Source organism: Phragmites australis, chromosome 23 (genome assembly GCF_958298935.1).
Source record: "Phragmites australis chromosome 23, lpPhrAust1.1, whole genome shotgun sequence".
In the NCBI taxonomy this organism is placed as follows: domain Eukaryota; kingdom Viridiplantae; phylum Streptophyta; class Magnoliopsida; order Poales; family Poaceae; genus Phragmites; species Phragmites australis.
Genome location: NC_084943.1, coordinates 2,558,364 through 2,629,409, shown reverse-complemented (window position 1 = coordinate 2,629,409; position 71,046 = coordinate 2,558,364). Strand labels below are relative to the sequence as shown.

General features: G+C 41.9%; 6 protein-coding genes and 2 pseudogenes across 8 annotated transcripts in view; 1 reads left to right on the top strand and 7 right to left on the bottom strand.

Annotated features, from left to right (window-relative positions):
* The window catches only part of LOC133906246 (double-stranded RNA-binding protein 8-like), a 2,699-nt gene extending 1,528 nt beyond the window's left edge, over window positions 1-1,171 (bottom strand). The window contains exons 1-2 of the mRNA XM_062348092.1: window positions 959-1,171; window positions 392-651 (exon numbers count right to left, since the gene is read on the bottom strand). Coding sequence (XP_062204076.1) covers window positions 392-651; window positions 959-1,073 — 375 coding nt within the window. The 5' untranslated portion in view covers window positions 1,074-1,171. The remainder of the gene's footprint in view (window positions 1-391; window positions 652-958) is intronic.
* Window positions 1,172-1,911: 740 nt separating this feature from the next.
* LOC133905653 (pentatricopeptide repeat-containing protein At2g38420, mitochondrial-like) lies at window positions 1,912-3,051 on the bottom strand (annotated as a pseudogene).
* Window positions 3,052-3,752: 701 nt separating this feature from the next.
* On the bottom strand, window positions 3,753-6,661 carry LOC133906484 (pentatricopeptide repeat-containing protein At2g38420, mitochondrial-like). Its single transcript, XM_062348409.1, has one exon. It carries the CDS (start codon window positions 6,583-6,585, stop codon window positions 5,509-5,511), a length of 1,077 nt encoding a protein of 358 aa, XP_062204393.1. The 5' UTR covers window positions 6,586-6,661; the 3' UTR covers window positions 3,753-5,508.
* Window positions 6,662-8,088: 1,427 nt separating this feature from the next.
* Window positions 8,089-20,182, bottom strand: LOC133906335 (regulatory-associated protein of TOR 1). Of its 3 annotated transcripts, none has more exons than XM_062348208.1 (23): window positions 19,619-20,181; window positions 18,091-18,193; window positions 17,360-17,442; window positions 17,119-17,277; window positions 16,911-17,027; window positions 16,611-16,768; window positions 16,345-16,499; window positions 16,078-16,222; window positions 15,926-16,004; window positions 15,705-15,806; window positions 15,409-15,492; window positions 13,361-13,471; window positions 12,919-13,272; window positions 12,666-12,846; window positions 11,927-12,538; window positions 11,486-11,812; window positions 11,254-11,377; window positions 10,867-10,991; window positions 10,652-10,791; window positions 10,454-10,555; window positions 9,519-9,604; window positions 9,284-9,368; window positions 8,089-9,141 (listed from the first exon to the last, which is right to left on the bottom strand). In XM_062348208.1, exons 1-23 carry the CDS (start codon window positions 19,931-19,933, stop codon window positions 8,806-8,808), a joined length of 4,083 nt encoding a protein of 1,360 aa, XP_062204192.1. In that variant the 5' UTR covers window positions 19,934-20,181; the 3' UTR covers window positions 8,089-8,805. The 3 variants fall into 3 exon arrangements, with proteins under 3 accessions (XP_062204192.1, XP_062204193.1, XP_062204191.1); XM_062348209.1 differs by having other exon boundaries at window positions 11,254-11,374; XM_062348207.1 differs by having other exon boundaries at window positions 12,666-13,272; window positions 19,619-20,182.
* An 11,978-nt stretch (window positions 20,183-32,160) lies between these two features.
* On the bottom strand, window positions 32,161-35,733 carry LOC133905652 (uncharacterized; annotated as a pseudogene).
* Window positions 35,734-38,423: 2,690 nt separating this feature from the next.
* On the top strand, window positions 38,424-41,447 carry LOC133906722 (PLASTID TRANSCRIPTIONALLY ACTIVE protein 6, chloroplastic-like). The gene is made up of 6 exons (XM_062348700.1): window positions 38,424-38,994; window positions 39,226-39,294; window positions 39,381-39,485; window positions 40,348-40,467; window positions 40,901-40,990; window positions 41,081-41,447. Exons 1-6 carry the CDS (start codon window positions 38,473-38,475, stop codon window positions 41,195-41,197), a joined length of 1,023 nt encoding a protein of 340 aa, XP_062204684.1. The 5' UTR covers window positions 38,424-38,472; the 3' UTR covers window positions 41,198-41,447.
* Window positions 41,448-47,239: 5,792 nt separating this feature from the next.
* LOC133905650 (BTB/POZ domain-containing protein At1g01640-like) lies at window positions 47,240-54,144 on the bottom strand. The gene is made up of 4 exons (XM_062347425.1): window positions 53,676-54,144; window positions 52,651-52,827; window positions 52,010-52,336; window positions 47,240-47,287 (listed from the first exon to the last, which is right to left on the bottom strand). Exons 1-4 carry the CDS (start codon window positions 53,835-53,837, stop codon window positions 47,240-47,242), a joined length of 714 nt encoding a protein of 237 aa, XP_062203409.1. The 5' UTR covers window positions 53,838-54,144.
* A 13,094-nt stretch (window positions 54,145-67,238) lies between these two features.
* LOC133905720 (uncharacterized) lies at window positions 67,239-68,238 on the bottom strand. Its single transcript, XM_062347481.1, has 2 exons — window positions 68,022-68,238; window positions 67,239-67,785 (listed from the first exon to the last, which is right to left on the bottom strand). The coding sequence occupies exons 1-2, from the start codon at window positions 68,092-68,094 to the stop codon at window positions 67,532-67,534; spliced, it is 327 nt and encodes a 108-aa protein (XP_062203465.1). The 5' UTR covers window positions 68,095-68,238; the 3' UTR covers window positions 67,239-67,531.
* Window positions 68,239-71,046: the final 2,808 nt, after the last annotated feature.

Sequence of the window (71,046 nt, the reverse complement as noted above, 5' to 3'; positions counted from 1 at the left end):
GACCACAGTCAAACTAGTTAACATTACTCGAAAAACTAATAACAGCAAGGAACACAGGAACTATTAGCATTCTTCCAACGCATTCTGTAGAGGCTTCAACATGCCAAGTTTATAAAACAGATACTTTCGCATCACTAGAAATAAAAGAAATACAGAAAGAATATCTTACGAGCTCAACCTATGTAATTTTAAGAAGCATGTAAATGTTCTAGGCAGCAGCATAACAGTGAAATTGCACTACACAATTGAGGTGGTTAGATTTTTCCCAAGGACAAAGGAGAAAAATTGTAGAGTGTTACTCATTCGCAAACAGATTTTCTTTTTTAGGTCGTTTTTGTATACGCTTAAAATCTTTACTAACCGTATCCACAAAAAACAAAGAGTAACTTACAACTGCTGGGATGTTTTCATTTGCTGGTACCGACTTGACTATCTCCATGAGCGCAGCTTCCGCTGCTGACTGTTCTGCAGCCTTTCGGCTGAAGAATCCGGGCAGCGAGTCGTACTTGTTGTTGTTAACGACCACCGTGGACCTGAAGATGGGTTCATGGGAAGGGCCTTCTTTGAGGGTATGGTACTCTGGTGTTGGAAGACCAGCTTTCTGCGCATACTCTTGAAGGCGGCTCTTGAACACATAGCAATTCTCAACCCCTGTGTCAAATGAAGCATGCCACAGCTAAGAAAACGGGAAAATTAATAGAAATTTAGATTTTATTTTGGAAGCCTCGACTAGGATGTACTAATAAGCTTTGCTTTGGTAACAAATACAAAGAGGGGGGGGGGGGGGGTTAATGCCGTAGATTATTTACAAATGTTCAAGATATGATCCAGAGGGCTAAGAAAACGTATGAAGTAACGAGCTAGCAAAGATCATCCAACAAATTGAGCGAATCGGACGAGAGGAAAGGACACATGGGTCTGGTGAGAAGGGAAGGGAGGAAGGGTTGGGGAGACTTACTGATACCGACGGGGGCGGGGAAGGGGGCAATCGCGACGTTGGACGCAGGGTAGGTGTTCGTTGCGGCATGGGGCGGCGCTGCGGCTCCGGCTCCGGCTCCGGCTCCGCCGTCCATAGCCCACCCCGCCGCCGCCGCCGCCGCCTTGGAGAGTGAGGGAGTGTGGGAGGGTTCTGGACTCGTTTTGCTGGGGCCTCAATCGCATATGCTTGGTCGTGGGCTCGTGGCCTTAGCATTTTCGCAAGCGCGTCCTGGAACAGTCTTCTCTCGATGGCAAGTGGGTCCCAAAAAATAGTGATTGAATTTGTCAATTTAATAAGTGCGTTGCTCCTCGTTGATTGGGTGGTTTTGGTTCCTCAGTCTGTTTTAGTTATACATATAATTTGAGATAGAAGTATGTCTGATGTCTTATATCTACAGTTCTAACATAGCCAACGAATGCAAATATACATTTTTGGCTTAATTCGGGAGTGAAGCTTGATTTGAGTTTTACTACGCAGCCTGATTCGATAGATATAAACTTCTGCATGTGAATCTAATTATCAATATCATAAAATAATCTTTATACTAGCAATCAATCACAATCTCAAATCTCATCCACTCATACGGTCTCATATTTGATCAACTAAACAGAAACTTAACTCAACTTGTTTAGACAGATAAAACCAACCAAACGTTTTTTTAACAAATATGACTCTGCTCAACCCGCTTCACAACCAGACTATACGATACAGCTCTACGAAACTCCATCCGAAAAAAAAAACACCCTGTGTGTTTAAACCGGAACCAGCAGCAGAAGCAGCCACCTCACCGACAACGGCCCTGTCCGGCTCCAACAGCGGCTGCTACCTGACTGAGCCAACATTAATTGTTACGCTACATAGTAATCACACATGCTTAGCTCCTCCGCCTACTCTCCCGCAAATTTTAATGACGTCTTCCTCAGATTGGCTGTTTACCATAAGTAAAGCCTTGTCGTTAGGTTGCCAGCGTCACTCCAGTAGCCTCCGCACATACCCTCCTCGTCGTCACACAACGCTACTCCTAACAGTTGCCAGAACGCCGATGCGTCCAACGGAGCAGCACATCCATCACACATGATCTCCAATAGCAGTGCACACACCTGCATGACATGGCTGCTGGCACGAAGCATGCCTATCAGCTCTGACACCACCAGTGCATCCCACCGCAGACCCCTCCTTATCGCATCACACGCAGCCTCCCTCGTCGCGACTGTGTCACCGGCAGGCACGCACCTGGTGACCACAACACTGAAAGTCCTAACGTCTGGCGGGCAGCCGGCGCGCTGCATGCAATCCACCATCCGGCTTGTGCTCACCAAGTCGCCCTTGTCGCACAGCGTGCCCGACGTAGACATTGTAGGTGCCCACGTCTGGCATGATCCCCCGAAGGAGTATTTCGTCAAACACCTCCTCAACGGCGTCAAATGCTCCACCCTCACTGAATGCTCGCAGTATGTGCTCGAACTTCGGGAACCTCGGAGCGACCCCGTCAGCGTCCATCTGCTTCATCACTACCTCGTACACCTCGGCCGCCATCCCCTCGCGTAGGAGCGCGTCGAGGACGACGCGGTGGTCCGACCTGCTAGGTGAGAAGCCACACCATCACATGTCGTCCAAGAACGCCAGCGCGTCCCGAGCTGGGCCACACTGGCACAGGGAGCGAGGACCGCACTGCAATGGTGCTCATCGAAGTCGAGGAGGAGGGCGGGCATGCAACGCAGGACGTCAGCGGCGGCGGAGGGCCGACGGGCGCGGTAGAGCGTAGAGGTTAGGATGCGGAAGGTGGCGGCGTCAGGGGAGGCGTGGAGCGCGGCGCGGAGGAGGATGGATGGGGTGACGCAGAGGAATGCTGGGGAGGAGGAAGAGCAGAGTGCGGCGAGGAGGGAGTTGATGGCGTGGGTGGTGCGGAGGTTGGAGAAGAGAGCGGCGGTGGTAGCGAGGCAGCCGTGGCGCGCGAGGGTCTCCAACAAGCTGTGGTGGCTTGTGGCTTCCGACCGCAATACGAATTGGTGGCTCACGCTCATCTCATCGGCGTTCAGCTGCTCTGCTACCATACCTGATTTTGGGCTCATGCCCCGCAACGCGCTCTGCAATATGACCTTTTACAGTCGTCTAATTTTGAACTTTCTTTACAGTTGATGAATATGGTTCGTCGGATCTCCTACTTTCTTCGTCCTTCAGCCAAGGGGCTCTCTCTCATCTCCACCTTGCTGGCGCATGCCCACCCTCCTCTCGTCTTTGGCGTCGGACGCTACCACCCTTTGCTATGCTAACCTAGGGTTGCCGGGTTGTTTCTTCACCTCCCTACCACCGGCATCACCTACGCTAGATCGGAGTCTGTCTCCGGACATCTCTAAATGTAGCTACCCGAAAGCCAATCCCCACCGAACTTCCTTGACCTCAAAATGTAGCTATTTTTAGGCAATTGCAGTATAGGAAATGGCCAAATGGGAGTTTCAAAAGCTATGCACACATCACATGCTCAGTGACTGAGAGAGAAAGAGAAACGAAGACAATATGGTATAGCAGAACAATAGAAGCAGATAAACAGCAGAGCACACAATAGGGCGGGAGCTCGTATTGCCATCATCAACGGTTTCATTCAGTACATTTGCTCTACAACTCACTGCCCAGAACCAACAGATCTCCGAGTATATGTATCTCCCTCCTCAATAGTTAACACAACACACAAGAATTAAACAATAAGAGTCTGTTTAACATATCTCCGACTCCCAGATTCACCTTAAATCTAGTGTTGTAGGTAAATGTAAAATGATTTAAATATACTTTTTTAGTCTAGAATGTAATAAAATAGAGTCACTCAAACATTCCAAATGTATACTTAGCTCTAGCTCTACAAATTTCTAAAGTTATAAATATATTGCTCCAAGATTCTTAGAACTGGAGCTCCGTCTAACAGCCCCTGAAGGTCGACCAACTTTCCATGGTTTCCCCATGACTCCTCCAAGTTCTGAATTCACCGAACACGCACGAGCTGTCTTGTATAGCTTCAATCTCCGTGCCAAGCAGATCGCCACTGGGAAGATAATCACTCACAGATGCACATCCTCCTCCATTAATACACCTCCAGTATCAAGGCATCTTCATCTCAGGAAAGTAGTTACATAGATAGACACCACAGACCGCAAGCCTTCAACAGCTCGCTCATGTTTCTTTTTCCTTTCACTTCTGGGATGAAAACTATACCCAAGGAAAAAAACATCCTTGCACACATTACATCATGATAGCTGACAACTGTACAAACACGATTCATATATACAAATGGAAATCTGTCCAATGATTATAATACATGAGTGGAGGACATTGATTCATGCAGGCCATGCTAACCCCATCTACTTCTATATTAGCTGGACAAATGCAACTATAGAGCATCTGTGAGAGAGACATGTGCATGAATTCTACCTGGGCCCATACGCACAACCACTTGCCCGGGTAGCCCCTACCAAACTTGATTTATGATATGAAGCCTTTTTACACTTGGAAGGAAGGACATCGGCAAATGACAATCCGGATGAGGTGACTATGCATTTTGGTTAACCTAGATATGATTATTTGAGGGAAACCTCCAAATTCAATGACAGGATAAGGGTGGGGTTTGACAACCTTCTGCAAGGAGGCTAATGAACATTGTGCTCTATCTTACAAACTGCACACGTCATCCAATAGGCAATCTGCACCGAAAGCCACGGTGCCATCATCGCCATGCCGGTGACCAGGCTTCACATCATCTTGGATGATGTAGTTGGACCATGGCGTGGAGCCATCATTTGGCCGAGCATAAGGCCCACCGGTTGCACTGTGGTTGCATGTCACGCGATGTAGATCTCATCTTACTTGTAATTTTCCTCCACATAGATAGAGACAAGAGCATTATCACCAGCACCAGCGGCCAAGAGTGATTTGTATGGGTGAAAAGAAAGGCAATTTACACTGCCTGTTCTTTGGCCCATAAAAGATGGTTGGTAGCATATTATCGTCAACTGTTCTCCTTCAAGGCTGAACACTTCAATCATCTGCTGCAAACGATTAATCACAGAACCCATATCATAATATAGGTTCTTTATTTACTTCTTTTAGAATGTAATTTAGAATGTAATTAGGAATGATTATGGAATAGAAAATTCTGAATTTTTTAAGAATTGTTGTGAATCCATTCCAATCGAATATTGAGTAATCAAATCCTTCAATTCAATGTTTTTGACATCTTTTAAAAAGTGGATTAATCGGATGAGAATAAAGAGAGTCTCATTCTACATGTCAATACTGACAACAATAAAATTTCTAGTAAAAGGAAAAACCGTCGACTTTATATGTCGTGAGGGTTCAAGTCCCTCTATCCCCAAACCCTCTTTTATTTCCTAACCCTAGTATTTATCTTTTTTTTCTTTTATCAATGGGCTGCCCATTGGACTCGACGGCGTTTGGGCAGCTGATAGGAGTAGCTTTGTGTGACGACACGGAGGGTCTGTGCACAGGGATCGGCTGTCTACCACAAGCAAAGCCTCCCGTCAGGTTGCTACCATCACTCCGGCAGCCTCCGCACATAGACCCTCCTCGTTGTCACACAACGCTACTCCTATCAGCTGCCCGAACACCGACGCGTCCAACGGTGCAGCGCATCCGTCACGCATGATTTCCAACAGCAGCGCACGCACCTGCGTGACATGGCCGCCGGCACGCAGCACGCCTATCAGCTCCGACAGCGCCGGTGCATCCCACCGCAGACCCCGCCTTATCGCCTCCCGCGCGGCCTCCCTGGCGGCGTCCGTGTCACCAGCAGACACGCACCCTGCGACCACGACAGTGAAAGTCCTGACGTCCGGCGGGCAGCCGACGCGCTCCATGCACTCCACCATCCGGCGTGCGCCCGCCAGGTCGCCCTTGTCGCACAGCGCGCCCACGTAGACATTGTAGACGCCCACGTCCGGCACAAGCCCCCGAAGGAGCATTTCGTCGAACACCTCCTCGACGGCGTCGAATGCTCCGCCGTCGCTGAATGCTCGCAGTATGCGCTCGAACTCCGGGAGCCCCGGAGCGACCCCGTCGGCGTCCATCTGCTTCACCACTGCCTCGTACGCCTCGGCCGCCATCCCCTCCCGCAGGAGCGCGTCGAGGACGGCGCGGTGGTCCGACCTGCTCGGTGAGACGCCCCACCGTCGCATGTCGTCCAAGAACGCCAGCGCGTCCCGAGCGGGGCCGCACCGGCACAGGGAGGCGAGGACCGCGCGGCAGTGGTGCTCGTCGGGGTCGAGGAGGAGGGCGGGCATGCAGCTCAGGACGTCGGCGGCGGCGGAGGGCCGGCGAGCGCGGCAGAGCGCGGAGGTGAGGATGCGGAAGGTGGCGGCGTCGGGGGAGGCGTGGGGTGCGGCGCGGAGGAGGACGAACGGGGCGACGCGGAGGAACGCCGGGGAGGAGGAGGAGGAGCAGAGTGCGGCGAGGAGGGAGTTGAGGGCGCGGGTGGTGCGGAGGGCGGTGGAGAAGAGGGTGGCGGCGGCGGCGAGGCGGCCGTGGCGCGCGAGGGTCACCAACAAGCTGTGGTGGCCGGTGGCTTCCGGCCGCGGGACTAATCGGTGGCTCGCGCTCATCTCATCGGCGCTCAGCCGCTCTGCTACAAACCTGCTTTTGGGCTCATGCCCCGCCGCGTGCACCGCAATAGGACCTTTATGCGGATTATTTAACTATTTAACATATGCTAATTCGGTTTTTTAATTGACATATAGAATTAACTGAGTTACTGAATATAGATTAAAGTGGTAAATTTATTACTATCTCTATTCTCTTTTACTTATCATTTAGAATATCGATATAGTCTCCCATAAACACGTGTAACCATTATTTTTAACAACTATCTTTTAATAAAAATTGATAAAATTAGATAACGTTAAAGTATTTTCATGAAAAATTCAATACTATCATTTTTCGTATGTGAAATCGTAATAGTTTTATATATATTAATGATAAAAAAATTTATAGTTTGACTGCACGTATTTAAAAAATATCTATTTGAAACCAGAAGTGTATCACTTACTCCGTAAAAATAACAAAAAGTTAAATACCTCCTTTACACTCGGCTGATTTTGGTCTTCTTTATGGTCGATGAATATGGCTCGTCGGATCTCCTGCTTTCTTCGTCCTTCAACCAAGGGGTGCGCTCTCTCTTCTCCACCATGCTGGCGCAAGCCCACCCACCCCCTCTCTTCGGCGTTTGACACCGCCACCCTCTGTCGCGCTAACCCCAACGTTGCCAGGGTTGTTCCTATTGTTTCGCATCCCTCTCAAGCAACGGTGAACCGCCTCCTTAGTCCTTACCCAAAAAGCCAATCCTCGCTGGACTTCGTCGACCGCAAGCTTAGCTATTTTAAGGCAATTGTAGTATAGGAAATGGCCAAATGGGAGTTTCAAAAGCTATGCACACATCACATGCTCAGTGACTGCTCAGTCACTGTGCTTCTCAGAGAGAAAGAGAAACGAAGACAATATGGTATAGCAGAACAGTAGCAGATAAACAGCAGAGCACACAGTAGGGGTGGGAGCTCGCATTGCCATTATCAACAGTTTCATTCAGTACATTTGCTCTACACCTCACAGCCCAGAACCAACAGATCCAGGTGTACGTATCTCCAAAAATTGTTAACACAACCCACAAGAATTGAACAAAAAGATTCTGTTTAGCAACGCTCCGGCTTCCTGATTCAAATTAAATCTAGTGTTTGTATGCAAATATAAAGTAATTTAAATATATATTTTTAGTCTAAAATATAAACAAGATAACTCATTCAAACATCTACATAAATTTCTAAAGCTACATATATCTTACTCGAAGATTTCTTAGAGCTCTACCAAACAGCTCCTAAAATCGACAACTTTCCATGGTTTCCCGATGGTTCCTCCAAGTTCTGAATTCTGAAGCAAATGCTTAACTGCTTAAGCACATCCACCGAACACGCACGAGCTGTCTTGTATAGCTTCAATCTCCATGCCAAGCAGATCGCCACCGGGAAGATAATCACTCACAGATGCACATCCTCCCCCATCAATACACCTCCAATATCAAGACATCATCATCGCAGTAAAGTATTTACAAGACCTCAAGTCTTCAACAGCTCGCTCATGTTTCCTTTTTCTTTCTCACTTCTGGGATGAAAACTATACCCAAGGAAAAAAAAAACACCCTTGCACACACTACATCCTTAGACCAGATAGCTGACAACTGTACAAACACGATTCATATATACAAATGGACAATCTGTCCAATGATTACAATGCATGACTGGAGGACATTTATTCGTGCAGGCCACGCTAACCCCATCTGCTGCTATATTAGCTGGACAAATGCAACTATAGAACATCTGTGAGAGAGACGTGCATGCGTTCTACCTGGGCCCATATGCACAACCACTTGCCCAGGCAGCCCCTACCAAACCTGATTTATGATATGAAGCCTTTTTATACTTTGGAATGGAAGGACATCGGCAAAGGACAATCAGGATGAGGTGACTATATACATTTTGGTTAACCTAGATATTATTTGGGGGAAGCCTCCAAGTTCAATGACAGGACAAGGGTGGAGTTTGACAACCTTCTGCAAGGAGGCTAATGAATCTTGTGCTCTATCTTACAAACTGCACACGTCATCCAACAGGCAATCTGCACTGAAAGCCACGGTGCCATCATCGCCATGCCGGTGACCAGGCTTCACATCATCTTGGATGATGTAGCTGGACCATGGTGTGGAGCCATCATTTGACCAAACATAAGGCCTGTCGGTTGCATTGTGGTTGCATGTCACGCATGTAGATCTCATCTTACTTGTAATTTTCCTCCGCATAGATAGAGACAAGAGCATTATCACCAGCACCAGCGGCCAAGAGTGATTTGAATGGGTGAAAAGAAAGGCAATTTACACTGCCTATTCTTTGGCCCATAAAAGATGGTTGGTAGCGTATTATTGTCAACTGTTCTCCTTCAAGGCTGAACACTTTAATCATCTGCTTGGCTGAGCCGCTTGCAACAACTGGGGCATGCCGATGAACAGCTAGTGCAGTAAGCGAACCCCTGTGTGCCTCGATAGTGAGGTAGGGTTCTGCTGCCCTTCTAACATCAAGAAATTGAATGTCTCCAGCTTGAGATGCGCTTACAATCTGTGATAGCATAAATGATAAAAAGGGAGCACTGTAAAGCTTAAACAAGATCACACATTTATAAAATGGCTAAGCTAGCTTCAACAACTGAAAATAAAAAGGCATAACGAAGCAATACAAAGAAGTGGTAATATTTATTTACCTTGTATGGATCAAACCCAGGTTGAAACCCTATGCCCACAACCTTTTCTGTTCTTGGGGCATGTGGCCTGGCCATATAGACAAGCCTACAGTATTGAAAAAGAATATTCAGAGTTAAAACATAAATTGGTGGAAAAAGAAAGAGGCAGCAGGATATTGAATAGGGCATATGGGACATATGCATGGTATTCATCAAATGGCTGAAGGCCAAAGGATGTAGATACTACTCTGCTTACCTATCAGGAGTGCGAACGTCGAATATCCTGACAGAAGCATCAGCAAAACCAGCAGCAAAATGACCAGAGAGGACATGAGATGCAGACTGAAACAGAAGCAGCAAGCAAAAGTCATGCACAAGAACAGAAAACGCAGACCCGATTAACATAAAACTTGGTGCAATAGCTAGAATCATATGTATAAAGCAATCAAACAGCTCATTTCACGCCTATGGAACAAAATTACATGTTCTTGACAAACGAACCTCCAAAATGTTATCTACAGCTTTCATGCACCATTAAGAAAAAGGAGAATAACAAGATAAGCTGACAAAACCATTACAAGGGAATACACTGCTTATTCTTTGCTAAATTAAAAAATCATAGTTTATGATACAACAGGAGCAAATCCTTCGGCAAATTGCTATTTACCTCCCTCCCGCTCACATTGCTCAACCTACTTGAGACAAGTTAGACAGTTTTCCTACAGAAAGCAACGCCAGAAGCCACATACACTCATAAAAAACTTAGCTATTTGAATTGCACACGCTTAAAGGTGGATGCATGTGCACCATAATTCTTCATGAAGGAATATTATGATTCCATTTCCTCTCTATTAGAGATTCATACACGGATAAACATCAACTCTTTTCAGCCACATGTTTTATTTTTGTCACAATTTAACTATCAAATATAAACCTTGGATTCCATGATATCCAATCACTAGCAGTGAAATACAGTTGCACAGTATATGTTGTAAGTCATTGATTAATAGGAAAAGGGAGGATCATCAAGTATGTAGCATGAACTGCATAACAGAAAACAAAACACAGAGTCACAGATAAATGATGAGTTCTTCAGTGACAAAGTTCATGATAGCCTAGTCAAAGAACAAAAGTAAGTTATTTAAATTGATATTTCAATTACTCAAATAGCACATGGCAACAATAACTCACCAGAGCAGAAATGGCGCTATCAGTCGATGATTGAATGGTGCTGAGAAGCTGTTCCTTGTCAAGATCCCATACCAGGATGGAAGACATGTCACCAGATGCGTACTATTTTACAACAAAAGGAAGCAAGTCCTCGTATTAGAACCTACAATGCATAAAACAAAATCACAGAACTACTAGAAAATGACACCAGAATATCACCAGACAACCAGATTGCTGCTGCCAATCGATCACGATACTGCGACCAGCAGCTCGATGACCCTGAACTGATGAGAAAGCAGTTACAAGTTTCTGCCCTCCCTTTTGAGTGAAGTTTTTCCATATACGGACATTTCCATCACCTGCAATATGAAAATTAGACAGCACAATGGTACAAGACAGGTACGAAATGAAACACGTGGAGAAGAGAGGCATACTTGAGGCAGCTAAAAGCAAGCTCTCATCAAGTTCATTGATAAGCAAAAGCTTAGATAGCCCTCTGTCAGACAACTTATGGTTTTCAAAAGTGTTCACCGGTAGTGCATCATCATAGTTCCACACTCTGACATAAGACAAAGAACTTTAACAACTGCAGCAGTGCATATGAACAGTGTTACCTGGACACAGACACAGGTGTCGGAATCCGACTCGGACTCAGGTGTCTGATTCGGCAAAGGAAATTTGGACACGCGAAATACAACTCGGAATCCGACTCGGGTTCGGGGTGTCCGATTCGGCAAATAAATTTGGACATGGGTGTCCAAGTAACAACTACATATGAAGCACTAGGATTTAAAATTTTCACTTTAATAAATTTTTTTCACCTTATTTGCTCATTTTCATCAGCTGCAACGACAATAGGAGAAAATGGCATCAATAATGCTGCTTTTGTACCCAACTCAAACCTCGTATCCCAGCTAGCAATTTGGCTGGTCATCTTGCAAGCTGCTATTCCCACCACCCACCAAAAAGGGGGAACAAAAAAAAGAACAGATAAATAAGTAAAGAATACCAACAACAATAATGTAATGCAGAACAATGTATCTATCCACGTACATGAATGCTGGCATTTAGCTATGCAATCCAGTGCAATTCGTTCTCTCTCTTCTCTTCTAGCATTTGCATCCTCATTATCATCAGAACCAGTTAGAAGTGGCCTAGAGAAGTGACCACAACTCCAGTTGTAAATTGTGGATTGGGGAAGTATACTTAGTTCAGCATTACTGGGAGCTGCAACAGAGCTTAAAAGGGGATCAACTAAGCCTTCAGGTGAATTTATAAGATGCGGTCTGAACTCCATAGAACACACTCGGCGTAATCCTGTAAGATAATCATGCTGAGGGGGACTAACAGGAGGGGTCCTAAATGTCATTGAGAAGTTTCCTGCAAAACATTGGTAGACTCAAATCAACAATTCTTTTCTTCCCTTGAGCACCTAGTGCACAGAAGAAAGTGAGGTGTTCCAAGCACACAGCAAGGAAAGTAATTATAACTTACCAGAATTCATATCAAACCAGGAAGAAGAGCGTGCCATTCCAAAGTTTGATGGAGGTGCAGATGTCTCTCCTTGATGTGCACCTCCACTGTTAAATCTAGTATGTTTCACGACCACTTGCTCAACACCTATGAGGGACAGTGCTCTCCGACCAATAGTTGCAATTCTTGGGTAAGGATCTTTAGCAACAGAACACATAGTCGATATAAATTGAGAATAAATTCCACTATCAACAGGCTTTGACCTGGTGTAGCTGAGACCACCATTACTTGCATTCTCTTTCAGCAATATGCCTGAATCAGAGTGCTGGGAAGAATCATCTGACTGGGGAGAGCCATGCATGATGCTAGTTGTCACAATCGGGCTGCTTGCAGAAGTTCTTCCATCACGGCCAGTGGCACTACTATCACTGCCAACCCTTAGCACAGGACCAATATGAGAAGCAAGGCCACTGCTGCCTTGTAGAATGTTGTTGGGACTGTAAACATTGCTTGGATTGCTTATATTAGCCAATGATGGTAGTGACTTCAGCAAAGAATTGGTCTGAGGTTTCCAATATTCAGCAGCAATAGATTTGAGATGTTTGTTGTGACCCAATGCAAAGCGGGTAAGCGCTGGAAAAACATCAGGTCAACTCAAAATGATTCCCAAAAGCTAAAAAGAATCTACAATGTTCAACACATTAAAAAGAGTGTTGTAGGAAGAACATGTTTTTAGAACATGTTTTTCTAATGCACATACCTATAGCAACCTCAGATCTAACAAGGGGGCTACCATCTGAGGAGACCTGTAGAAGGCTTCGAACAACATTTATTTCAGCTTTCACCTTTTCATCATCATCAGAATCGTCATCAGTTCCATTTAATGATGAAGATCCCATATCCAGGAGATTCCCAAGTGCAAAAACAGCAGAAGCTCTGACCTGGCAACACCAAATATTAATATGTCGATGTAGCCAAAAGAAAGAACCGAGACAATATGAAGGCCACCGTACCTCAGGTTGAGGCTCCGACAATAGACAGATAACAATTTCTGGCGTATTTGATTGCAGACCAAGTAACTGAGCCTCAGGGAAATCTTCCCAGAGTTTGCCAAGGCATAAACACAGCCACTGCAAAAGCAAAGGCTCTGTCTGTGCATCATGAGGATTCTCAGGTTGAAGATGTCTCAGGCAAACATCTATAAGACCCGCATTAATACAAGCCTCTTGACCCCTCCTATGCCCATCCACAATAACTGCTAGAACGAAAGCAGCCATTGCACGCTGCTCTGGGTAAGCATCCAAACTGTCAAGAAACCTGATAAAATATGCATGCCCTCCATCTTTAACCAAGTCAACCTGGCACGACTGTCATTTAGGGGAAAAGATACAGGGTAAACACCTGAACCAAGACGGACAAAAGGAACTTCAAAAGATTCCAAAGTAGAGCGCATACCTTATCAAGCGACAGAATTTTTGTCCATATGAACACAAGAATTTGACGCAACTCCATTGCACTTGTTTGAAGCAGTTTGAGTACATAAGGGAAGATTCCAACAGACAAGGCCTACAACAATGAAGTGCCAGAGGTTGAAAAATCTAAAGAGAATAAACAACAGCATTTAAACATGAATGAGGACCTCTACCAGCGGTTAAATACGAAGGAAGGGGAAAGGGACATCTATAAGATGGCCAAGATCCGTGAGTGGAAGACGAGGGATGTCAACCAAGTCAAATGCATCAAGGATGGGACAGATCGATTTCTGGTGAAGGAAGATGAGATTAAGAATAGATGGCGAGAGTACTTCGACCAACTGTTCAATGGAGGAGGTGAGAGCTCTTCCATTGAGCTGGACGACTCCTTTGATGATGCCAACAGGCGTTTTGTACGAAGGATTCAGGAGTTTGAGGTCAAGGAGGCTTTAAAAAGGATGAAAGGAGGCAAGGCAATGGGCCCTGATGGTATCCCTATTGAGGTGTGGAGATGCCTTGGAGACATAGCAATTGTATGGCTAACTAAGCTTTTCAACCTCATTTTTTGGGCAAACAAGATGCCCGAAGAATGGAGGCGGAGTATATTAGTACCAATCTTCAAGAATAAAGGGGATATTCAAAGTTGTACTAATTACCGTGGGACTAAGCTGATGAGCCATACGATGAAGCTATGGGAGAGAGTCATTGAACACCGCTTACGAAGAATGACAAGCGTGACCAAAAATCAGTTTGGTTTCATGCCTGGGAGGTCGACCATGGAAGCTATCTTCTTGGTACGACAACTTATGGAGAGATACAGGGAGCAAAAGAAGGATTTGCATATGGTGTTCATTGACTTAGAGAAGGCCTACGATAAGATACCGCGGAATGTTATGTGGTGGGCCTTGGAGAAGCACAAAGTCCCAACAAAGTATATTACCCTTATCAAGGATATGTACGATAATGTTGTGACAAGTGTTCGGACAAGCGATGGTGACACCAATGATTTTCCAATTAGAATAGGACTGCACCAAGGGTCAGCTTTGAGCCCTTATCTTTTTGCTTTGGTGATGGATGAGGTCACAAGGGATATACAAGGTGATATCCCATGGTGTATGCTCTTTGCAGATGATGTGGTGCTAGTCGACGATAGTCGGACGGGGGTAAATGGAAAGTTGGAGCTGTGGAGACAGACCTTGGAGTTGAAGGGTTTTAGGCTTAGTAGAACTAAAACTGAGTACATGAAGTGCGATTTTAGTACTACTAGGCACGAGGAGGATGAGGTTTGCCTTGACGGGCAGGTGATACCTCAGAAGGATACCTTTCGATATTTGGGGTCGATGCTGCAGAAGGATGGTGAAATCGATGAAGATGTGAGCCATCGAATCAAAGCCGGATGGATGAAGTGGCGCCAAGCTTCCGGCGTCCTCTGCGACAAGAGAGTACCACAGAAGCTGAAAGGCAGGTTCTATAGGTCGGCAATTAGACCTGCGATGTTGTATGGCGCAGAATGTTGGCCAACTAAAAGGCAACATGTCCAACGGTTGAGTGTAGCGGAGATGCGCATGCTGAGATGGATGTGTGGCCACACAAGAAAGGATCGGGTTCGGAGTGATGACATACGTGATAGAGTTGGTGTAGCACCAATTGAAGAGAAGCTTGTCCAACATCGTTTGAGATGGTTTGGGCATATACAACACAGGCCCTCAGAAGCGCCTGTACATAGCGGAAGAATAAAGCGTGCGGATAATGTCAAGAGAGGTCGAGGTAGACCAAACTTGACATGGGAGGAGTCTGTAAAGAGGGATCTGAAAGACTGGAATATCACCAAAGAACTAGCCATGGACAGGGGTGCGTGGAAGTTAGCTATCCACGTGCTAGAGCCATGACTAGACTTTCAAGATCTTATGGGTTTCATCTCTAGCCTACCCCAACTTGTTTGGGACTGAAAGGCTTTGTTGTTGTTGTTGTTGTAATAAACAACAGCATTTCATAAAAAAAAGGTACATGCAGAAGAAGTCAGCTACATACCAAATCAACTGCCCATGGTCCCATGTCAAGAAATCTTCCAAGCAGAACAAGCGCTCTGAATCTGTGTGATTGACTAAGCAAGACCTACACAAAACACAAGATTTAAGAGGAAAAAAAAAACAAGAAAAGAAATATAGTGGATAAGATGACTAAGGAATGCATGTAAAACATTATGCCAAATTAAAATTGTAGCAGAAAAGAGATGGGCAATGAGGTACTTGAAAAATAGCTAACAAAGTAAGTTAAAACTAGGTTTTAACTGACTTACAGGTAACTGTAGCAGAAAAATGTCTTACCTGAAGAACTATCGGTAACTGTTCAGGGGGTTTCTTCTCCTCAGAGCCATGATCAAGCCATACTTCAAAAGCCGTCAATTGTTCCGTAAAAAATGGGCTTGGCTGATTTGAATAAGGAAACAAATAAATTGGCAATACCGCAACGATTACATTCAAATGGCACAACAATATCAACAAAAAGTGTAGATATTTCTTGAAGTGCTAAATAACGAGTAGAAAACCTGAAACTCCGCATTTGGATCAGCAATTAATTGAGGAAGCTTGGAAAGGCAGATCTCAGCAGCCATGTCCCATGCATCCCTGACATTTACCAAGTTACGGAAAATGCACAAAAAGTAGCTAATGCAGAAAGAGGACTAGTCAAGTTAGTTACCACATATGGTGTTGATGTGTTGGTGGTAACAACGGGAAAGAAATTGGAGAACAATTTGCAGATCGCATGATTCTCTCAGCAAGTAAGAAGTTGCGAAAGAGACTAGCAACCAGAAGATCTTGCCTGAAAAGCCTTTGGAATATATCTGCACAGTGAAACTTGTATCACAAACCATATACAACCAGGCATATTCATTTTGAACTCAAATGACCTCCTTTGATTTTTCTTGTTCTTGACAATATTCTATCTATCTCCTAGACACCGTACCATGAGGAAGAACATTCCATGCAATAGTATCTGTAATAGCAGTGAAAATCCAGTTCAGCTCCCCAAGAAGAGTTTTACGGTCATTTTGCCTTCCAGGAATTTGGTCAATAAGAGAATGATCCAGAGAACCACAGAGTAATGATCGCCTACAAAACCTGCATTGTTTATACACATGCCCACAGGTAAGGACAACAAGTTAAATGGAAAAAGAGAGAGTACGAGATAAGAGACAGTATACAGGTAAAGCAAGAGAAAGTACTCCATACCAGTGCAAAGCCATTTTGATGGGTGTTGTGAGGCAGGCTGTAAACACATCAGCAGGAAATTCTGCACTCTGGGGAAGAGTTTGATGTGCCTCGCAGGCAGCAAGAAGAATGCAATCCTTCAGTGAAGATGCAGAGCTGCTAGAACTCCAGTCTAGGCGCTGAATTAATGAGAACCACAATGAATACTAAACAATCCAGGAATGATGAAAACAAACACTAAACACATAGAGCATGATGACCTTCAACTTCAAGTATAGCTGTATAAGCAAAACATACACTAATTAGAAGCTTATAACATACCTCTAGAAAAGCTTTAACAATAATTCCAGCTGCTGAGCAGTCAAAGACATAAATTGAAGGTGTTTTTAGCCATGAATCAAGATCGGTAATAGGAAGTGGAATATACTGGGTGTAACTCTGCAACAAAATGTGAAAAAAATACCACTTCATCAAAGGCATCTATGCTAAGCAAATGTAGCAACCAATGCAGTGTATTAATAAAATTTACCTTGTTAAACACCCAAATCTCACCATTAGCTGTAGGTTTTGGTACACCATGACCATTATAATGGAAAAGGACTCTCTCTGATCTGGCATATTTGCGACAAGTATTACAGAGCTTCTTAACTTCCTCCACTGTTGGATCCAGCTGAAGCTTGTAACGAGCCTGCAAGCGCCATTAGGACATGAAGATGTAAATAATGATTACAAAATATCACATAAGTTAAACAGGAAAGCAAGTTCCTCACCTTAGGTTGCCATCGTTCGTATTGCGAGTGCAATGTTTTTCCAATACTTTCGAGGGCTTTTGGAGGTGCCATAGAAAATGGATCTGAATGCAAAGGAATGAAAAGCTATGAAAACAGATATCAAGGCAACTGTGTGAAGTGCAATAACAGTTTGAAGTACAATCCTATCAACAAATATGAATCACCATGTTGTCTAAAATCTGGTTCATTTCAACTTTCTTGAAAAAATAATCAGCATTCATCACAAAGACACAAACATTAATAAAATAAGTTAATATCTTCCACAACTAAGACATGCAGATCTGAGCCTAGAAAATTGTAATTCCCCTTCGAATGCAAGTTATTAACTTTAAATTCAAAAGTGGGACACAGGCATAAAATCATCTAAAAAATTATAGAGAAAAAATAATCTTGTTTTGGGACGATAAATTTCAACGGTGTCCCTTTAAAACGGTAGGGGGCAGACAGTTTTTTGTTGCAATTACTTATGATTAACAATATGTCCTCATTTGGCACTCAGAAATGCAAAATATGAAGGAAAAAAAAAGGAAACAGTATTACTGAAATGTTGAAAAGCAGCTCATTTTCTAACTTCCAAGACATTTTCATGTGGTGAAGAGCTGAATTCCACAAACATTAAAGACGAAACAGTACCATCAAGTGCAGGTAACTGTATTTTTTCTCAGCTGATTAGAAATTTGGAAAAGATATATACACGTCTATACATTTACCTATCCAGGACTCCATTCTTGCACAAGGAGAAATTTTAATTACATCTGGCGGATCAACACTAATGTTTAAACATACTACAAGTGCAACATATCCAGTCTTCATCTGCACCACCAAATCCATTATTAGTAAATATCATGTAAAACAGTAAAAGATGAGAACAACTTATAAAGAAAATACCATCCAATGGCCAGATAATAGAAAACAATAAAATAGCTAAAATTCCTAAAAGAATTATCAGTGATGTATAATAATACAAACCAATAATCCAACCAAAGTAGACAGCCAATTAGAATAGTAAATAGAAGAAATTAAAAAAAAAACTTTTCAACCATGGCCAATTTATACAAAATGTAGACCTCAGTAGATTTATGCAATCTGTAGATTGTACAATTCTTCATGCATCTTTTCAACAGTGGGTCACAAATTCAACACGATGCTCAGACAAGCAAACATAAGCTGCAAACATTCAAGGGACTTTGTTTGAAGGGTGAATAAATGATATTTTGTTAACCAAGTGCTTCTACAAAATTCCAGACAAAATCTAGGAAAATGGAACATCTGTATATACAGAAGTAGTACTTTTCTTTGCCCAAAAATATCAACAATCCATAAAATTATCCCTCAGATTCCAAGGCTCATAATATTTAATTGATTTCCACTCTAAGTATGGCAACCTCATCTTTATCACTAAAACCTCCTTCCCATCAATAATGTATGTCCGTTGCTATGAACTGAAACACCCTATTTCCTATCTGGTGGCTCATGCCATTGCAATATGCACAATGTGGCCTCCCTGAAACCACTGCAAGTTTGCATGCCAGCTTCATGACAGTGGGATCTCTTAAGCCTCAGCAACACCAATACCTTGTGCAACAAAATTTGCCTAGGCCGATGGCTATTAACCGACTTGATCCAGGTTTTGTCCATGATTTAACTTATAGCTTCACCAACAGCGACTATTGACCAATGAAATCATGAATTTGCATGGCTTCGATACCATACCAACACTGTTGAGTGTCGACTGTATTATTTCATTTTTGTATCGACTATTATTTAAGCAACGGACAGTATGATGCAATAAAAGAGTAATTGACATGTTATCTGAGTCCTGCTCTTCAGTCCCCCAAAACTTATTGAAACACTTGGGAAGCAGAAGATACCAACTTGTGTCAAACAAAAACAGAAAAATTGCGCTGTGGATACCCAATTCACATCATAATTGTCCTGCTTGCAAGACTACAGATCATAATGGTACTCATTCCATGACTTCCGAAAATGTATTACATCTTTTTAAGTCCCACAGTCAAATCACATTTCGTAAACAAAAATGATAAATGATGCTGAGTTTGTAGCCCTACCAGCAGTTGCCCCCAAATTTCCAATTTTTAGCTAAGTCAGATAAGTGCACTGCTAATTGCAATCCTATGAATCCCCCAAGAGCCCAAGGGCACCGAATCTAGCGAACAGTTGAGCAACAGCATAAGTAGGAGCGATAGAAACAGCATCTATATGCGCTACATCCATTACCCGGTCCTTGGGCCGCCATTTGGAGACGAGCCCGCTGGTGGAGGGCCCGGCCGCCGCCGCGGCAGCCTCGTCGAGTCCCTCGTGGCGCTGCTCGCACAGCACCGCCACCTGGGGCAGGTACGCCACCGGCGCCGGCTTCTCCTCATCGGCCTCCAGGCCATTTCTGGGCTCTGGTCCATTCATGACGGGGAGGTCATCTGTGACGTGGTTGTGGTGGTGATTCGGCAGGGGCGCCGAGGGCGCGGCCGGCGATTGCGACGGCGACGATGACGACGAGTGCACGAGACTGGACGCCATGAGATCTCCCAATGCCATCGACGCTTGCTCTCTCTCCCCTTCCCTCCTCCACGTCACCCCGCAGCCATCATGAGGTCGCGGCGCTTGTTCGCCTACATCGATCGAGTCCGCCCGGCGCAACGAATCCGGGAGGCGAGCCAGGTCACTGGGGGTGTAAAGATTGGACGGGGGTTGGTGGGGAGGGGTTTAGGGTTAGGGTTTGGGTGCGGCTGGGAGTGAGAGAGAGAGGGGGGGAGGGGGAAGCGGCGGGCGGAGAGGGGAGAAGATGGAGGAGCTAGGCGAGGTGGGGAGAGATTGATGGGGAAATATTATTATAAAAACTGGGTTCCCGTGTCGCATTTTCTTTCATCCTCGTCTAATGTAATAAAAACTTCTATATTTTAAATAATTTATTTATTTTTTATTATCTATTCTCATCTTTCAATATACACACTTGTTACTGACGTAGATATATAACATATTTTATTAATAAAAATAAATAAAAATAATATGAGGAAAATTAGTATATAACTTTCTCATATTTTTTAAGATCGTATCTAAAATTAGATGGCAGTAATATTTTATACACATCAATATCTACTATCTTAATTTTATGTTTAATATTATTATATCTAATATTTTTATTTTTATTGTACCATATCACTAATTTTTGGTATGGGCTCCGACCCCGTGTATGAGATGCGTCACCCCGTGTGATCGTGTCCGTGCTCCTGTTTTCCCTCCTATCTTTTTTTTATCTCGTTTTTTCTCCGACTTTATTCCTTCAAAATTTGCATTTGCTCTCGTGATGCTTATCACTGGTGAAATGAAAGGTTAATTTCGTAAGATGGTCAAACAAAGTTGGCAACCAAAACAGGCACGTGGATCTACCTCATTGATTTTTTTTGGGGGGGAAGAATCTACCTCATTGTTATATGTCACTGCATGGGGATAATACATAGGCACCGGATGATGACAATACCGTGGTTATTAAAAATACTTGTTTATTATAAATAGTATTTTAAACAATCATTTTGATGACCAACTTTAATCAGTAAAGATTCTCATGACTAGCTTGTTAGTAGATACATTATGTAGCACAGCAATTATAGCTACTTCTTTAGTTCAAAAATACAAGTTGGATTTTATTTTGACTCGATCTTTAAAGTTCGACTGTGACCACTATTTCTCATAAAATATACCGTTTATGTAGCTACAAAACCAATATAGTGAGAAAATATTTTAAAATATGAATCTAGTTGTATAATTTTTATACACTAAACATACTTATAATTTGACTAATTATTGATCAAAATAGATAAAGTTTTATTTTTTAAAGAACAAAATAAGCCTTATATTCTTGAAAGGGACGAATAGTTCTTAGTTTGATTTTGTGTGATAAATGTTGTCGTGCTAAGCTTTTGCGAGATTATGCCTACCTAAATAGTATTACATTAAAAGAAATCACCCTACAGTAGCAAAGATCGATCCATATCTATTATCGATGCGACGGTTATGAAGCATGATATGGATGCTGCTATTATCTCTAAGTTGACAAACCTAAGTCGAGTTGTCTTTAACTTAGACTATCAAATGTAGCGAAGTGCATGATTACCCGAAGCAAACTTACTTATTTAAATAGAAGTATATTCGTGTTTAATTAAATAGAAGTGCGGAACAAGGATTGGATGCCCGGAGGGTGGTAGTCTCGCATTGCTAAGTAGAGGAGCCATATAACTCTATTTGGAGTTAGATTACCGAGGGATGAGATGATACACGAGGTCGTGTTATTTTGTTCCAATTTGAGCGGCCAATTTTTTTCTCCAAATTTAAAGTCTAAGCACTTGAAAATAAAAAATATCCGCATCTAAATAAGCCCTAAAACTAACATAAACAACATGGCATAAAATGGCAATGACTAAGTATTATAAGATTCATTTTCCTTATTTCGTATAAAAGTATATCTACTATCAATTCCGGATGTAAAAGAAAATAATCATTACGAAACTATTGCAATGGAGTGCTTCTACACTCTTTATGGTTTTACATACTTTTAGTTATCACTAAGGGCATATTTGTTTCAGTTAGAGATTCTGAAAAACAATCTGTAGATTGTGAATTATAAAAAATTGGATTGTAAAAAACTTTTAAAATGTGAATTCTAAAAACTTTGCTGGATAGTTTAGTAAAATAGATTTTCACAATCTATGAAAAGTTGAGATAAATTAGCTTCAAATTATAAAAGCTAGAAGCTACAGTTCGAAACCAAAACAATTAGACCCTAAGTCTAGATTTAAAATCCAAAAATCCCCTTGGTACAGGATGCATATTTCATTTGTACATGTAGTGTCACTTGCCAATAGAGGTTCCAACTAAAAGACGTGAGAGTGGGTTTCATCTACCTTGCTCTATATTCAAATAAGCAAGCAAGTGAATACAAAAAAGAAAAAAAATATATGAAAGGATGGCTGATAGTGTATTCATGTGTGCACCAAAGGCCTCCTTGACTAGTCTAGCAGTGGTGCATCCATTTGGTACAGAATGCACTATGATATTGCAAGTTGGTATTATTTGTGGTGACTAAGTAGTGAACGACTCATGCATCTGTAGATCGTCTTGGATCGATCCATATCACTAAAAAGAGGTGCATAATCTAGCGGCTTTGTAATCCGTGAGCATCTGTTTGTGTTAAATATTTGGAGAACATGAGCGCTGAGGCTACGCCACGTCTCCCTATTCTTATCCTCCATGCGCTCGCAATCCAACGGCCACATGCCTGCAATAGATTTTTGCAACTAATTCAGCTGGCCTGAGCAACAAATCGACGAGAGGAGCTCTGTAGGACTAAGAGAGCTGCGCAATCATGCACAATAGTGTCAGCAAATGTGAAAGAAGCATAAAAACAGATATGATCAATTGCTCTTATAAATTGGTAGCACAATAGCATAAGAGATTGATGATAATAACACATGTCAAGTAGCATGCGATGCATCACTGTTGTATTTTTATCCTGCTTAATATAAAGATGTGTAACTCTTATATGGTATTATCGAAAAAATATATAGTAAGTAGAAGATCCAAATGAAAGATCTTAGAAAAATTGATGTTGGGAATTCGTGCCCAAATTTAGTGTGCTCCAACGTTGCAATATGCCACGTGTACGAGTGACCATGAACTTGTTGAGCATCATGAGACTGCCAGAATGGGGTCATGTAACTTAATGGTGGAGTGAAGTCCGTGAGCCATAGGATCTAAGATGTATGAGTTGGATTTGATGCTACATCATTTTTAACAGTAAAAGCGTTATATTCTGGTGATGCAACATCGTTGCTACAATGTTCGACATTGTGCTACTGTTCCCCATACAAATCACTGTTTACCTCTAATTTCACTGGCCCCAAGACAACCATGCCATGCACCTCCATTTTGCTGCACTTTTTGGCAGCTGCCAACCAATGTCAGTTGAGGTTGACAGAAATGCATTGAAGAGAAAGAAAGAGAAAGACCGACTTTGCATTATTATCCCGCAAAGCGAATACACCGTAACATTTAAGCCACCACCTACATCTATCTGCTTCTTAGCTATTATTATTATATTTTGTTTAGCTAGACACATATATTCAATCTTTTTATTAAATCAAACATCCGAATTCGAGTTGGATTTCAACATCCGTGTTAAATTTTGAGTTGTATTTTTTATATTTAATTTTTTTTAATCAGACATCCCAATGCGATTCAGATTCTGATACTCATGTCCGTATATAGATAACATTGTCTAGTCTCGAAAAAGTAAAACACTAAGCAAGTAAATATTTGCCATCCCACCACGAACGATCAACCCACTAAGCAAGTATAATTAACTCCGCATTTCATTTATCCACTAAGCTTGCTCTGAAAAGCTGCTCTAGTGTACTATCAAGTGGTAGCGATCTCCGGTGGAGCGCTCCCCGCCCGAGTTCGATCCCTGGGATCGGACTCGGGTGTCTCATCGGGATTTATTCCCAAAAAATAAATTTGCAGGTATCCTCAGGCGTCTATGGACCACAAGGGGAGGCGACGCGCCCGTCGCTAGCGGAGCTGGAATCTTCGTGAATCTCTGGTAGACGTGTGTTGGTATAGGTTCTAGTTCTAGCGTGCGCTCTAGGGGTGTGTTGGTGTGTGTAGTGTGCGTTGTGTTCGAGCGTTCGTTCAGATACTACAACTTGTCCCCTAGATCTGAGGAATCAAAAAAAAAAAAAAAAGTGCTAGTAGCTGTCTCAGCATAAGGTTGCCTTGTTTGCATGCTGTTGTACCCAAAATGTTGCTAACTCTGCTTCTTCAGAAAGAGTAGCATCAGCCATCAGGTCATTCTCATTCCAGGAAATAGCACATCAGATACCTCTCCTCTGCTTGCTTTCCTGATCGCCTAAACTCAACCTTCAACTTCCTGTGATTATCACATGGATTTCAGTACTTCTTTTTCCATAATTTGATAATACGTCAGTTTCGATATCTGATTCTAGCGTAAACCAAGTCAGGTTTAACTAGCAACTCAAAATGTACCTGCAAGACGTAGTGTAGTTGGGTTGTCAGGTAATACACAGTGCTACAATGGTTCTCTTGGCTCTTTGCCTCCATATATTTTTTGTTTCCAGTTCCAAGAACATATCCCATTGCAGCATGGAAATAGAAGGCGGGCCATCCAACCCTGCTGCACTGTTTCTGCAATGGCGACTCTTTAACTTTTCTTTGGGCCACACTGCTGTCACAGGACTCAGGACGAAGGGGTACACTTGGAACACGAAAATTTCACTACAACATGTGAACATAACGTCTTATTAAGATCGTTTATTTATGTTGAGATTCGTGCTAGAGGGGTAAATGAAAAAAATTATAAGATAGATAAAAGTCAACACATAGATAAGTGTAATGTAGAACGGTAGATTGTACGTGTGCAAGAGCATGCGAAGTTATATTTCCTGGTATACCTGCAAAGAACAAGCTATCTATTCGCAGGTGGGCAAGCTCAGAAAGTCAGTATACATATGCATGGATTGGTGAGATATATGTGGTCATAGGACTTGCTGTGCCTTCTTGTCCTTTTTCTTAGTCTCAACTCAACCGTGTTAGCGTGTTATGGACCCACACACGTGTGTGCGTGTGGTGCTAGTGTGAGGTGTGTAGTGTGCGTTCTAGATGTACCCTTCAAAAAAACTCAACCATATTCATCTGTGTGCCAGCATACTTGCAAACTCTGGAGGACACTGCCGGCCCTTTATGAGAGACAAACTGGAGGTGAACCTTGTCAGTCAACAACTCAGCTGTAAACGAAATCTGCATGCATTTCCTCGATAAACTTTCATTTCACCTGCCCTTTATAGCACCAAGGAAGCAACTGAAACTAGAGATTACCATGGCTCGTCTTGTTGAGATTAGGACAACTTTCCATGAAATTAGGACTAAACCATGGTTCATCTTGTTGTAGCAAGGAGCAGTAAGCTCTGTTGGGTCATTCACTCTACTGCTAACAAATGATGAGGAGGCGTTGCTATTCAATGTACACAAATGTATAGGAGTTGCTATTGTATATAAAATTAGGGATTACCAGTAGACATATCAAGCGATGATATGATGAGGAGGAATAAGCCAATCTAATGGATTTAGTTAAGATGATGACGTAGATCCCTACCCTTTGTGTAAAGCACATCGCTCAAGTACACTCTCTCTGGAGATGCCTTTTCACGAATACTAGATATTTGTTGAAAATGACTAAAAAAAGAAAAAAAGATTTGTTGAAAAGAATGTGTATCAACTGGAATAACAAGTGCCCTGTATGTCACTCAGTCTCATTAAAACATGTCTTCCAGCCATCAATAATGTCAGGACTCGGATAAAATAATTACTTAAAAGAGGTAAAAGATGGTCTCGTGAATAAGAATCCACAACCCACCAGTCAGGCAGAGTAGCCTAAAGTGAAAGAAGCGAAATAAAGTGGAATAACCCAATGCCACAAGCAACTCGGATGAGGACACGATATTAAACTGATTCTCTTTAACTTCATATAGGTTGAGGTTGATCTCTATCTTAATAATATGAAAGTAGAAAGTCTGAGTACGAAAGATACTCAACAAGTCATATACTATTCACAAGATACTCAGCAAGTTAGAATACATATGATTCTGTAGGATCGAGAATTGTGATTAGAGGGGGATGAATAGACGTCTCAACAAATTTTTTTCAAAATTGATGGTCTTCTCATATTCGAATATCCAACGCACCTCTATAAGAGAATCACAACAAAACGCAATACAAATACGCAGCAGAAAAACTACACCTACCCAGAAATTCCGAAAACTTCAGAGAAAGATCAAAAACCAAACTAGAAGATTCAACAAAAAGTGGATCTTATGGTTGGAATCAAACACTATGTTCCACAACAAATCAATCAATGACTCATCCTCACACAAATGTTAAATCTTGAGAAAAGATCACTCAAGGTACAAGAGATGAACATCAGTGAAAAAGATCTCCAAGATGATGGTCTAAAGACAAGCGGATTCAAGACCCTATCACATGTGCATGTGTATGTGAATTCTATACCTTTAACATCAAGAAGAATAATCTCTCAAGGTGTTAAAATTTTAGCAAAACAAAAGAAACAACAACGAGAAAGGAAAACTTGCATACGAAGCAAGAGAACTAAGAGAGAGAAACTAGAAGGAGTGAAATTCAAGCATATGAAACAAAATAAACTTTATTACTCAAAGAGGACAGTCCTATTTTAGACGAATTACAAAAAAAATTCTCTCAAAATTCTCACCTATTACATAGGCTAAGCACTCATCCTATTCTCCTCTAAAACCTTAGCACAATGCTCTCATATAGATGGCACAAGAGGCTCAAATGACTGGTTCATCCTCTCCCATACCCGTACATCTTTATTTCTTTATTTATAGGCCTAGAAAACTTGACCCAAAGTTTTCTAACTTTTTCCAAAATACTCCTCTCTTGTAGTACACTTCTACCTACCACTGAGGGCATTTTAGTTCATTTTCTTCTCCATTCATTGGACGGTCGCGACGTCTTTACGACTTAGCTTCGCCTCAATGCAAGCTTCGCGATGGTGCAAGTACTCCTCCAGTCCTCCCACTGATTTGAGGCCAAACCGCGAAACCCTAGCACGCTTCAAAGCGTGACTAGCCACAATTTGCTTCTACCTGAAGCAAGTGCTCCAATGATGACGAGTGTCCTCTGTCTTACGATCTTAACCGCCGACAAGTCTCTCCCGCTCACAATCCGTTATGCCACCTTGTCACTTGCACCGACATCCCCTTCGCTTAACTTTGTCAACATACCATATTCATCCTCTGTTACATGCATTACTTGACCTTTATGTGTACAACTAGGATCACCCTTAACTATATCCGGCCCTTCTTGATCGTCTGGCACCAAACACCCGCTTAGCACCAATCACCTGCCATCGACCGCCAAGTTGCATCCGTCACCTGCACACCTCAAACATATTTCTCCACACTCCAAAACATCTCTAGGTTAGCACAAAATAAAAAAACTTCAACTCAGAGCACATCCTGCAGAAAACGTGAACACCAGATATTCCGGTGTGTTCTGCTCTTGAACACCGGACCATCCGGTGAGTGTAACACTATTTGTTCTAGGAAAAATTTGCTCTCTGCAACCCTTGATGAATGCATATTTTTTATTTTTCTTTGATATTTGTTGCAAATTTTCTCATTTATCCTCATTTGTAGCATATTCTCTTCTTTATGCATATGCTCTCTCTCTTTGGCAATGCAAACATCAAAGACAAAGCATTATACAATGTATGAACATGCAATCCTAGTGAGTTTTTACAAGTATATCACAAAGCGTTTGCAAGTGCTAGAAATATCAAAAGAGCTCCAGAAAAGAGATGATGGAGCTCACAATTGCATATAGGCTCAAAAGAGACAGTGACACAAGAACATGAAGCTTAACAAGCTAAACCCGAAGAGTTGTTTGACACATTTCATTTTACATAGCTGAATCATGTGCAATGTGACCACCACATAAGCATCCATTCGTGTCAAGACAATATAAGCATTAAGAACTAGCCAACTTTAATCTCATACTAGACAAACAAGCTGGAAGTAGGTTTTGCAAATGCTCACATATGAAACCAAGACTTAGTTATCAAGTGATTAAAATAAAATTGATCATTTAGGTATATTTCTTTCATTTTTATCCTTAAGTTGACTCTTATCCAAGTAAAGTATCATACGACTGGATACGGTAAACATCTTGAGGCTTCAAGACAACCGTATTGGATCACATTTTAGCACAAGATACTTGAACCCACCAGATTATTCACAATTTCACAACGGAACAAGTTTTCGCATGATCAAGTCAAGTAGTGTCTTTGCGACACAAGGAACACATGTTCCCCCAAGGTTCTATCATGAGCTAAACATTTGACAAAGATAAAAAATATAGTGTAATGTTCCATAATCCATAATCTTGAATTAAGAAGCCTAGAGCAAGATATCCATCAAAATAGCCTTAACACAAATATTGACTAAGCCAAAGCAATTACAAACATAGTGATCAACAATTTAACATTTTATAGTATGCATGATTTATAAAATTGCTAAATTTTATCTTAAAGAAACCTAGCTTGCTTAAAATATATTATGTCAAAGCATCAAAAAGAGCTTAAGATTAAAAGTTTGCTCCACACAAACACTCAACTTAGTCCAAATTCAAGTCTAGCAATCGAAAATACTAAATAATACAAGTCAAAACTCAACTATCATGATTATCTTACATAATGAGATGCAATACAAATGTAACAAACGTAAGATAGAATATGTACAAAAGAAACTCCTCCTCACACAAGACCATAGGGATGACACACTCAAGCTCTCCCCTCAAATAGGCAAATCTGGTAGCATCTAGAGGCTTGGTGAAAATATCAGCTAGCTGGTGTTTGGTATCAATATAGCTCAACTCAATGTCTCCTCATTGTGGTCTCTCAGAAAATGAAATCTCACATCTATGTGTTTGATTTTGGAGTGTTGGACTAGGTTATTTGCAAGACTTATGACACTGGTGTTATCATAAAGAAGTGACACACTCTTGAAGTCTAATCTATAGTCTCTCAAAGTAGCAACCATCCATAAAACATGTGAGCAAACAACTAGCAGCAACTATATATTCAGCTTCAGTAGTAGACTACGTAATGCTAGACTGTTTGCGAGGAGACCAACACACAAGAGAAGTACCCAAGAAGTGACAAGTACTAGAGGTACTTTTCCTGTCAATTCTATAACCAACAAAATCCGTATCCGAAAAACCTTGAAGAGAAAGCGAAGATGAAGTACAAAACCAAAGCTCATACTCAAGAGTGTGCTTGAGGTACCTTAGAATGTATTTCACCGCTTGGCGGTGAGACGTCCTCGGTGAAATCTGGAAGTGAGCACACAAGCAAACAATGAAGCAGATGTCGGGTTTTGTCACCGTCAAGTACAGGAGAGAGCCGATCATGCTCCTGTACTCCTATTGGTCCACCTCCTCATCATCTTCATTTGAATCAAGCACGGTCGAGGTAGCCATTGGTGTTGCCAAGGGGTTCACAGCACTTATGTCAAACTTCTTCAGCAAATTCTTGGTATACTTCATTTGGTGGACGAATGTACCTTCCTTGCAGCCCAAGAAAGAAATTGAGCTCGCCCATTATCGACATCTCGAACTCTCTACTCATAGTTTCTGCAAACTTGACCATAAGTCCATGAGAAGAGCCACACAAAATGATATCATCTATATGTATCTAAACAAATAAGAAATCATTACCATACCTGAGAGTGAACAAAGTTTATCAGCTGACCCCATCACATACTCATGCTCTAGCAAGAAAGACCTAAACCTATCATACCAAGCTCTAGATGCCTGTTTAAGCCCATACAAAGTCTTTCTAAACTTGTAAACTCTATGTGGGTATTTAGGATGCTCAAAACCCAAGGATTGCCTAACATAGAGCTCTTCCTGAATAAAACCATTAGGAAAACACTCTTGACATCCATTTAATACAATTTGGAACCCTTGGATGCCATGAATACAAGAAGGATCCTAATGGCTTCTAGCCTAGCTACGAATGCAAATGTCTCTCTAAAGTCTATCCCCTCAATCTAAGTGAAATCCTGAGCCACTAGTCTAGCCTTGTTTCTCACTATAGACCCATCCTTCCCCTATTTGTGTTTTGAAAACTCATTTGGTATTCTTGGTTGTATGTTCTTTGATGTCTGGCTTTAATCTGATTAGTGTCTTCATAAAAGATACTCAGAGTAGTTTAGATTTCTCGGGCAGTATAGAGGTGTTGGACCCTGTTAAATTCATTCCGACTTAGATTAGTGAACAAAATATTTCTAGCTTTATTGTTGGTCTTATACTATTTAATTTGAACCTGAGTCGTACGAACAATAGAGATCTCGTAGTTAGAATCAACTACTTCTTATATTGCACTTCCTTAGCTTAGAAGATAAGCCTCCATGCGCACCTTCAAGTACGAAAAATCATGGCCATCAAACAGCGAAATCTTTCCACTTTTCTCCATGTCGCATACGGATCAAAAAGCCAATTAAGATCAATAAGTGATCAAACCTGCTCTGATACCAATTGTAGGATCGAGAATGCTGACTAGAGGGGAGGTGAATATACGCCTCAATAAATTTCTTACGAAATTGATGGTCTTCTTCTATTCGGACACCCAACGCACCTCTACAAGAGAGCCACAATATAACGCAATATAAATACGCAGCGAAAAAACTACACCTACCCAGAAATTCTAGAGAAAAATCAAAAACCAAACTAGAAGGTTGAACAAAAAGTGGGTTTCATTGTTGGATTTGAACACTAGGTTCTATAGCAAAACAATACATGACTCATCCCCACACAAAGGTTAAATCTTGAGAAAAGATCACTCAAGAAACAAGAGATGAACATCGGATGAAGATCTCCAAGATTATGGTTTAAAGGTAAGAGAATTTAAGACTCTATCACATATACATATTTATGTGAATTTTATGACTTTAGCATCAAGAAGAGCAATCTGTCAAGATATTAAAATTTCAGCTCAAAAAGAAAAACAAAAATCAACAACGAAGAAGAAAAACTTGCACACGAGGCAACACAGATCGTCCTTGATTGTCTGGCACCAAGCACCCGCTTAGCTCCGATCATCTGCCATCGACCGCCAAGTTGCATCGTCACCTACACACCTCAAACACATTTCTCCACACTCTAAAACATCTCTAGGTTAGTACAAAATCAAAACTTGAACTTAGAGCACATCCTGCAGAAAACGTGAACACCAGATGTTCCGGTGTGTTCTGCTTCTGAACACTTGATCATCCGGTGAGTGTAACACTATTTATTTCAGAAAAAATTTACTCTCTGCAAGAAAAGATCCAGTAAAAACTTCCGGTGATCTCCTGTCCATCACTGGATAATCCGGTGTATGCCAATCCACTGAACCACCCTTCTACAATCTCTCTGCAACAAATGTCCGGTGCATTCTCCGATGTTCACAATTTCAGTACCGGACTATTCGGCATACATAATTAAACTTGGCGCCAAAAATCTCATCTCTGCAGAAAATGCTCCGGCGCTATCAAAGTCCATCACCGGACCATCCGGTGTTTGCTTTCATTGCTGCTTTAGCACTGAAAATGCTTCGGTGATATCCTCCGATGTAGCTACCACACTCACTTGACCTTTTGGTGCATTAATCTTCAATTTCGTCTGAAAAATTAATCTCTGCAAGAAATAATCCGATGAGTATACACTACCCACACCGGAACATCCGATGTTCACACAAGAACTTTCGGTGTATGTAATTTTTCTACTTACAAAGAAGAATTCACCAATTCCAAACACCATCAACTTAAGATAATCATGAACAATAACAAACATCCACAAACATATACTAACCAAATTCAAGATAAATTAATTATTATCAATGTCTCATCACATACAAACTAAGACACTCCTTTATTTGATTTCTCAGATCTGTTACGAGTAATATCTCATATATCAATTTGTTTCATTCAACATAGGCACTGAAGCAAATGGAAGCAAATACTGCAGTGTCAGGAAGTTAAACGGGAAACCGCTTCTAACGTTGCCATTTCCACCTTTGAAATTCACATGACATGCAAGAGCATTCATAAGCTTCTGTAAACCAAAGAAAACAGGTCCAGAAGCTCTGTACAGTCAGCAACAACGAAGTCCTACGATTACAGAGATATGGCCATCTCATGCCTCCTTTTCTGTGCAACCTGGACAAGCAGAGTCAGCAGGGCTTCGCATACCTGCGATGTGTTGCGAGGAATACGCCATCCATGTATGTAAGATCACCTCTAACCATATTTTATTTATTTTGTTTTTTTATTTTTTTATTTCTATTCTTTTTATTTTCTCTTACCTCTAATAACTTTCTTTTAAAAGGATTTATGAAAGAAAGAAGAGAATCTCATTCGAAAAGAAATAATATTAAAATCTTTTCGTGACGGAAAATATGAAAAGAAACTGTTGAAATGCATAAGTGAAAAAATCATTTTATAAAAAAATTCTAAACACTAAAAGAAACCGTTAAAGATGTTCTAACTTTCACTCTAGCCGGACCACCGCTGATTCGGGAACCTCTGCGTCCTTTCTTGTCACAAGGCCATCACTCCTCTCCCTAGGCAGCACAGATACGGTACGCATAGTGGTATCAGACTGATACAGAAAGGAAAATGCGTCATTTTCTTAAAAATCCAATACGCAGACATATTTCACTTAAAAAATAGTAATAAATTTGCATTACATGTTTATATTATCTAAATTAATTAGAGGTTACTATTGTCAATATGTCCTATCAAATCAGAGCATATGCTTAGATTTAACTCATCAGTAATTTACATATGATATGAGAAAAGATAATTCAAATTATGCAACATCAACACTAATTTATTTTGCCATCTTCGCAACATGCAAAACTGTTTCTACTCCATAAAATCATATCCACTAACTAATTTTGTTAACCAATTAACATGAAAAGAGGAGAGCCAGAGAGTAACTCATCGCTGCCACAGTTGGGAGGGTGTCGTAAGCAGCGATTGGCGTGCTGGCATGTGAACGACTTGGTCATGCAGGCACAAACGGATTAGGTGTATCCTTGAAGTATCCAATTGCGTCTCCAGAATTTACACAATTTTTTAGATGCGTATCAAATGAGTATTCAACATGTATCGATATTAGATATGATATTCGACATAGATAACGTCTCTTTTTTAAGTATCGGTGTTTGAGAGTTTCTCACCGTACCTTGCCACTAGCAGTTCTGAGCATGATTTCATTGCAGCTGAAAGTGGCATTAGGCCATCTTCAGTAGCTATCTCAAATTTTCATCCTAAAAATACTATTACAACATCCCCTGTCACTATTACAACATCATTTATTTTTTTATCTTCAGCAGCTACCCTATTTTCTACCTTCTACTCCTCTTTTTCTCTCTCCGGGCCCACTGTCGGCCTCTATAAACAGTACTGCTACAGCGTTGCTACAATACAGACGTTGTTTTCTTCCTCCGGACCCCTGTCAGTCTCTGTAGACAGTATTGCTACAGTACGGCTACAGTGTTACGGGGTGCTATAGTGGCTCCGCAGATTTGCAGGACCATTTTCTCTCTCAGTAGTACTGTAGCAATATTGTAGCAACCGAATCTGCAAAAAAAAAAAAATACTTCCTCTGCTGAAGATGGCCTTACAACTAGGATTCTCACGGAATTGCCATCCGCAGCAATAGGGAGCTCGAAGTGCTCAACATGAGAGAGAGAGAGAGCTGTGAGCGTTTGCCTCCGTGTGGAATGACACAACTGGAATCTCCTGGGGTAATAGGTGCGGTCGTAGGAATTCTTTCCTCCGATCATTCCCAACTATTTTTTTTATTTTCTTCTCTGTTACTATTTTATTTATTTTTCCTCATCTCTAACAGCTTTTCTTTGAAGAGATTCATGAAGGGAAATGAGATAAAATTTCGTTCTGGAGTGAATGAATTTGAGAATCCCTTCGTGAGAAGAACCGTAAAGAAAAACCGTTGGAACGCTGAAAGAAACGAAAATCCCTTCACGAAGAGATTCTGAGTCACAAAGAAAATCTATTAGGCATGGTCTAAATCAGATCTTCTAGAGCCTGCAGATCACCCTGAACACAAGATAATGAACAGAGTCAAAAACATTGGTGTCCACTGTGTAAGCTGATTAATGCTTGGAATGATCAAGACAAATACCTTAAGGACTTTGGATACCAAAATTTCCATGGGTTTGCGTAACCTGACGTAGTCACCAAGCTGCCCCTCTCGAAGCAACTGGGCTTCCTCCATATGGACTTTAGGCTAATACCAAACCTGCGACTTTGTCTTTCAGTTGTGGCCAGTAGAGGGAGAGGGCTGCAGACGCATCTACACCGCCCTCGCTATGACCAAGAAGTAGCACGCGTTTCCCTGATCCCCGATATATTTCTTCTATGTATTCCTTTATCTCTCGCACATTTTTACTTACTGAAGACTGCAGGATGGTTTTATATGTCTTATTACTTGATGAAAATAAATGTCAAGAGCAAAGAACAGGTTAATATATGGAAGTACCTCACTGTGAATTTTGGCAATGTGACAAACCAAACTCAGGGAGAAGTAAGATTTTGTCTTGACAAAATAAAGCGGCCAAAGTTGGGAAATTGAACAAACCAAAGTCCAAAGTCACAAACCACTTGACAGAAAAGGGTCATGGCTCATACCGTGATAGAAAAAGGGATATACTAGATACTAATCCATGCAAGAGTTGAACAAAGTTATGGCGCTTCAGTGCATAGGATAATATCAGGAAAAAGAAGAAAATCCACATACCGCTGCAGATGTAGATTGATTAATCTCCTGCCGAACCTATCTCATCGTCAAACATTACATTCAGCTTTGCATCTACTACTGTGCATTTCATTGCAGTTTCCTATCGTCCTTATTCATCTTCTTCCACCTCTACTTCCTTCTCGTACTCCATCAGAACCTTCCATGTCCCCAAAAGGATCTTCACCGTCACTATCCTCATCAGGATAATCGAATAGTGGATTATCTTCGGCTGCATATTCAAGACAGAAAGAGCTAAGCTAATTTAAATAACAAAGGACCACACCAGCTAATTACAGAAATAGAATGGTTGTACACTTACCATTTGAATCATCTGTATCATATGGATAGTCATCATCATAGTATTCATCTTCGTCATCGACCACTTGTAACCCAACGTAACAAGAGTGCTTAGGAAGACACTCACAGAAACGAATGGAACAAAGTAAACGCAACTGATTCATATTTACCGTGCGCTTGAAGCTGCTGGTTTATCCTCCATGTTTCTATCATCCACCTTAACAGTATATATGTCGTAAACTTCTGAATCTGGTATGTCATGTGGGAAGGACTTACAGCCCGAGGACCAATCCGGAATGCTAGGAGCGACAGCCAGCCGCGTCGAAGCCAGCCGCTAGTAGTTAGTTGCTTGCTATTAGAATTTAGTCATTATTAGGAGTCAATTTGTTAGGAGTTGTTAGCATTGGATTGTTAGTATTTGGATTTGGATGGTAAGCTGATTCGCCCTATAAAGAAATACGTCAAGATTGAATAAAGGCCAGCAAAGAGAAAGTTAAATTCTATCTTTCGTACTATCTTTTCCGGGAAGGCGAGGCCAGACCTCGCCCTCCCATCGAGCCCAGCTCCACCATCCACAATCATAACATATGGTATTAGGATCAGGTACCTCCTGCGCCTGCCGCCATGGCCGAAAGTGGTACCAGTGAAGTCAACAACACGCCGGCACTGATGAAAGCCATCCTGGCTAAGTTAGATCGTCTTGAGGCCATTGAGGGTAAGTTCTCTAACATCGACTAGTAGCATCGTGTCCGTCACCTTGCGATCAATCGCCTGGAACACGGGTGCCCCGACGGCTCCTTCCCTCCGCACCGTGACGATCGATATGTTGCGGATCAACCCTTGATTTCCCCGCATACGACGGCCAAGACAACCCGCTTCTATTCATCAACAGCTGCGAACAATTTTTCCGCGATCAACGTACACTGGAAGAAGAGAAAGTCTGGCTTGCGTCGTATCATCTGACGGACATAGCACAACAATGGTTCATGCATGTGGAGCGTGAGCAGGGCACGCTGTCCTGGAATCGCTTTGCCGAGCTCATTAACTTGGGCTTCGGTCCACCTCTCCATGCCAATCCGTTAGGCGAACTGGCGGTTTGTCGTGAGTGGATGAATAGTATGTGACTAGTGCACATGTCATAAGTGAATAGTGACATGAATAGTGCACACGCCATAAGTGCTAAGACCCATGCGTGTGCACTATTCATGACTATTCACGCACTCACATCACTTTCAGATTAATATTATTTGACAGACGTCGCTTTCAATTAGAGTAATCTTTGATTAAATTAGCCTATAATAAAAAATGTGTGGCTACTATCCATAATTACTATTTACTAAATGCTATTGAGGATCTTTACAGGTTGGCGAATCCAACAATTATGTTAGTTGTTTAACAGTTGTAATAATCCTACTCCGTACTCACTATTCTTATCATTAGCTTATTTCAGGAGTAGTAAAGCGTTATCTGAATATCCCTAGTCGTGACCATACTTGATAATGTCATCACCCTAGGTAGTTCCACACAAAGGGAACACTTCTCTACGGATACAGAGTTATCCTCACCCTATTATGGTTATACCAGATACATGGATTACTTGAGAACTACCAAAGATGTTTCTCCTATAGGGTACATAGCATAAAAACTCATCTTATATAGATAAACTAGAAGGTCAAGGGATTTTTAAAGATAACACTACTTCATTTCCACAAGCATAGCTTACAAATGATTTTCTCTTTTGAAAAACTCCCAAATACTTACACACATGAAGGATTACCTTATAGCGGTGATGCCATAACTCTTTCCTTCAATATAGACTATATTACAAGGTGGATGCTCTCGCACTCCTCTGGAGGATGCTTGCTCGATGGCTGGTGGCTTTTGTCTGATGATTTCCTTCTATTGTCTGAAGCCTACTTTTATAAATACGTGAGGAGCTCTTTCCTCCTTATTTAATTTGGTTTATGTAGCAGCCAGGAACCTTATAGTCTGAAATATTCAGAATATATTCGTTGTCGACAGAACACGTCTGCCGACGGAGTGTGAAGCCACATGAACCCGCGTGAAACTTGTCTACTTTTGTTCACTTCTGCTGTTTGTCTATAACTTTATGAATGTCACTGATTATTGATGTCTTTGTCTGCATTTGCATGAGTGCCTCCGATTATTGGTACCTTTCAATTATTTATGATTACATGGGTCTTCAACGTCGATAAAAAAGGGTGAGGAGAACTCTGTGTCTGTAGAGAATTGTTTCAGACGATTTGGTGTGTCTGAAATAGTTATATAACTTAGGTTTGAATACTTAAATAAATCTCATGAAGATGAAGACAAAAGAGCAGAAGTGAACAAAAGAAGACAAGCTTCGCGTGCATTCACGTGACTCTGAAATATTGAACACTACTAAGCACTATAAAGTTATTCTACATCACCCCTGGGTGTAGAATAGTTGTTGCAGTACGTCAAATAGTTTAGTGTTCAGTAGTTCTAAGTCCACAGTACTAACACTATTGAACAAACTTCTGACACAAACTACTAGATAATTTTACAATTACTTAGAACTACTGAATATTGAACTATTGATGACTACTGACGCTACCGAATAATTTTTCGATGACTTAAAACTACTAGATAATTATTGATATAACTAATAAACAAAACTACTAACAACTATTGAAACATCCGAATCATAGTAAATTTTCATACTTTTACTTGAAAGCTTTCAAAACATAGTAAATTTCTAACTTATAGTAAATCTAATTTCTAACCTATTGTAAATTTTCATAATAGTAGCAAAATTACTGAAGAATCTAAGTCATAAGTAAATTATCACATTTGTCATCTACCGAAGACTTGCTCGGATGCTACAGTAACCATGCAGGGTAGGCTCATTGCTACGTTAACTATGGGAGTTGGGTTGGTCTGGATGCTACAGTACCATAGGATGGGCTAGGTTGGTTTGTTGGATTAGACCAGATTGTTAACTAGGTTGGGTGTTGAGCTCTAAGATGTAGAATATATATATATATATATATATATATATATATAATTTTAAATAGAAAAAGTTATATATTATGAAGTTATTTTTTCATGTTAAATCTAATAACATCATTCTTATATTTGCCAATCTATATGTTTAAAAAAAAAAAATAATGATCAAAACTAAAAATATTTTACTTAGGACGATTCTAGATGGACTCATATTAGGGATGAGGTAGTACCAATAAAAACATTGGCTGGAGAAATTCCATGATAATTCTGCATATGAAAAAGAAACATAACATCAAGATTCGTGCAGCGGTATCCGACAGCCTCTAGGCAGCTGGAAAAGCCCAAAACCTCCCTCGCACACAGGGAGCCCGGAAATGGCGACCATCCCTCTCCTCCCCTATCCGTTCAGCCACCACCTCCACGGGCCCTCTACCTTCTCCTCCAATCCCAAGCCCAAGCCATTGCCCCCTCTCCTCTCCCTCTCCCACTGCAGCAGCCCTGCATCCCTCCCCCTCCTCACGCGGCGCCGGCGCAATGTCTCCTTGGCCTACGGCGACGGCGACATGGACGACGACTTCGGCGACTTCGACCCCGACGACGCCGACGGCGTCGGCGAGGACGACGACGTCGACAACGAGCAGGACTACGACGTCGACTACGACCGCCTCCTCGCCCCCGTCAAGCCGCCGCCTTTTTCGCTCTCCCAGGGAGGGGAAGAGGGGGACATCGCCATGGTCGCCGCCGAGAGCTTCGTTTCCACGCAGGACTCCGCCTTCGACACCGTCGTCGACTACACCGTCGACGAGGACGAGTTCCACAAGATTCGCCTGCTCCACTGCGACTTCCTTATCCGAAAGGTGCCCGACCCCGACGACGACGTCTTCGACTTCAGAGAGGTATTCTCTCATTCCTACGTCTAGTGCATCTCTCTCGGACAGGACTACTAATTGCTTGCGGCATTTCATCGGAATTGCCTATGATGTTGCTTTTGGTCAGTGTGACATTTCATCGAACATGTGTATGGCAGTGCTATCCATAGTGACAAAGAACGTATCTTTTGTGTTGTTTCAACCCAATTGTGTGATGCTCGTTCAACATTTAACTGAATATGGCTATCTGTGCAACAGATGTACGTCACACCGCCCGACACTGACATCTACTCCATTCCGAGGGTTCTTGCCCCAATGCCACAGAAGGTCCCCATATGTTTCAGCTATTTTGTATTTAGGGCGGATGTGAATCCGCCTTGAGGTTTAACTTTTACTTTTCTTGTTGAAATTAGTACGTGAGGTGCACGAAGAAAAACTTTGGCCGCTACTACGTAAGTGAGCCACCAGTTGAGCAATTGCGTGATCCCCTGTACAAGACAGAGAGGGAGATCATGAAGGTATGCTGAGAATTTTGTCTGCTTTCTTTAGTTTGTTCCGCCACAAGCCAACATGGACTTGGCAAATTTCCTTTGCAAGTTACCATCCATATTCTGTAAAGATTAAGATGTTTCTCCCTAGCTTCTTGCCGTACAATTCAAGTAGGAATATATAGTAGTTTGGTGAGGAAACGCCTTACTGGTTGTAGTTGTGACCTGTGAGGTAAAATGTATATTTAGTGTTCATGTGTAAGCTGCTATTCATGTGAGATTGCTTTAGTGAAGTATCTTAAAAGCATTCTGCTCACAGGTTTAATTTCCTCGTGTAGTAGTTATTTGAATTTATAGCTCACCTTATGGAATGCACGATGCATTGTTTGTTGTCCTCTCTGCCCAGTTATTATAGATGCTAAAACAGGAAATAAGTTAAGTAAATTACCTAGGTTCCCATGTTATCCTGCTTGGTTTACCCTTAATCAGTGGGATTCTTTTAGGCTAACTCGATTTCACCCTAGAATGTGACACGTGACTGTTATCATAATACATGTTTTTGCTTGATCCTTATTGTTTATGTACGTTGTAGTTTGACACTGCTAGATTCAGGGGCGGGTGCACCCTGTGTTCACAGGGTGCACAGTGCATCAGTTAAATTTTTGTTTTCTAGTGATATATCATATGTAGCAGTTCATATGGCACTCTCTAGCCTAACAAGTAGGACATCCGGACCTCTAGCAGGCCAGTCCGAGACACCCGGTCATTTTTGTTTTGGGTTCGCCACTGGCTAGATTGCCTCTCCAAGTTATGATGCATTAAGCACGTGCACGTCTGGATTTGTGATTTTCTTATTCAAAAATTAAATGCCTCATATTTTTTTATATTGCAGGTTTTCTTAACCAAACACTATAGAAACAGGCGTTCTGATGACCCAGATTTCTTCCTTGATTTTGAGGAGATTTATGTCATTGATTCAAAAACAAGGTCAATCACAAGAGCGAAAGTTGTGGTAGGATATTCGATATCTAAATTCGGAAAAAGTAATATAAGAGATCTGGTTTGATATATTTAGATTCCATGAATTGGATCTTCAATAATTTTGATTGTTGTTGCCTTTTCTGTATATTAAATGCTCAATTTATCCTGACAATGAAAGTTCAATTTCAACTAGCTAGTCGCAACTGCACATTTGCTTTGTTAGCTACTACATGAATGTACATTTGGTTTGATTGTTTTGCTGGGGATCTTTGTCAGGTTCTAATAATCCTAGTACCCTCTGTATGTGTTATCTTGATGTATCTGACAACGAAAATTTTGTCAATTCATTATCTATTTAATGGCATTTGAGAATATTCTACATGCCACCGAGTACCAAATAAATAATTTAAAAAAAACATACTTGTGGTGCAATTAGGTCACTGATATCTACCCGTCTGTGACAGGTTAGTGTTCCTGAAGGAAAGAAAAGAGATAGGCAAAATGACCTGCTACTCATACGCGATGGAGGGGAGTCTTTTAGAATTATCGACAAGGTAGTCTGCTTACTTAAAAAATGAAGCCTTTTGTTTTGTTTAAATGGGCTTAAAAAGTAATTTTGGCTATTGATATCATCACTGTATCAGACTAAAAGGGACGATGCCAGCACTGTCATCCAAAGAGAAGAGTGGGCAAAGTCGAGACAAGATGTGGAGAAGCATTTCAGGAAGCTCCGAGACTTTGACTATTCGAATTGGTTCTGAAGAAAGGGCTGTTGGATTTCTTGCAGAGAAAAAACCCCTGATATGCAGCAATTTTGCTGTTCCTGCTGATGGTTATATTGGAGCAAGCTACCGGCGTGATCAAATGGTAAATGCCATTTTGAAGTAGAAGGTTGTGTGTAACATTAGTTGTAACAGGTAGAATCTATACCATCTAGGGAGTATGCGTGCACAAAAACTGAGATTCTGGTGATGGTAATGAATATGTGGCACTTCAGCTTTTTTTTCCTGCGGACTTGCATTCTTTTCTATAGTTGTGAGCTCAGTTGATCAGAAGGGACTTGTTTCACATGTTTGTGTCACGGACCTCAATCGAATCAAGCAATCAAGCTAACTCACAAACACCCAAATCAACCCACTTTGGTGTTCAACAGTCGGTTGAAGTACAAATTGGGGAAAAGAGGAAAGGAAGAAGCAAGCTAAACCGGGTACAAAGAGAGGGAGAGAGAACCAGGAAGGAGGAGCTGGAGGTAGGAGAAGAACAGTAGAAGGGAGGAGACGGAAAGAGAGTCGATTCGGTTTGACTGGTTCGATCCCCGTTATGGTGTCTTCCTTTCCTTTTGTGCAGCAGCCACACCAACCTGGAGCACCGTAGGCGCCAGTCCAGCAGGGCAGTATATGACATTCCTCTCCACTGGAAAAGCTGCTTGCCCTCAAGCCGCTGGCTTCGCGCCGCCCGGGTCCCATGGGACATGGAGTCCAGTACCGTCGATGAGGGTGGTCTCGTGCGCCTTCTACATGCCATCCAGCTTGGTGTAGGTGCCGCTCGTCCCTGCAGCCATGAAGTCATTGTGCGTGTCCAGCTCGGAGATGGCGCCGCTCTGAAGAACCAGCTTGGTGTAGTGCATCTCTGGTAGCAGCTTGGTGAGCTTGGAGTGTTAGAAAATGTCCCACGTAATCAATGATGAAAAATATTTTTTATATGAAAAGATCTTAGTGCGATGGTTGCTAGACTTAAAAAATAAAAATCATAGGGTTAAAATACTCTCTCCTCTCTCTTCAAAAGAACTGTTTCTTGAAGAAAACCGAATACATTAAGTAACCGAATACATTAAGCATTTGTAACGGGAATTGATTGCATGCGCACAGTTACTAGTGGCCTGTTAATGAATTAATTTTTGGTCTCATACACGCTTGCTTGCAGTAAAGTTGCATGATTGTTTCGTAAATTAAGGCTGTTCAAGTCCATCGGGTGCTCCCATGAATTGCATGACAGTTTCATAAATTAATGCTCCCATAAAATTGTATGGCTGTTTCATGAACTCATGCGTTAAGCTTCAGTTCATCGGGCGCTCTCGGTGCTGCTACATATATGACCCATCGTGAGAACATTTGAAGCAAGCTAGAGAGAAAGGAAAGCAAGAACACATATGAGAGTAGTTCTCTAATCATCAAGAGAACAAGAAAAGTAGAAGGAAGAGAGGAGATCAATATATTCAATATGTAAGGAGCTAATATGCAAGCTGGTAAGTTTGTGCGGTATAGCATATGAATGGTTGAGTTGTGCGATGCACACATAAAGACTGTTTTATTTTATTCGGTTAAATCAATTTGTGCTAATACAATCTTGTATAGCTTCCACAAATTTTGCTTACATTTGGTACCAGAGCCAGATTTTAGCACATTTGATATACCATGATAATTATTCTCGAATACGTTGGTCGCCTCTTTCTTATACCAATAAAAGATGCATGCTACATGAAAGTTATTTCGTTATGTAATGTTACATGATTACAGGACCAACTAGTAAACAAATGGATTATGTTTATCCGCATGGTATTGGATGGAAATCAATGGACAAACGCTTACAGATTGTTTTTATGAGCATAATTGTTAATAATATGTCAACTAAATATTTTATTATCAAAACATGTTAGTCACCAAAGTGACCTGGCATAAAAAAGGAATCGTAAATATTTTAGTTGTGCATTTCAATTGTTCAAATAAAATTGATGCTAATTATTGGAAAATATAATGAACAATTGAGTTCACTAATTGTATAATAGGAGCCCATCCAAAGATGTACCATTGCTTACAATTGGTAACATAAAAGGGATACATCGACATGCTTTATATATTTATAAGTCTATCCAAAGATAGCATTCTTATTATTCGAGCGCAGTTGATTATCCAATAAAGGCATTTATTTTAGCATCATTTTTGTTCCAGCATGTATCTAAATTTCATCCAAAGATGTTTTTTAGACACACACTTAAGGTTTTCTTGAATCCATTTTATTTACTCAAAGTATTAATATGCGAGCTTTTAAAATATTGGCATCATCAATTAATTTGATGAGTCAAAGTTATGGGATTGTCAAGTTCAACGGGCTAAACTATAATGATTGGGCCAAACAAATTCGGTTTCATTTAGGTGCTATGGATTTAGATGTAGCACTAGTTCTTGATAAGCCCGCAATCATTACTGAAGAAACTAGTGAGGATGACTGCGCCTTTTTTAGAACTTGATGTAGCACTAGTTCTTGATAAGCCCGCAACCATTACTGAAGAAACTAGTGAGGATGACTGCGCCTTTTTTAGAACTTGGGAACGGTCTAACAGGCTATGTTTGAACTTGATGCGGCTAACAATTGCTGAAAATGTCGAGCCATCAATGCCCATGAATGAGAGTGCAAAAGAATTCATGGAGAAGGTGAAGGAATACTCTCACTCGGATATTGCCGACAAGTCCGTTGTGGGGAGTCTCATGAGTGAGTTGACGACCAAGAAGTTTGATTGGTCGCTTCCCATTCATGATCATGTGACAAGTATGGCAACCATTGTCGCAAAATTGAACTCCATGGGCATGGACGTGAACAAATCCTTTTTGGTCCAGTTTATTATGAACTCACTTCCCTCTGAGTTTGGCCCGTTCCACGTGAATTACAACACCATTAAAGAAAAGTGGAATATTCAAGAAGTCAAGGCCATATTGATTCAGGAGGAAGGAAGGATAAAGAAAAACAGGGATCTGTCTTTCCATCTCATAGTGCATAACGACGCTAGCAGAAGCAAAGGAAAACCAGGGAAGAAGGGAAAGAAGGTGGCGAAAGATTCACTTCATGTTAATGAGGGGCAAATCCCTAAGAAATTGAGATGTCATTTCTGCAAGAAAATTGGTCATTTCAAGAGGGATTGCGAGAAGAGGAAGAAATGGTTTGAAAAGAAAGGTATACATTGTGTTTATGTATACTTAGAATCAAATCTCATTGAAGTTCTTACAATACCTGGTGGTTAGATTCTGGTGCTACTACTCATGTTTCACATGTTATGCAGGGATTCCTTTCGATCCAACTTATAAATGAACCTAAAAAGTTTTTATACATGGGGAACAGACTGAAGGCACATATTGAAGGGATCAGAACTTACAGAATAATCCTCGAGACCGGTCTACACTTAGACTTGAAAGAATGTTTTTATGTTCCTGAATGTACTAGAAACCTAATATCTATAAGCAAGTTGAATGTAATAGATTTTAAGTTTATGTTTGAAGATGGTATCTTCTCATTATATAAGAATAAATACTATTATGGTTCTGGTATTTTAATTGATGGTTTATATTGCTTTAAACTTGATGATGATTTTTCTAAATTCCTATTTCATGTCGAGCATGTTATTAAAAATCAACGTAGTGCACATAATGAGTGATCTGCTTACTTGTGGCATCAAAGATTAGGTCACATATCCAAAGAAAGAGTTTTGAGGCTAGTGAAATCTTACCTCAATTGGATTTTGTTGATTAGGATGTGTGTGGATTGTATTAAGGGTAAACAAACCTCACACATATCAAAGCATCTCACCACAAGGACTAGTGAACTATTACAGTTGATACATACTAACATTTGCGGTCCATTTGATGTTCCTTCTTGGATGGTGAAAAGTATTTAATTCTCTTTATTGATGACTTCTCATGTTATTGTTATCTATACTTGTTGCATGAAAAATCTCAAGCTGTAAGCATTCTTGAGGTGTTTGTCAATGAGGTGCAAATGCAGCTTGATAGAAAAGTGAAGGTGGTGAGGTCTGATAGATGAGGTGAGTACTTTGGAAAGTTTGATGAAAATGGGAAATGTCCATGCACCTTTGCAAAGTTTCTTGAAAGTCGAGGCATCTGTGCATAGTATACAATGCCTAGAACAACTCAGCAAAATGGGGTGGCTGAAAGGCAGAATCGTACTCTCATGGAAATGGTTAGGATCATGCTAAGTTTTTGTGATGTACCCTTATCTTTGTGGATGCATGCATTAAAGACTGTTGTGTACTTGCTGAATAGGGTTCCTAGTAAGGCAGTTCCTAAAACTCCTTATGAACTGTGGACAGGGAGGAAACCTAGTTTAAGGCACCTGCATGTTTGGGGTTGCCCAACAGAAATAAGATTATATAATCCATATGAAAAGAAGCTCAATGCAAGGACTATTAGTGGTTACTTCATCGGCTATCCTGAAAAGTCAAAGGGGTACAAATTTTATTATCCTAACCATAGTACGCAAATAGTTGAAACTGGAAATGCTCAGTTCATTAAAAATGGTGAGATTAGTGGGAGTGGAAATATATGAAAAGTGGATATCAATGAAATTCGATCTAATACTACTCCTAACAGTGTTCTATCACAATCTAATGATAATGTTGAAAGAACAATCTCTGAACCAGCTAATAATGTGCAAGCGACATGTGTAAGTGAGATGTCAAATGACAACATAGTGCGACAGTCTATAAGACAGAAAAGACTGGATGACCATGTGGTTTACTCACTTGAGCAAGAATGTGACTTGAGTATCGAAAATAATCTAGTCTCATTTAATCAAGTCGTGGAATGTGATAATTCTAAAAACTGATTCAATGCCATGAAAGAAGAGTTGGAATCAATGGATGAAAATAAAGTTTGGGAATTGGTTGAATTGCATAAGGGTTGAAAACGAGTTGGATGTAAATAGGTCTTTAAGACCAAATGTGACTCAGAAGGCAATATTGAAAGATACAAAGATAGACTTGTCGCCAAAGATTTTACACGAAAGGAAGGTATTGACTATACAGAGACCTTCTCTCCAGTTTCAAAGAAGGACTCCATGAGAATCATTTTGGCTTTGGTGGCACATTATGACTTAGAGCTCCACTAGATGGATGTAAAGACCGCCTTTTTGAATGGTGACTTGGACGAAGAAGTTTATATGAACCAACCGGAAGGATTTTCTGCTCCAAAAAAAGAAAATTTGGTGTGTAAATTAAAGAAATCAATATATGGGTTGAAACAAGCATCCAGACAATGGTATATTAAGTTCAACATACCATCATGACGTATGGTTTCGTAGAAAATTCCGTTGATCGGTGTATCTACATGAAGGTCAGTCAGAGCAATTTCATTATCTTAGTCCTGTATGTTGATGACATTCTGCTTGCTACTAATGATAAGTCTTTGTTGCATGATGTAAAGAAGTTTCTCTCCAATAATTTTGAAATTAAAGATATGGGAGAGGCATCCTATGTTATTCGAATAGAAATATTCCGTGATAGATAACAAGGATTGTTGAGATTGTCTCAAAAATGTTACATTAACAAAGTATTGGAGAGGTTCAGAATGGAAAATTTCTTCGTAGAATTGGTTCCAATTCAGAAAGGGGATAAATTTAGCCAAATGCAATGTCCAAAAAATGATTTGGAACGTAAAGAAATGGAATCGATTCCATATGCATCGCTTGTTGGGAGCTTAATGTATGCTTCGATATGTACTCGACCAGATATAGCTTTGTTATTGGAATGCTTGGTCGTTATCAAAGTAATCCTAAAAAAGTTCATTAGATAGCTGGAAAGAAAACTCTTTGGTATTTACAAAGAACCAAAGATCACAGCCATTTAGAGGTAGTAGGTTATACAGATTCATACTATGCCGGATGTGTGGACTCAAGAAAATCCACATTCGGCTATGTGTTCCTATTGGCTAGAGGAGCAGTTTCATGGAAGAGTGGGAAGCAATCTGTAATTGCTACTGCCACTATGGAGGGAGAATTTGTGGCATGCTTTGAGGCCACTATTCAATCTCTGTGGCTGCGGAATTTTGTGTCTGATCTTCATATTCCTGACAATATTGAGAGACCATTAAAGATATATTGTGATAATTCCACTGCGGTCTTCTTTTCTAAAAATGACAAGTACTCGAAGGGTGCAAAACATATGGATTTGAAGTACTTGTTAGTCAAAGAAGAAGTACAAAAGAGGAATGTATCAATTGAGCATATTGGTACATATCTGATGATTGTGGATCCACTGACAAAGGCATTGTCGTCCAAGACTTTCATTGGCCATGTAGAAAGGATGGGTATTATAGATAAAACCTTATTAGTATGATGTGTACACATGAATATTGTTGCTCGTACTGTTAAGTGAATTCAAAAAGTTTGTTTTGTATGTTATCCACATAAATATACATACCATTATGGTTGAGGTGTGATAACAATAATTGTATTCTTATAAAGTTTGGTTTGAATTGGGTCGATATGTAATACATGGAAGGAATCATGTTGATGACTTGTGACCGCCATGATTCAATCACCCATTTTCAACTTAATGTTAACTTGATAAATTCGATGAAAAGTGTGCACTTAAGGTTTATTGAATTATTCAAGTTATCACACGGGCCAAGTGAGAGAATGTTAGAAAATGTCCTATGTAACTAATGAAGAAAAATGGTTCTTATATGAAAATATCTTAGTGTGATGGTTGCTAGACTTAAAAAATAAGAATCACGGGGTTGAAATATCCTCTCATCTCTCTTCAAAAGAACTAACAGTATGTTGTGTTCTAAAATGTGAGTGCGTGTTTCTTGAAGAAATCCGAATGCATTAAGCATTTGTAATGGGAATTGACCGCATGCACGCAGTTACTAGTGGCCGGTTAATGAATTGATTTTTGGTCTCATGCACGTTTGCTTGCTGTAAAGTTGCATGATTGTTTCATAAATTAAGGTTGCTCAAGTCCATCTGGTGCTCTCATGAATTGCATGGCGGTTTCATAAATTAATACTCACATAAAGTTGCATGGCTATTTCATGAACTCATGCGTTAAGTTCAAGTCCTATCTTGCCCGGTTTTCAAAAGAATAACCAGGTGCATTCCACATGTATGATAGGATCAGTTTCATCATGCATGCGGTGACATAATAAGTGATATACAGTTTTATATCGAACAAAATAACTTTATTGAAATAGATACCATAGTTTTTAAACAGTAGTGGAAGAACAAGAGGAAACTCCAATGAAAGCTTTAGAGCACACCATAGGCAATCGACTGGGAGCAACGCGATCTAGGACGCTCCGTCTTTATTATAGCCTGCAGCTTCCTTGATCTCCTTGTAGTCTTCTCCAACTGAGCAACATTTATTATTCAAAATAGCAAATGTGAGTACGTAATGTACTCTGCAAGTGTGGGAAAGCATGACATGGGGCTTAAGTCAAGAAAAGGTTAGACACTATTTTAGTGCACTAAGCAACCTTAACCTATAACTCCAAGAATCAAATATCCTATTTACTAAGTGTGAAGACACAACTTAAACAAGAGGAACAGCTCATCGGATTCCATCCGATTACCAAACTCACCAGATATTACATATCCGGCTACCATAATTCACCAGGTAATCCCATTACCTGGCTACTCAACCATCCATACCAGAACTCTGATCCCAATTAATCAAGAAGAAGTCCATGCCGCTCTTGACCGTGAGCACAACTGATCGATCACTTTTATACTCTGCAGAGTTTGCGCACTTTACCCATGAGTCATGATTTCATCACCCGCACTACCAGGTGACAGTCTCCATGTTGCCGTACCGACCAAGCACTCACACACTTCCGAGCTGTGTACCAGGAGATCACTACAAGGCCTTTACAAAGTTCATGCCGACCTACAAGCACCCACTGAGGTTTCACTGCTAATAGTGATTCCATCACTGAAGAAGCCCCCTCTTGTGCCATTCAACCATCCACTGGTGCCTATAGAACCAGAGGGGTAGCTAATTAATTGGCTAGACCATACCCATATAGGCCTTGTGGTTGTGCTATTTAGCCGGGTTACAGGCTTCAAGAACCGATCCTTATGATCCCACACAGGAACAACCATAAACCAACTGTGCAGCACAACACATGCGCTTTCCGCACCGTTCTCAAACCAACCATCCTGTTAGGATCCCTAAACTCCATACTACTACAAAATTACCATTCTCAGTTCAGGTTGCATAGACCTTAGTCATGTTTAAATTATAACCCAACCATGTCAGCAACTAGCGTATCTACCCTTTATTCCTAGGACTCATCAATGACGACAAGGAAAATGATACAAATAATAGTAAACCCTAATCATGAGATTCCAATTTAGATAAGCATGCATAAAGGATAAACAACTAACAGAAAACCCTAAGTTAGGTGCAAAATGAGCAATGACACTTTCCTGGATGCTACTCATTATCTTCGTAAACTCGGTCTTGGAATATCATGAAGTCTTGACTTTGCAGATCATCGATTCTTTTAGACACATTGTACTCTAATCGTGAAGACATGCAATTAAAAGCAAAACTAAACAAATACAAAATAAATCCAATCTGCAAATCAAAAGAGGAAAGAACCAAGGGTTGGGGCTTTCATTGAAGAAAGAACTAGGCTGACTGGATTTAACATGAAGACGATAAAAACTGGGGTTTTGCCAGAGAAGGACGTACAAAGATGTCCGAGAATATTGAAATGCGAGATCTTATATAATTTTATCAATATTATTTTAATATTAAATTCATATCCTATGTGCAGCGATATGTGAGCTCTACACATCGAAGCCATCTGATATGCATCCAGTTATTAAAATAATATCTAGAATTATATATTACCACGTGACCAATTAATTATCGGACACAAACAAGGATGATTCGTTTGAAACTTGCTGAATTCAGATGAATTTAGAAAGTGACTTGGAATTTAGATGAAATTCATTGAACAAGATTTGAAATGATGAACTCTATTTGAATTATAAGGGATGGAACATAATTGACTATAGAAGGTAGGGGCTAGGAAATAAAGATAGAAACAAAAGAGAGAAAGGGAGGGGTTTTTCTGTAATTATGCATACCAACAGAGGGGATAGAGAGAGTGGAACGGGGCGATGGCCGACGGTGGGCTCTCGGCGTCGGCGACGTGATGTGGCTCGATGGCGATGACAGTCGGCTCAGAACAGGCAGCCATGTTGCCGTGGACTTGAGAAGGTGCTTGCCTTGGCTACGACGCTCAGAGGCGCACGCACGATGGAGGGGATCGAGTTTCATCGGAGGCAGCGATCGGGCGCGTGGCCACTGACATCAACGCTAGGCTTCTGTGGCGTTTCAGTGAAACAAGAGAAGTATGGCATAGAACGTGAGAAGGAAAGCTCTGTGGTATTGTTGGTAAAGGCAGGGATGTTCTGAGGTACCAACAAAACAACGATGAACGCTGCTAGGTTTGGGTGGTGATCGCGAACAGATGCAACAACAAAGACACTCGCGTTCCTAGAGTTAGATTATGAATTCAATGAAAGTACTTGAACACAGAGCTTCATGTATATCAGGAACACAATGCTAGGGTAGAGTTTTGGATAGAACTTCACCTGAGAAGGAGATTGATCTGTTGGAACTTTGGTGAGATTGTGCAACGATATTGGAAGTTGGGATTGCATTCCTGGTGGTGTTGCCGTAGATCCTACTGTGATCTCCTGTGGACATATAGATGGCTTGATGGAACACATCGTGACATGGTTGGTGCATCATTATAGCATCATGATAGACGGGAACGCGGACAGTATCCCCAGTGCACGCGCTGGACGCACCAAAGCGTGAGGCAGCATGCACGACGACGTAGATGACGGTGAAATCATTGCTCCTTTGGGCTATCCACTTTGTGCTATTGTGTAAGAACACCAGGGGCACTCGGTAGAAAAGGGGCGCAGTGTTTGGAGGGCCAGAGCACCGGAAACGTCGATGCCATCCTACTGCGGTGCGGCTGAAAAGACATGGACCAAGGAACGATGTGTTACACAAGGTTCTAAGCAACGAGATTAATCTAGAGTTGTAGAACATGGTGAGGAACACACGATGGTGGTGGTCGGGGTAGCAGAAACGTACCGTTGTCGATGAGATCTAAGATCCACTTCGGTGGCGGTGTTGGCATTTGGACTCGCGTTCCTGCTGCGTCGCTGCTTATCCGGACAAACCTTTTGGCGATCCTGATTGGAATTTGACATTCTATAGGAGGACGTGGGTGGCGCAACATGATCTAGTTGGAGTCATCGGGAACGCCGATGGGATTGTCGGTTCGCGCCCTGGACGCGGCCAGACACAGAGCAGCGTGAACGCGATGTAGATCCTATCGTTTTCTATTCTCCTATGGATATTCTTCTTCGTGGAGTTGTGTGCTACAGCTAGGGGCTCATGGTGGTGAAGGGGCTCGGTGATTTGTACACTGGATCGTTGGGAATGCGGATGCCAAACGGCAGCGACGTGGCTGTCCGTGATGGCAAATGACGCCCGTGTAGGATAGCGGTGGCTGATAGGGTTTTGGGTGAATGGTAAAGGGCAGGGGAGGCGTTCTGGTCCTATTTATAGAGCTTGGGGCGGCTGTCCACGAAGTGGGGAGAGGAAATGGCCGGAGGTGGAAGACGAAACGAACGTGTGGAATACGAAATAGATGGTTCTGGTTCGAGGATGATATCTCCACCGTTTGCACTCCAAATTGGACGTTTTTGAACTCTATATTGTAGTGCTTGAAAAGATATACAACTTTGGTATTCACTCGAACTTCTATAAACGCCATCGTGATATCCAAAAATGCATTCGCGATCTCCAGCGTCCGCAGCGTGTTCCGGGGCTCCACATGCACCGCGAGCCGCGCCTCGCAGGCCCTCCGCAGGAACAGGACGTCGTACTTGTCGCCGGCGATAAGGAGCGCGTGCAGGTGGCGCTCCGGTAGGTCCTGGTCGAGGGCGCCGGTGTAGAGGAAGGCAAGGAAGAGGGAGAGGCCGTCGTGGGAGAGATCCGGGAGGGAGATGGAGTCGTCGGCAGGGGCTTTGCAGTGCTCGTCAGAGGACAGCATGTGACGGAACACCTTCGACCTCGCGGCCTGCATGCGTGCATTCATCAAACGTGAAAACGAGTTGAGCCAAAGATAGTAGAAATTCTCCATTTGTCACTTAAAAATTGTACTCCTTTTTATACCATTAATTTAGTTTTTTTATTCTCTACTAAGTGTCATTGCTATTATAACAGAGGTGCCACCATCTTTATTATGACGGTGATGACACTTTTCCACTGATGATAGGATAATAATTTTTTTAGGGTAAATCGAGAATTTCGTTAAGATTAGGTGACACACGTATAATTATCTCAATACAGTAAGCCCACTTATCCATAATTTCAGGCTGAAAGCCCACTTACCAGGATGACTTTGTGGGCTGGAATTGGGCCCCCAGTGCCAGGTTTCACGACGATATCGGTGTGGATTCCCTCCTCCCACGCCAGCGCCAAGCCTTGTTGAAGGTAGGCAGCCCTGTGGCTGGCCTCCTCCTCCCTGTTTCTCATCTCCTTCACCCCCTCCCATGCATCTCTCATCCCCTGCAGTGCATCAGAAAACAAGAAAAGAGAGAGGAAATTTGTTGATGAAAATATTGGCATCACCAACTTTAGTGTCATTACTATTGATCTACATGCACCAATTAGTTCCTCTAAAAGTCTAAGCTGATGAAAAATGATGCACAATTTGCTTATACTTCAACACTTTTCACGTGGAGGCTACCTCAGGCTTCAGACGTGAAAATATGAGTTGATTACAATTTTTTATTTGATTACGCCCATCAAGGCTCGGAATCGAGACCTCCAATCCTAATACTATACTGAGCTACATGCACCGATCAGTTCAACAAAAAGCCTAAGATGATACGAAGATATGGACAATTCGCTTATACTTCAATTACCTACTTCAATATGGATCAGGCAGAAATCATTTCATTACATTTTCAGAGTTCCCTCATTGTCTAGTCTTGATATTATTCAGAGTTGTTTTTACAAATGTGAAATGGCAGAGATCAAAGACCTACTCACAAGCGACCAAACAGAGATGACAATCAAGGCGACTCTATTCTGAATTGCAAAGGTTTCCAAAACAAAGGGAAACGCGAACTGTTCTAACACAAATCGACAATACCGTGTCATTCTAACCAATCCTTTCGGTTCAAGCATGCAACTGCGATTGAGACATGCAGCTAACTAGTAACCACAAACAATGTTATCAAACCAAACGACACGCCAATGAACGAACAGCACACCTTGCAACGAACAAAAGGGTGCAATCATACAATTCGGACATGTAGTTACAGCCTTATGAAATCAATCGAGATTAATTCTCAGTGGAAGCATATATCCAATTGAGATGTGTAGCATCAGAAACAGTGAGGAACTCTTGCCTTGGTTGAGCTGTTAGGTTTGATCGAGCCGCGGGACTTGACAGACCCATGGCCATCATCTTCTTCTTGCTCGTCGCTGCTCAGGAAGGCGATGATGGCCTTGGCACCTTCATAGCAGGGAGCACAGACGGCGGTCCTTGGAAGCATGTACATGGAGGCCATGGGGCTGCAGATGCAGCAATCGATGTTTCTGCTATCGCCGATTCCTCCTCGCCTTCCTTTGCTTCCTTCTCCTACTTTCTTTGACTTTGCAATGACGTTAACAACAAGCTGTTTGCCATTGTGTTGTGCTGGATGAGGGTATAAAAATGTTTGGAGAAGAGGGCAGGATGGTGTGTTGCTATTTCTTTTCTAGAACTAGTATGCGATGGTTGCTAACTGAGACAGTCAGGGGAATTAAAATTCTCCTCTGAAGCTTGGTTTTCATAAATTTGCAACTCATGAATATTCAGTAGTTGGTTGCCCGCAAAAATGAATATTCAGTCAGGGGAACTAACCTTTTATTTGTTTAAGTACATTGACTAAACTGACCACGAATCCTTTCCATTTTCAAACGGAACGATTAGCAAAACAGCAGGTACCTGCACAAAATAATTATCAGTAGAAAAACGAATCATGTAAAATGTCAGTATTGCAGTTGGACACGGAGATTTCAATTTCCATGCCAGAAAGAATGAATGTCTTGTTCTTAAAGTAAGAGCAGGCATTGGCTTTCGGAATTTCTCTTTGAATGGTAGTTTAGGTGCAATCGTCTAAAGTTGGCCAAGGTCAACTACTGTGTACCGGAAACAGCCTGTTCATGGACTGTATAGGGTACTGGATACATTTTGCCTAAGGTTTATGGGTCAATTATTGGAAATGGAATGATAATCTTTTTTGCGATTAAAATGAATGATAATCTTAGCAGATAAAAAGTAACTACAGCTAGAAGATTACTGGTGCCACAGTGCTATATTTCATTATGCTTTAGTGGTTCATTGCAGCTCAAGAATCTGGGTATTTCTCTGAAGAAAAAGGAGGAAAAGCTACAAAGCGAATGTAAATATTTTGCGATAAACTTATGCAAATGTTTCATGAAAAATGGGCTTCATATAAATGAAGTTGGAAGGTCAGTACAGTCTTTTCCTTTTAAGATATAATTAAGTAGACATCAGATTTAGATAAAATGATGATTTCATGATTATATAATGAATGAACGAATCATGAAACAGAAGGTTGATAGGGACTTCCCAACCTAAAAAAGACTTTTTTGGGAACTAAAAGATGTTTTTTTTTAAAGATATTGGAGACCTGGAGGGTCGCACGGTTTAAGCTATGATGCCATGACAAGTTAACCACTAGCCTCCCACTCACCCAACATCAGGGCCCTCTTTGAACGGTGATAAGAAATCACAGGAATATATCATACGGAATGCAGTAGTGGAACCAAAACAAAAATAATTAGGTTTACGTATAATGGATCATTGAAAAATAAAATTTTAACCGGTGTCCTATGCACCATGTGGACAGTGGCGGATCCAGCCGGGCAAAACAGGTAGGGCGAACTTGAAGACGAGATTAAAGAAAAATATCTTAATTAAGATAATAATTAAGCGAAACGAACAAGTCCAAACTGTGTGTAGAAAGCCCTGCCCTCGAACTCTAGCAATGTCCAAACCGTGTGTAGAAAGCAACTCAAACAAAGCTCCTTTCAATGCATCTGATGTTGTTTCTGTGACATGTTTAAGACCCAAAAATCTTTCCATAACATTTTCTTCCTTATTCACGAACCTGTACAACACCACAAACAATTACTACAACATCACATACCTCATAATATCACAATTCAACACATAAATAAGAGCACTAACCTCACAATCAAGGCCATCTACTCCTTGATTGATATATCGTGAGATTCATCGATAAGAATAGAGAAAAAATCATCACCAATCTCTTTCTTTATGTCTTTGGTTATCTCCTATGCACAACTCTTTGCAAGGTCCTTTTGAACTAATGGTGCAAGCATACGAACATTTTTAGGACATAACTCCTTAAATGCAATCCTCACTTCCTCGTTTCTTTTTTTTTTTGACCAATCAATCATCTCAAGAAAATTACCCTTGTTCGATGAAGAAGAAGATTCATCATGTCTACGGAATGTATGACCTTGCATTAGGAGATATCTTGCATAATCTAAAGATGCAGTCAAATGGATTTCATATTTGGCTTATGATTCCTTGCTATGAGTTATCACCTTATACACACTAGCCTTTTGATTTTTGAAATCCGTCAACTTCACATGTAGCTGCCCAGAAGTCATCGAAAACTAAGGGTCAAATTCAGAAGGAATTGCTTAGTATAATAAGGAAAGATCTTGCATTTAGATGGGAAGGGAAAAAGAAGGAAGCTGAGGAGGAACTAGAGAAGGTGAAGGTCTTAGAGCAGCAACTGGTAGAAATTGAAGAATCGAGTAACTTTGTTGCTAGCCAACAAGTCATTAGTACTGCTGGACATCAGATTAGGGAAAATAAACTTGATGTTCAGCATGTCCCTGGTGTTAGTGCTGGTGTACTCCCATCATCAATAATCAATACAATGAAGAGGGATGTTTTGTTGCCAGTGCATGCAGATGAATCTGGTGTATCGTTGGGTACACTAAGTAGTTCTCCCAGCAAATCGCAGACAGAGACAATCGTTTCTAAACAAGGTCATGCAGCGAAAGGAAGTAGTGATGGAACGCCCTGTTCTTGTCGCAGCTAACTTTTACTGGTACCTTGGGAACTGAAAAAGTATCACATTCATCTTCTGATGTACTTGATCATAAAGAAGCTCAGAAGGAACATGGAGATGATACTCTCCAAGATGAGATTTTACTTCATAAACGAAAAGCAGATGCTTTTAAGAGAGAAGGGAAGATGGCAGAAGCAAGAGAAGAGTTGAAACTGGCAAAACTCTTAGAAAAGCATCTTGAAGGTGCTCAACAGAACAGGGTGGATCGTGGAGATGACTACTTCCTCAGCTCAACTGCCCAAATGATGAAATGGGTCTTCTTCAATTCTTCCTCAGCTCGGCGATGGACTGGTGCTTCTTCGGTTCTTCCTCAGCTCTCAGCTCGGTGAATCACCGAAATCCATAGGGAGGAAGGGGTTCCTGCCGACGGGGAGCTCGGGCGGCTGCCCATGCTCGCCCTAGCAATGGATCCGCCCCTGCATGTGGACACAAGTTAGATCCATCCGTGATGGTATATATGGAGGGATAAAGAAAAATAAAATGATTATATGAATAAGACCCTTTTACATGACAGAAAATAAATCGAAAACATTATTTAAAAAGCACATTTTGAAGCATGCACGGCGACGTAATCACTGTCCCACAAAAGGGAAAACGAAGAGTATGTAGAAGAATGCAGGCAAGAGGCATATATTTATTCCGTTTGGTACAGTGGAGGAGGACAAAGTTTGGCTGGAGATCCGTCCGTCTGTCCGTCCATCCGTCCATCCAATGACGAGGATTTGTTTGGTCGGTTACCATGTAATATTATAGTCGTACGTCCGTGGCAATTAGCTACAACTGAAAGCCGAGGGCTCTCTTTGCTTCCGAAAGATCCTCTTTGTAGGATGATACGTATCTAATTTTTTTCCATTAAACTCGGCTATTAAATTACGAAATAGATAGTATGAATAGAGTCTTATGAGAGAATTTGCTTCTGAAAGCCGAGGGCTCTTTATGTGTTTTCTTTTTTGTTTTTCTAGAGAGAATTGTGAGTATCTGATGTCGTCTTTTAATAATATCAGTATCACTTATGTTGTACTTTTGGAAAAAAAATTGTGAGTCTCTGGTTATTGATGCTATCGCTGGGCCAAAATAATGGACATATCTGATGTCACACGGATGCCTCCCTTTGACCTACTATGGCCGTAATAATTGAGTAGTATGTATGATTTGAAATTTGGTCTAGTGGAGACAAGTTATTCAGACATTAGTTCAACAGGGTCAGGGTAAAGTGAAACGACTACAGGAGAATCAAGCTTAGACTTAGGTAGTCGGTGGAGATGGTTCTCCTATCCATTAGTGATCAAATCCTAGGTTTGTTTATTGTGTGTCTCATCAAGGTGATTTTTTCAATGGTAGACGATGTTCCTATCGACAGTGAGATACTTGTGATGTATTTGTCAATCTTTAAGCTCTGCATCTCTGGTTTTTAGCAGACACAGTGTGAGTGCGTGCGTGTGATGATATGAGTGTGTTCGTATATCTTCGAGTTGTACCGGTATTTCTAAAAAAGTGAAATGATTACATAAACTAATTCAGTGCCTTTATCCTGTATTAGAGCAGGCCTTACTGGGCTACCTCCTGGGCTTGTGTTTTTTTTAATTTGGCCCTTTTTCAAACTTTTATGCAATTAGACTCCTGACAAAACTTTGTCCAAAAATGGACCCCGAGGTCAGCGTGTAACTACAGAACACCTAGGTGCGTGGGTCGGCATGCAATGATACCATGCCGAGGTGCTACCACATCGGACGCGTGTGTCCCCTACGGGGATTATGTGGCCGAGGGTTGGCGTTAGATCCTTTATTGCTGAGGTCTGGGCCTATTCGGATCGCCACCACGTGCTACTGTTTCCCCTCCTTCCTCCTGCTGCGCCCAAGAGGTCTGAAAGGGACTTCTCCATTTCCTCTCCCTCCCTAAACACTAGCCCTCCAAATCCAAGTGATTGGAGCTAGATTTTTGCGAGGGATTGGTCCGCCGAGGTAATGTCACTCCCTCTCTCTCAATGTATCCAATTGAATTTGATTGCAAGGGCCTATTTTTGGTGGAACCCTAGCTTGGAGGTGCATGGTTTGAGGGGGCTAGATCATGTGATTTAGGGGGGTAATTTTTGATAGGGTTGTTCGATAGGGGGCTAAGGAAAAATTTGGACTTCATTTTATATAGTTGATGTTTAATCGGTTAATATATGATAGTAGGAGTAAAATGTTTCATTATATTGTTGTATATAGTTAACGTAACTGTTAGATTAAACTAATAGACTTGTTGACATGTTGTATGTATGTAGATGGATAAGTTTGTCAAGTTGTACCATGTAGGCAATGTGTTGAGGACCGAAGATGATAGTTTATTACTTGAGAATATTGTAGAGGAGGTTTTGCTTTTTGGAGAATCCCCATGTTGGTCTGTTTTAGTTGATCGAATTAAGAAGTTGGGTTGGATGGAAGAAGACGCATATGTTATTTTGGAAGGGCGTATTGATGTAGGTTCATGTAAGGGACAACGCATAAAAAGGATGGCCCAAATCAGTTGTCAAAGTGACTGGGATACTTACAAACATATAGTGATGGCCTCACAAGTTCGTTCTCTGGACTTGGTGGTGCGGAAGGAAGTGAGGGAACCATTCTATATGGGCATATCTTTGGACCTCAACTATTCACCTATACATGAATTTGTTTCAACACAACCTACTTAAGGTACCATGGAACTCGAGGTGTGCACTGAGGCGTTGGTTTCCGATGTAATCCTTCCCAACGAAGGGACAACAGAGCGGCTTGTGTCGGAGCCAGTGCCTCAGGTGGTCCCTTGTGCGTCGATGCCCCAATTTTTCCCCGATGACTTTTCTAGGGCATCAAACCGGGTGGATGTAGAAGTATTTGGTAACTATCATAGTTATGAGGACGAGAGAGCAACATAATCTGATGATGATTTTTTGGTGGACCAGTTGTCGGCTGAAGAGATATAAGCCTTAAAGAAGGTGTTCCCCGGTCATGATTCCCTTGTCCCAGACTTTAGGGACATTAGCCAGGAGCATCGAGCAGTTGCTGATGGTGGTGCAGTCGATAGAAGAATACCCAGAGTTGGATATGATAGTGTCATCAATTTTGGGTTGGTATTTGACAACATGGATTCCATGAAAAACTAGCTGAAGGATGTCACATCCTGAAAAATTAATCATGTAATTAAGCATTCTCAATCATCATCATATGTGTTATATGCATTTTTCTATCGAAGTGAGTTAAACATATTCCAAAAATATGTGGACATAGTTTAGAGCTTGTTAGAAAGACCCTAAGTGCCTTGGAGTTAGTGAGGTATGCAAAGAGGGGAGATTTAGAAAGATTTCAGCAAAAAACCTCACTCGCGGTCTGACCAGGCCTCACTGCTCTCTGACCGCAAATGTGCAGCCACGTGGACTTACCGTAGTCTAATCGAGAGCATTGGCGGTCCGACCGCCAGAGCACAGAGGCTCGACTTAAGTGAATCGATCACTCTCTCTTGCTCTCTCTCTCTCTCTCTCTCTCTCTCTCTCACACACACACACACACACACACACACACACACACACACACACACACACACACACCCTCACTCTCTTCCCCACTCCACATTAGAGAGAGAAGGAGAGCTCCACCTCGACGTCCATGACGACCGGAGATCGATGGTGGGAACCTCTCCAAGCTTCTAGAAGACTTCCCTGAGCTCATCTCCTCTTCTCCCTCGTCGGAGTCACGCTCATCCAACCTTAAGCCCGCACGCCAACTTAGAGCCCGATCTCCAAATCGGAGCTTCTCTGGAGTGGATTGATCTGCTAGGAAGCTAGCATACACTAAGGTGAGGCATCCGCTACCATTTTCCCGTTGTTTCTGAGCTCAATTCGACCTTCATGTCGTTTAGACCCAAGTTCAACCTAGCCTAGATCCAATCCATATGGTATTTTGAATTTAGCTCAGCGAATATTGTCCAAATCACTTTAGAAACACTCAACTAGTCCCATAGAGCATTTTGGTACCCTTCGTCGTCGAAGGTTTCGCCAGAGTCCTTGCCGGTGACCCCACAAAAGCGCTGATGGCAAGGTCTGGCGGTCTGATTACCGATAGGGCAGGTCTGACCGCTAGTTAGGGCCGGAGAATCCGAGTTGAAAACCCTATACAGGGGTTAGACCGCCACTATGATTGGTCTGAGCGTCAGCATGCCTGTGGTCTGGCTGCCAGAGGCTGAAACTCTCTGCAAATCGGCGGTCTAACCACCACCTTTACGTTGGTCTGATAGCTAGCCAGGAAAGGCTATGTGCACTTAGATTAGCTTGTCCGGGGTTTCAAACATCGAAAATCACTTAGCGATCTTTTGCAAATATTTTCGAAACACGACGCTCTAGTATTATTCAAGTATGCATCATATGCACACTTTTCCATCATTTATTATCTATGCAATGCATTCTTATTCCGTTTAGAGAGCGTTTGCACCGACAATCCAAGCGAGCGAAGGCAACGCTGAACCACACAAGTTATGTGAGTTCTATGCCGGTAGCGTCAGGAATATACCAGAGCAGCAAGGTAAACATCTAAGCATATTACACCCTTTGATTGAATTGTGGAGTCTAAATTGGCAAGTTATGCTTTATGTAAGTTTGCATGTACAATGAGTCGATGTCAGCCGTCTATAGGTTGAATCTATGTTGATGCATTATCTCTACATTGAGTTGTTGATTATCCATATCCTTGTAACCTGGTTAACAATGTTGTTGTCTAAGTTACAAGATTGATTTAATATGCTTAGCAATACATAGGTTACCAGTAGAAGATGAGCAATGATTTGATTATTGCTCGCGAGCTTAGGGCTTAATTAGTGTTCACAAAATACAACGATGATGTTGAGTTGGTTGAATAGTGAGGATGAGGCAAGATGTGGGCGGTGTTAAGGGTGTTTCTCCTGCCTCGATGTGGAGTTCCCCAAGGTAGGTCGGGAGAGGAACCCGAATGTTGTAGACCGCTTGCATTGTTTAAGCACGGATCGTTATTGCAGTTGGCTTTAGCACTTTCCGTGTTTACTAAATGTCGCATATGAGAACGATAAGTCAATTACCATTGTAGTTGTGGCTTTTTGGCATGTGAGACGATGGTGTCAGGCATGAGAGGCCGGTTGGAGTATCCAGTTTGCTCCGGGAGTAGTTCTAGATGACCCTCGCACCTATCGACGCATGATCAAACGGTTAGGTCTTATTGGAAAAGGTTGACATGAGTACTCCTTGTATGGACCTGTGTGGTCATGCAAGCCATATGGTGCTCAAGTTGTGCAGGTAAAACTGTACCCCCTGCAAGGTATAAAAATATTTTAAAATGACGTGCTCTCGGTTATGAGCATGCTTCTGTCCATTTGCAACAGTCGTAGAGTCACGAATGTGTGTGGTGGTTTGTATATGGTATGTTGGGAGTTGATTCTATTTACAGTTATGTTCAAGTTGTTACAGGTTTGGAGAGGTTGTCGATTAAGTTTAGATGCTCACACATATGTGTCTAGGATGTGGTCGCATATACTCTACTTAACCATGTGACCTTTTCTTGCTAATAGCTCAATGCATAATCCTTGGAGTCGGCTTATTTATATGTGCCCTATATGGATTAAGTCTTGTAAGTACCTTCATACTCACGCTGCTTTTTCAAGTTCTTCTAGTGAGGAGGAGCTCGTTTTTTACTACTTCACGCCCGTCGATGTTGGTGGCGGGCCCGAGTAGGCAACTACTCTCGAGTGGTGAAGCTTTTGGAGTGGAGCCTAAGGGCATGTGGCTCCACTCTTCTTTTATTGTCTATAGTTTTGTTTCCGTTGTGTAGTTGATCTAATCTTTTATGTAAATTGTTGTAAATATTAGAATGCTGAAGAACTTATAATATAATTTAATTACTTGCTCTTTTTTAAACTTCGTTGTTATGTTATATGTTGGAAAGATATGTGCTTTGATCTTGGGCACAAAACACATGCCGAGACTACTGGGATAGTATTCCAGTTAATTATCATGGTCGTAATTAAGCAAATAATCACCCTGATGATTAATTGAAATATTGTTTGGACATTTCCTCATAAAGGAGTATTCCATCTTGCACCACCAGCCATTCGTAGTGGTTCACTTGTATGAGAAGAGACATTACACAGTTCATTTCCAAAGGGATTGCGATTGGAAAGTTCGTTGTCGGAGGATGAAGATGGGATTGTGGAGGATAACAAGTGTGGTCCAACCTCACAGTGCGGGACAGCAGAGCCAGAACAAAAGCATCTTCAGTTGAACTCTAAGTTCATAGCGAGATGTCTGTGCTCAATGATCAAGCATATGCCCACCATGTCAGTGTCAGGCCTAATAAAGACGATTTATGTGCTTTTCGGGTATTATGTAAAGTACGGCAAAGCATGGAGGACAAAGCAACGGGCTTTGAAGCTTATCTATGGAGATTAGGCTGAAGCGTACGAGCGTCTTCCTGTTATGTTGAATGCAATGATCACGTGGAGTTGATGTGGAGTCTAGGGTGAGAGTTCACACTACAATCACTCATCAATACTTGGGCACCTAGGTTTGAGCCATTTTTCGATGAGGATCAATGGCCACAGTAACAGGGGCAAACATAGGTCGCTGATAAAATAATGCTATGGAAGGCAAAGGGCCCAAGGAGGAGGAAAAGGTACCAAATGTACATGGATCAGTTACAACCTGGGAGATCGAGAGGAGTAGGGTAGGAACTCACTTTGTTGAGGACACCGAGAGGAATCGATGTTCCAAGTGCCATCGGTTTGGTCACAACAGTAGAAACTACGATAAATTGAAAAAGAATGTGTGCCATTAGCAACATATTTAAGTTAGGAATTTATAAGTTTTGTTTTTACATATATAAGTTCCTTGCCATTTTTTTTACATTTCTAGTATATGTATATGTATATAACAGTTTAATGTTTCGCATTTTAGGATGGCGGCCTATCCTCTTCTAGAGGAGGAGTACGAGAAGGCTCACCAAGCACGGAGGATCGAGGAGGGACAAGTTTGTTAAGTGGTATAATTGTGCTTTTTAAAAGTATATTTGCATGTAATTGACAATGTTGCATCCCTTTGTTTTGTAGTTCCTCCCCGTCCTGAGGCCGATGACGCATGATAGTACGACCTTCATGAAGTATGACAAGCGGTACACACCCTTACTTTGTCGAGCCAAGATTGCTACCGTGTCACGACTCGTGGAGAGCCACATGCCTCCATTCAACCCTGACACATTGACTGCACTCATTGATCAGCGGAGGCCGGAGACGCATACATTTCACCTCCCCTGTGGTGAGATGACAATGACACTTGAGAACATGGTCATGATACTGGGGTTGCCTATTAGAGGTGATCCGGTGATAGGCCGTGCATTTTCGCGGGGTGGAAGGGTCATGTGGAGGCGTTCTTGGGCAGAGCTATGCCAGAGCTAGAGGAGGGTAAGAAGCTACACTCTAGCGAAGTCCGACTGAAGTGGCTTCGAAAGACATTTTAGGAGTGCCCTCCTAATGTCGATGAAGTGATAGTGTAGCTCTACATGAGGGCGTGGGTGCTCCACATGTTCGGCAGTGTCCTTTTCCCGGATGGCACTGGGGATACAGTTTTTGGATGTACCTATCGTGCATCTAGGACTGGGACGACGCTGGCCGATATAGTTAGGGGTCAGTAGTTCTAGCTTTTCTTTACCGACAGCTTTGTGAGGCTTGCAGTCAGTTCGGTGCACACTCCACCTAGTCTGGTTGCAGCTTTCTACTAACAATTTGGATGTGGGAGAGGTTGCCTATTGGGAGGCCACGTCGAGTTTGGGAGACTCATGGTGACCCCGAACTCGGTCCCATAGTTGCTTACATTTAGGATCAGCCATCAGCACCATACTCAATGACACATGTCGCTTACATGATGTACACCAATGAGCTAGACACTCTGCAGTCTCAGCATGTAAGCGATGCAACCATAAATTCTGCATATTTGGCTTAGTCATTTTCATTCTTGTACTAAACTATTTGTCTTTTTTTGGCAGGTCAATTGGACACCGTACAAGAGGGAGGAGGTGTTGCACTTGTAGCTGAGCACTTTGTGCCATCAGGACGAGGAGATATGGATGATGAGGTGCCCACTAATTTTCTTCTTTGCCGTTGAGTGGCATCTCCCGCATAGGGTCATGTGGCAATTTGGGAAGCGACAACGTATTGCCCTAGAATCTTTCTCCACTAGTGAGTCTATATATGTGTTGGATCAGTTTTTTGAAATTACAAATTGACACTAACACGAGCTTTTGAATTGTAGGTTCGATAGAAGATGACAGAAAAAAATTTGATGACTTTGAGCACCATCATAGGACTTACATTGATGAGTGCAGGCACATGGAACGAAACATTGTGCAGAGTGATGAGGAGCATGATGACCACAACTTTATGGATTACATGCATTGGCTCCATTCGTACTCTAGAATGCACTTGCGTCCAACGTGGACACAGGAGGATTATGCCTACATACAGTCATCTGGGGAGGAGGACAACACGTATGATAAGGGGATTCGAGAAGGAAGACATGTTGAGATAGACCCACTACTTGATCAAGTGGTAAGTGCAAAGTGCATTACGTGTTGATGTAGTAGTATAGGTCTGAGGGATTGCATTACGTATGTATATGCCTTCAATTCAAGGTAGGGAGATCATGCGGATGGTGCACGAGCACAAAAACACACTTAGCGTTCCAGTTGTACATCCCAATGAGTCCTTAACATTTCGAGAACACATTGATGTGAGTTTCATGAAATAGTTCTCTATGCACCCTGTAGTGGCATATATGTTACTAATTACTAAGTTCGCATCTTCTGTTGCTACAACATGCCTTGCACTAGCTACATAAACTTGCTGCTCATCTGGGTAGTCATTCTTAGGCCCTCCTGGATGTTAACCCCCCTACTGCTGCTTCAGGGAGTGTTCCCCGACACTCTGCAAGGGCAATAGATGTAGGTTCATTGTGACAAGCCACTACGAGAGCAAGTTCTTCATCACGAGCCACTACAGGGCATGGTAGTGATTCCCACACACCCACCTTCGACGATAACGACAATGAGGTATTAGAACGACGATAACTACGATATCTGTTCGTTATTTTCATGTTTTCGTCATGTTTCGAACCACAAGTACTTCAAAAGATTGTAATCAGTTATTGTGTAGGATGAGGATGATCACCGCGACGAGTTGGGTCTGTCACAACTTAGGGATGCACTAGGTCCAAGCTAGCAATCGCTGCCTCGTCGCCGAGGTGTTCAAGACCGCAATGTGAACATTGAGAACACCGTTTACAGTCGACGAAACACTCATCCACCGGATGCATTAACCTCGGGCACCAGTGCTCTGAAGAGGGCAAAGGTGAAGGGCAAGGGTCCTCGCAAGTGAACATTGTTGAGTGTGAAAGGAAAACCTGATGTATTATTTTGGATGGATGTTGCAATGGGTGGCTTCGTACGAACTGTTGTATGGATCCATGCTTAATTATGTGTTGCTGATGAACTATGTGTTGTGTTGGTGAAGTGTTTTAGTTCTGGTAGTGATGTGTTATATGTGCTATGTTGTGATGTTTTACTAATTTTGAGTTTTGGTTGTAATGTCGGTGTCATACCTCCTGGCGCCGATGTTCCTCAGGTCGGCGTGTTCGTATAAGACGCCGAGATCTCGGCGTGGTGTGAAAGGACGCTGAGGCGTGCAACCTCAACGTGGTTTAATAGGATGCCGAGATCCGAGTCCCTTGCCCCGCCCTTTGGGTTGCCAAATTGGCCATCACCAAATTGCATGACCTCGAGGTTGAAGGATCTGACACCGAAGTCGAGTCAGCGTTAAAGGATCCAACGTCGACCCTCAGTCACATAATCCCTACAAAGGACACACACGTCCTACGTGGCAGCACCTCGGCGTGGTATCGTTGCACGCTGACCCACATACCTCGGCATTCTGTAGTTGCACGCCGACCTTGGGGTTCATTTTTAGACAAAGTTTAGTCAAGGGTCTAATTGAAAAAAAAAGTTTAAAAAAGAGCCAAATTGAAAAAAAAAAATCACCCTGGGCTTATGGGCCACTTGCATGGCCCTAGCCATCATGTACAACTCGAACAAGGACTTTTACGAGGACCAAAAAAGCTTCTGGGTAACTTAGCTGAAGCCGGGCTCTTGCGATTTTATCCAACACTACCGATGACCAAAACAGATGGAAAGGAAGTAAGGCCAACTCGAGCAGTGCTGTATCCAGTGCTACAGTGCCAAACAGTGATGGTACAGTGTTGTGGAGAGAGGGTGGGCCGTATTTTTAGAGAGAGAGAGTGGGTACTGTAGCAGTGTTGTAGCAATACTGTTTACAGAGGCTGACAGCGGGTCTGGAGAGAGAAAAAGAGGAGTAGAAGGTAGGAAATAGGGTAGCTGTTGGAGATGAAAAAATAAGGGATACTATAATAATGATAGAGGATGTTGTAATAGTATTTTTGAGGATGAAAATTTAAGCTAACTGCTGGAGATGATCTAAAGATCCTAGTCGTGTGCCTCAGCTAAAGCCGAACAAATTCAGGAGAACTTTGATGACGATTTTGTTAATGGCAGTAATTCCAGACAGGCAGTCACACGGATTAAAATTTCATCAAAATTTAGCGAATTTTCAAAATTTTGAATAGCGAAATTTTCTTGAACTGACAAGTAGGACTTACATAGCAGAAGATGAAATTTCGCGAATTTCAATCTTTTCACCGAGAAACGAAAAAACTTAGAAACAAAATTAAAATCGATCAGAGCACAGGCTATCACATCATTTTCATCATCATCAACAGATTAATAGTACTAAGTAGTACAAGAGAAGAAGGCAGTTTCTTGCTTCATTTTGTTGAGAAATATCTACTGCTTGTCTTCTCCGGCTCCGGAAACCAGAAAAACCATGGGCGCCTCCTCCAAGGCTACCGGCCGGCCGGCCGCCCGGATTATATAAAGTAACGAAACCATGGGCCCGTCTTAGCTGGATGGATCAGGATAAATCCGCCACGTCATGCACCCCCAATTATTGTTGACTTTTTCTTCTCCTCCCACGCAACGCAAGGCAAGTCACTACCAGCTCCATCGCTCGTTCTCCTTGCCGTCGGCGTCGGTGGCCGCCGGCAGCTGCGAGTAGAAGTCGTAGTCCAAATCATCTCTCCTCTCGCTGCTGCTCTTTCTGTAGTAGTGCTGCGCCAGGGCGGCTCCTCCGAGCACGGCGAGCGTGAGCGCCCGGGCGTGGGTCAGCCGCAGGCTCGTCGTCCGCTGCGGCCCCCTCCTCCGGCTGTACGCCACCGACGCGCCCACCGCCGTCGCCCACAGAGCTCCTGCACACGCCGTAGTATCAGAACAGGCAGCGAAGCCAAGATTATTGCCAAAGCGACCGAAATCTTGGATCTGGCAGCTTGATTTTGCACATCACAACGAACGGAAGGAGAAAAGAGAAACAAATTATAGGAAGGAGACAGACTGAGCAAACGAAACAAGAAGATGGATGGATCGATCGACATGGCGATTGATTTGTTTGCTAGCACTGGCCTAGTTCGGTTGCTTGGTTACTCACCGATGGTCGCGAGCTTGTGCTCCGCCACCCAAGACTGCACCGACGAGCTCATCCTCTCCATCTTCGATTCCATATTGCCCTGATCTGATAGCAAGAAGAAGCAATCGGGTCGATCGGGCTAGCTCCTCCCTTTCGATCGCTCGATACTGAATTGCGGAAATGAAACGGGGATAGCAAGGTGATGGATGGGATCAGGGAGGGGGTAGTTCGGTGTCGTTTTTATAGCCGGCCCAGCCATCCGTTTCTGTGCTCCTCTTGGTTTCCTCCTGGCCCTTCCTGTTTCTGCGATTTTTTATATTTTTAAATAAAAATTTGCAAAGATATATATTCGTTTTGAAAAATTGTAGGTTTAGACTCTATCGCTAGTTGAACCTGAATTTTGTCTTTTTTTTCTCATCGTATAAGTCATATTTCTTTGAATTTTTTTTAAGCTAGATGATAGTATTCTATACATCACGAATTTTTTAATTTTTTATAACTATTTTGATAGTGTTTTAAAATTTAAAAATATTAAAATTTAACATTTTTTATTTTAAATCTGTCTCTCTTCCCACGGACAACAATAATTTAAATATGTAATTTTTTAAAACAAACACATATATTTACATATTTTTTATTTAAGAATATAAAAAAAATCCTGCTTCTGCTACCGCTTCCTGTGGGCTTTCGCATTACTCCCTCCGTAGAAAAATATAGGGCGCATTTTTCTAAGGCTCCTAAACCAAGGAACTCAGTTAGTTTACCAAAATATCCATATTTATGGTTCTTTGTACTCTAGTACTTGCATGCACGTATTAATGCATTACCGATACTAATCCAACTGCATGCATGCATATATTAATTGTGGGAGACTCTTTGTTGCCTCGTGCAAGTGGATGAGATGCAAAATTTCATGAAACCTCAGAAGTACGTACGCGCCTAATACAATATCAAACGAAAAATTGAAATTTACCGCCAAGATTAGGCCTTTAAGTATTGGCCATGAGGCATGAGTAGGAGCTGAGTCCGCATTACAGTATTTGTCTGTAAACATCAGAGCCATGGAGCCAGTTATTCCAGATCTCAATGAACCATTGCCAATTTATACAGGTATACTACAAAGCTTAGCTACTCTTCATTTTTATCTCTATATTTTCTGCATCCTGTTTTAATCAACTTCGTTCTTTTTTTCTGAATGCACTAAGCTGCTGAGGAGCATATCGTTTTTTTTTTAGAAAATGAAATGGTTTTTCCGTTTTCAATAGATGAAGCTGTGAATGGTGAAACGCAGTCCTCAAACAACGGGAGAAGGAACTTTCTAAATGATGATATGCGTAGGTCCATCTACTCCATGCTTTTAGAGAGGACCTCTCCAGGTAAACTGAAAAATGGAGTGGCAAAATCCGTAGCTGCAGATTCGGGCGTTCCATTGAGAGTTGTTCAGCGTATATGGACGTCAGGGAAACACGGAGGCGGAATTCATGGAGTAGCTAACAAGAAGACCGGCAATTGTGGCCGTAAAAGGATTCAGATTGACCCTCAGCGAATCCGTGATGTGCCGCTTCAGGACCGCACAACTCTACGTGATTTAGCTCGTGCTTTGCATGTCGACCCTACTACATTGTGTAATCGTCTCAAGTCTGGTGAAATAGTACGGCAAACAAATGACATAAAGTTCTCCTTAACTGAAGAAAACAAGAAAGCTCGATTGCGCTTTTGCATCTCAATGCTTGGCAGGGACAACAGGCAAGATGATCCAATGTTTAGTGGGTTGTACAACATGGTTTATATAGATGAACGTGCATGCATGCAGGATGCATGTATTGGGATTGACATGTACTCCGTATTAAATATTTGAGTAATACGATGAGAAACAAGGGTACTAAAGGAAAATGACCCAAAAAAGTGCTTTGGGAAATGTATGCGCCCTATAAATTTCTACAAAAACTCTGAGAAAATACGCCCTATATTTTTCTACGGAGGGTGTGGAAGACGCACCCAAGGTTTTAGCCCCCCTTATCCACTTGCTGCCAAAATAGGTCTATTTATTTATGTTGCCTGCCTCAGAGACAGATAGGTGGGCCAAGGATAATATGCCGGGACCCATGTCACGAGTGATTAACAGGCTAACAAACACAAGATGGAGTGGTTGCTTTCTAGTTCTAGGAAGCTTTGGGATGAAGTGAAGCCAACAACAATCTTGTATCTCAATTCTTACTTTTCTATTGGCCATTTTCTGCCTCAGATCGAACCCAACAGCTTCCTTTCACGGGGGAGATTTTCGTCGTGAAGGGATTTTCGTTCCCTTCAGCGCTCCAATGGTTTCCCTTCACGGTTTCCTTCACGATAGGATTTCCAGGGTTATTCCCTTCAGGACGGGATTCTCTCTCCTTTCCCTTCGTGATTCCCTTCGAAAGGAAACTGTTGGAGATGAGAGGAAATAAAGGGAATGAGAACGGGGAAGTGAATCGAGAAGGGAACGAAATGAAGGAAATATGGTTGGGGGTAGTCTAAGGGATCCATGCATGATTTCTTTTTCTTACTCATAAAATATCTTCTCTACTACTTAAAAAGTACCAAAAGAGTCACGCGACTCATGAGTCCCTCCCCACCCCCATCCCCTTTCTCACATAGGAGCCATGCCGCCAGGTGGGCCCCCTGTGCAATAGCCATGTCTTCTCTCGAGCCACACACCTTCTCGCCACCTCATACCTGCCTCCAACCCACCAGGCCCACCAACGTTGCCGCCTTCTCCTCCCCTGTGCCACTATCCACGCCATCACCGCATCTCCGATGACAGTCGCCGTCCATGACCGAGCCACTCCCACTTTCGTGTCTCCAACTGCCATCGTTGGCCACCAGCCAGGTCATCCACGCTCACCAGAACGACCCAACCATTCTTCACCTGTTCCCAAAAAACCAACGGCACCACCACCACCCATGGCTTCGACAGTGGCGAGATCCGGCCTCTGGTCGCTGGCGGCATGCGCCAAGGTCGCCGCACCGGCGAGGTTCCGCATGTCCTCCTCCGTCCATGACGACGCCC

Bases quoted from the DNA above. Each gene is read 5' to 3' on its own strand.
- LOC133906484 (XM_062348409.1), bottom strand. From the start codon at position 6,585: ATGAGCGCGAGCCACCGATTAGTCCCGCGGCCGGAAGCCACCGGCCAC.
- LOC133906335 (XM_062348207.1), bottom strand. From the start codon at position 19,933: ATGGCATTGGGAGATCTCATGGCGTCCAGTCTCGTGCACTCGTCGTCA. The intron at 16,769-16,910 runs GTATGTTATAAG...TCATTAATTCAG, and splicing joins TTGTTAAAGCTTTTCTAGAG to CGCCTAGACTGGAGTTCTAG. The intron at 13,472-15,408 runs GTATGTAGCTGA...TCATTGTTGTAG, and splicing joins GACCATGGGCAGTTGATTTG to GCCTTGTCTGTTGGAATCTT.
- LOC133906722 (XM_062348700.1), top strand. From the start codon at position 38,473: ATGGCGACCATCCCTCTCCTCCCCTATCCGTTCAGCCACCACCTCCAC. The intron at 39,295-39,380 runs GTCCCCATATGT...TGTTGAAATTAG, and splicing joins TTGCCCCAATGCCACAGAAG to TACGTGAGGTGCACGAAGAA. The intron at 40,468-40,900 runs GTAGGATATTCG...CGTCTGTGACAG, and splicing joins TCACAAGAGCGAAAGTTGTG to GTTAGTGTTCCTGAAGGAAA.
- LOC133905650 (XM_062347425.1), bottom strand. From the start codon at position 53,837: ATGGCCTCCATGTACATGCTTCCAAGGACCGCCGTCTGTGCTCCCTGC. The intron at 52,828-53,675 runs GCAAGAGTTCCT...GATGCACTGCAG, and splicing joins AACCTAACAGCTCAACCAAG to GGGATGAGAGATGCATGGGA. The intron at 47,288-52,009 runs GTGAATACCAAA...CAATATTGTCAG, and splicing joins TGGCGTTTATAGAAGTTCGA to GAATATGAAGATCAGACACA.
- LOC133905720 (XM_062347481.1), bottom strand. From the start codon at position 68,094: ATGGAATCGAAGATGGAGAGGATGAGCTCGTCGGTGCAGTCTTGGGTG. The intron at 67,786-68,021 runs GTGAGTAACCAA...CGGCGTGTGCAG, and splicing joins GCACAAGCTCGCGACCATCG to GAGCTCTGTGGGCGACGGCG.